Source organism: Helianthus annuus, chromosome 4 (genome assembly GCF_002127325.2).
Source record: "Helianthus annuus cultivar XRQ/B chromosome 4, HanXRQr2.0-SUNRISE, whole genome shotgun sequence".
Taxonomy (NCBI): Eukaryota; Viridiplantae; Streptophyta; class Magnoliopsida; order Asterales; family Asteraceae; genus Helianthus; species Helianthus annuus.
The window spans coordinates 24043816-24115904 of record NC_035436.2 but is presented as its reverse complement, the minus strand read 5'-3'; the positions used below and the strand labels follow the sequence as shown (position 1 = coordinate 24115904).

Sequence of the window (72089 nt, the reverse complement as noted above, 5' to 3'; positions counted from 1 at the left end):
TCCTGTATGCTTTCCTAAGTGTTGGGAATTAAAAGTGTTACAAAAAGATATATATATATATATATATAGGACACTATACGGAATAACTTAGCACCTTAACGGAACGGTATCTAACCGAACAACCGGACATTTCCCGGAACACTAAAATATTGCAAGAAGCATTGTTTTTATTTTTCTGAGCTAGTCTTGGTTCCCGGACACTTAAACACACTATATAACACATGGTACATACTAAACACTAAACTTTTACCACTTAACCCCTAATTAATCACCACTTACCACAACATTTTACATCTTACCCCCCCCCTTGCTAGAACCGTCCCCAAGCATGGCCCCACTCAAGGATTGCAATCTTCCTAATATCTTCCTAATCTTCTCTTGGATATGGTCAAGATTTGTCATGTACTTTTGTAGACACATTGACCATTGAGTAATAGAGTTTATGTTTAAATAAACACATCACCTCCTTCACTTAATCACCACCACATTTTCTTCTCCCTCTCCTCCATAGCTTCGGCTGAGCACCCCTTGCACCACTCACCGTTTTCGATTTTTCACTCATACAATCCAAGGCCATCCTAAGGTGCACGAAGGTGAATTACGGAGTGTGGAACTCACGGAACTTGAAGGACCACCTTCGTTTGCTATTATCCTCTACATTTTCACTTGTGATCTTCCCTAGCTTTAAGCTAGTTGTAAGACTTCTTTACACTCTTGATACTTCATGTTTTTAGTGGATAATAGATATATTATGTTGAAATTTACAAGAACACTAAAGATCATGCACATAAGTCTTGAACATAAAGCTTTACATAATATGAAAAATAGATGAAACATGATGAAATAATGCTAGTATAATGTTATTTGGTGTAGGTTGATGCTTGCTCGTTGATTACTAGAAATATGTTGTTGATCATTATATGAAACTTGTTAACTTATGATTAAAAACATGATTTAACAAGTAGGAGGTGATTAGGGGTTTACATAAAAGAATCACCTCCATATTTAGACATGAACTTGGTGACAAATGATTTCTTGTAAAATAACAAACAAAGTGATCTAGTGATCTTGTAGATCTAAAACTTGTAAATGATTTTCCTAAATAAACCAAGTCTAAAAGACGGTTTTGAAAGATCATGATCCTTACACTAATTTGGAAATAAAGTAAGTATATGGATACTAGTGACACATGAAAATGTTGAAAATAAATATTTTTGTAAAATATGTTCAACATCTAAAAATCCCGAGAATGAGATTTTAAATAAAGTAAACACACTTTGGAGAGTAACTAAACCCACTAAACGCCTCACCAAGTTACTACGCGTTTTTATGGGATATCAAGTTCATGTTGGCTTGTAAATGGAATAGTTTGCTCTTGGTAAATTGTTGTTGATTATTGAATGATTTTTGGAAAAGAAAATGATATGCTTATTAGCATGGACGCCTCCATTTACAAAGGAAACTACGGCGAAATTTTCTAAAAATTCCAACACTTAGAAATTATTCTTCTAACAAGTGTTTACAAATATGTTTTAACTTTGTTTTTCAAAATAAACTTCGCCATGAGTTTTGTTACAAAAATACAAAGTATCGGAGGTTGATTTTTACAAGTAAAATGGATAAATATATTTAGAATATATATTTTATACTAGAACACTTGTGTGGATATTTGTTTATTTTGTGAGATAGTTATATTATTTTAGGGTAAAATAATATAACTTAACAAAATACCTTGACATTAGAATTGTGTGGTACGTGATAGAAGTAATGAGTAGATAAACCGTACATAGGATGCGTGTTATGCATGCACGAGAAACTGATTATTATCTGTACCTTATTAGGACGTGCTTGATTTCCTGATTTTTAGAGTAACTAATCTAACCGAGCAAACCAAGGTGAGTTCACACACTTTCTAAGGCATGGGATTCCCGGTGGTTGGGAATGGGATTAAAGAATTAAAACGGAACCTACATATCATCCTTGGGTAGGATATGTACCGCCATCCTCCATGGGTAGGATGCCAATATTAATCCTGCGTATTCTCCTTGGGTAGAATACGTACGTTCGTCCTCCTTGGGTAGGACAACAACCTTAAAACTTGCTAGACAAAACTCTATCATTAAGTCCCTCATTTTATATCGACTTAATCGCCGAGGCCAATGGCGAGTGGGTCATTAGTTAATAGCGCTATTAGGTTTAACAAACCTCACACTGTGCCAGTCGGACGGGCGTGTACTAATGGACTATGGCAAACTGTCAATGATGATAGACATTGACGTAGGGCACAACTTACTTTCGTTAGTAGTCGATATGGTAACGGTCTAGTGGTTCACATGGGGAAGCCCCCACTGATTATGGATATGGTTTGGGTAATAAAGAAGTAACTGGTTAATCATATTTTCAACTATGGGGTAACCCCGACGGCAAGTAAGCCAGCAAAAGACAAACCATGTTTTCGGAAACAACTTAAAACTAAACAACCAACTGTGAACTCACTCAACTTTGTTGTTGACTCGTTGTTACATGCCATACAGGTCGTTAGATGCTTATGGAGCTTGCATTAGGAGGAGGTCGTTGTGAGATATGGACTGTTATGCCCCGTGCTTAATATTTGAACTTTATGAACTTATAAGACTTATGTTTTGGTTACACGTTTTATGCTTCCGCTGTTTAATTTAAACTTGGTTATCTGGATTTTGATCACCAATTATATTGTGTGGTTGGATTTTATCTATCTTATATACATTGTTCAATATGATTGGTGGCTTGATCCTAGTCATCTCACGCCTCCAACCGGTGATACTCTGCATGGTGGATTTTGGGGGTGTGACAGATTGGTATCAGAGCCATTGGTTATAGCGAACTTGGTTTTAAAAAGGGAAAAGCTTTTTGACAAAACCAGACTATAACCTATACAGTGCTCAACGATCCACAACGACGCTTCGCTCCACGTGCAAGGCTCAACACTTTAGGTGATGTGATTTAAGTTTATATTGCCTACTTGCTAGATCACTTTTGTGTAATGTGTTGTTTATAGTATGTTTATTTAGAATAGTAGCATGCTGCCTGTCAGCCCTACTGCGTCCTTTATGACACACAATTGTTTAATTATTCGACAAGTTGTGGTCAAACCCCTTTCTGATTTCTCATCATCCTGCTACGACAATCTTATATACGTTCTATCTATTCATACGCTATCTCGACCTGACGTCGCCATTTGACCCTCCGTACATTCGGTTTGTACGTCAACATTCACGAAGACCAGACCTGGCACAAACGAACTCGGGGTTAGGAGAACTATACCCGCACATCCCTGTTGATGAACCTCGTCATCTCCACCGGTCGTCGTTACCAGAAACGAAGCAGCCACGGTTACACGCGTTTGTCGTTTTGCAACTCGCAACCCTACCAACCAAATTCTGTTTTGAACAAGTGATGTACTTCCGTAACCACGATGCAACAAACCTCCCTATTTGTGTCGTGCCGCCACACCTCACTACTAGAATTGCTTCTAAGCAACAGATTACTTGGTTAAATTCTTCTGTTATTGGTGGACCCCTATTTCGCTCGATTCTTGCATAAACCTCATTAATTCCCTGTTTCTTCGATTGGCAACTGATTTAACAAAACGCCAACAACCATACCACGATTTTTCACCAATCACAAGACTACCTTATCACCCTGTTGGATGGTTTATTAGCTCTCTCGTATACCCAACTCAGCGAATGAATACCATTACTGGTGAAATAGTCTTCAGGACATTTGGGGACGGAGATATGGATCACTCAACCCACCGGCGAACACGATAATTTATATGTTACCTGATCCACCTTACACTACAAGAGACGTACTATAATTTCATGATAGTTTTTCTTAAATATGCAGGATCTTTACACTAGCTCTTGCACCGACACACGATTATTGATTAATGATACGTCCAAATTCCTACCATTGGCTTAGATCAAACCATCACTCCCTTACCACAGTGACATTTCGTTCTCGTTACTCCATGTTGAGATACCGAAACGAACACGCACTCGCTTAGAGAATTTGGAAGGCTCGATCTCTGATCATTAGTGATCACTCCTTGAAACCTTGAGGGTGGTGATGTATTGTTGATACGATCATACTCTCTTGAACACATTTTCGCGTCTTTCCTTTGGAACCTCACGACTACGCAGACGTATTTTGGATTCATTCGCACAACCCAAGGAACTCCTCCTAACTTGGTTGCTTACTTGATGAATCACAAACCCACCTAAGTTCATGGATTCAGGTGAATTGTTCCTCCATCGCATGTGGGCGAGTCCGACGACTTTTGATGGAAGTCTTAGTGAATCTTAACACTACACATTTGTACGACAATCATGCTGCTATGTTGAATTCTTGTTCTGATTGATTTAATCCCGTGACAGCTATATTCGATCAATGGCATACTTTATCCTAACTATACCCAACTTTATTAAACGCTCATTCATCGATCGCGGCTACCCTTTCTCATGTTTCCCCACCCATACACGTTATACTTTGAACCCTACGATCTTAAACGTGTTCCCCGCGGACACTCGCTTGGACAAGTTACGCTCTATGAACGTTACTCAGTGAGCATTGGGCCATGAATATGTTGATACCCCGGGTACTTTTCCTTGATCTTGATATGGCTGATATGGATCCCCAGACACGATAGATATGTCCCTTATGTTCTTTGACGACATCCGAACCCACTTGAAGAACTGTCCTCGCAACTACAAGAGCTCTTGGACAAGGGTTTTATTCGCCCTAGCTCTTCGCCTAGGGGAGCTCCAGTGTTATTTGCAAAGAAGAAAGACGGTACCTTTAGAATGTGTATTGACTATCGCGAACTCAACAAGGTGACCGTGAAGAATCGTTATCCTCTCCCACGTATTGATGACCTATTCGACCAGTTGCAAGGGTCAAGTTTCTATTCCAAGATTGACCAGAGGTCAGGTTACCATCAACTGAGAGTCCGAGACGAGGATATCTCTAAAACAGCATTCAGGACTCGTTATGGGCATTACGAGTTTCTGGTTATGCCTTTTGGATTGACGAATGCACCTGAGGTCTTCATGGATCTCATGAACCAAGTGTGCAAACCTTACCTGGATAAGTCTGTCATAGTTTTCATTGACAACATCCTGATCTATTCGAAGAGTCAGGAAGAACACGAGCAACACTTGAGGCTTATTCTGGAACTTCTTCGAACAGAGCAGTTGTATGCTAAATTTTTTAAATGTGACTTCTGGCTTCGCCAAGTCCACTTTCTAGGCCACGTGGTAAACAAGGATGGGATTCATGTTGATCCATCCAAGGTCGACTCGATCAAGAACTGGCCTGCACCCCGTACACCAACAGAAATCCGCCAATTCTTGGGTTTGGCAGGCTACTACAGACGATTCATCAAAGATTTCTCCAAGATTGCGCAACCTCTCACTTCATTGACTCAGAAGGGTGTCACCTATCATTGGGGTGATGCACAGGAGTCCGCATTTTAGCACTTAAAAGATAGACTTTGTAGCGCGCCTATCCTCTCATTGCCTGAAGGCACAGATGATTTTGTGGTTTATTGCGACGCTTCCATCCAAGGACTTGGTTGCGTGTTGATGCAACGTGACAAGGTCATTGCCTACGCATCACGCCAACTTAAGGTTCACGAAAGGAACTACACTACGCACGACTTGGAATTGGGAGCAGTTGTTTTCGCACTTAAGATATGGAGACATTACCTGTACGGTACCAAGTGCACCATTTACACCGATCACAGGAGTCTCGAGCATGTCTTCATGCAAAAGGAGTTAAACATGCGACAACGCCGATTGGTCGAGCTGTTGAATGATTATGAATGCGCTATCAAATATCATCCGGGTAAGGCCAATGTTGTGGCTGACGCCCTCAGTCGAAAGGATTCTACACCTAAACGTGTACGTGCGTTACAGCTTACCATTCACTCTAACCTTCCCGCTCAAATTCGTGATGCTCAGGTCGAAGCATTGAAAGCACAAAACATCAGGGCTGAGTCCCTGCGAGGATCAAGGAAACAGTTAGAACAAAAGGAAGATGGCGCTTACTACGTAACAGGTCGCATCTGGGTTCCACTATGTGGAAACTTATGCGAGCTTGTGATGGATGAAGCACATAAGTCTCGTTATTCAGTACATCCTGGTTCGGATAAGATGTACCACGACCTAAAGACTACGTATTGGTGGCCTAGTATGAAAGCCAACATAGCAACCTACGTCAGTAAATGCTTGACTTGTGCTAGGGTCAAGGTCGAATACAGAAACCATCAGGCCCACTTCAACAACCAGAGATACCTAAATGGAAATGGGAGCAAATTTCCATGGATTTCGTTACTGGTCTGCCTAGATCTCAACGCGGAAATGATACCATTTGGGTGATCGTGGATCGACTGACCAAGTCTGCACATTTCCTGGCTATCAAGGAAACGGATAAGTTTTCCACTCTAGCAGACGTCTACCTAAAGGAAGTAGTATCAAGGCACGAAGTGCCAACCTCTATCATTTCTGATCGTGACTCACGTTTTACATCCGAGTTGTGGCAAGCTATGCACAAGTCCTTTGGTTCTCGATTAGATATGAGCACGGCATATCATCCACAGACGGATGGGCAATCTGAATGCACCATCCAAACCCTTGAAGATATGCTTCGGGCATGTGTAATCGACTTTGGCAATGGCTGGGAAAAACACCTCCCGTTAGTGGAGTTTTCATATAACAACAGTTACCACACCAGTATCCAGGCCGCTCCATTCGAGGCATTGTACGGACGGAAGTGCCGATCACCTCTTTGTTGGGCAGAGGTTGGCGACAGTCAAATCACAGGCCCAGAACTTGTAGTCGATACAACCGAGAGGATTGCTCAAATACGACAACGAATGGCGGCAGCTCGTGACCGTCAGAAAAGCTATGCTGATAAGCGCAGGAAACCACTCGAGTTCCAGGTTGGGGATCGAGTGCTACTTAAAGTCTCACCTTGGAAAGATGTAGTTCGTTTTGGCAAACGAGGCAAACTCAATCCGTGTTATGTCGGACCGTTCGAAATTATTGAGAAAATTGGCAAAGTCGCTTACAAGTTGAATCTACCCGAAGAACTCAGTGGAGTTCACAACGTATTCCATGTGTCGAATCTGAAGAAGTGCCTGTCAGATGAGACCCTCATAGTTCCTCTCAAGGAGCTCACTATCGATGACCAGCTGCGATTCGTCGAGGAACCAGTAGAGATTACTGACCGAGATGTTAAGGTCCTCAAGTGTACCAGAATACCCCTTGTTCGAGTTCGTCGGAACTCCCGTCGTGGCCCAGAGTATACTGGGAACGAGAAGACCAAATGAAACTCAAGTATCTCCAGTTGTTTAAGAAAAGTGCAACCACTACTGAGGCTGAAGCTACTGCGGAATTTCGGGACGAAATTCCCAACCAACGGGGGGATGATGTGACACCCCAGGAAAACCAGGAAACCACGCAACTTAACTAGCTTCCTCAGTAACCACGTGCTAAATTTTGGGATGAAATTTTCTTAACAAGGGGAGAATGTGACAACCCTCATAATTACATGTATCCGTACGATTTATTAATGATAATTAAAGTGCTTGATGATTGTGCTGAATTACTTAACTGCTTTCTGATTACTGTGTCATACTTACATGTGCTTTTTAACATACTAGTCTTGTGCAGAAAATTAACTAAATGATCCTGTATGCTTTCCAAAGTGTTGGGAATTAAAAGTGTTACAAAAAGATATATATATGACACTATACGGAATAACTTAGCACCTTAACGGAACGGTATCTAACCGAACAACCGGACATTTCCCGGAACACTAAAATATTGCAAGAAGCATTGTTTTTATTTTTCTGAGCTAGTCTTGGTTCCCGAACACTTAAACACACTATATAACACATGGTACATACTAAACACTAAACTTTTACCACTTAACCCCTAATTAATCACCACTTACCACAACATTTTACAACTTACCCCCCCCCCCTTACTTGAACCGTCCCCAAGCATGGCCCCACTCAAGGATTGCAATCTTCCTAATATCTTCCTAATCTTCTCTTGGATATGGTGAAGATTTGTCATGTACTTTTGTAGACACATTGACCATTGAGTAATAGAGTTTATGTTTAAATAAACACATCACCTCCTTCACTTAATCACCACCGCATTTTCTTCTCCCTCTCCTCCATAGCTTCGGCCGAGCACCCCCTTGCACCACTCACCATTTTCGATTTTTCACTCATACAATATAAGGCCATCCTAAGGTGCACGAAGGTGAATTACGGAGTGTGGAACTCACGGAACTTGAAGGACCACCTTCGTTTGCTATTATCCTCTACATTTTCACTTGTGATCTTCCCTAGCTTTAAGCTAGTTGTAAGACTTCTTTACACTCTTGATACTTCATGTTTTTGTGGCTAATAGATATATTATGTTGAAATTTACAAGAATACTAAAGATCATGTACATAAGTCTTGAACATAAAGCTTTACATAATATGAAAAATAGATGAAACATGATGAAATAATGCTAGTATAATGTTGTTTGGTGTAGGTTGATGCTTGCTCGTTGATTACTAGAAATATGTTGTTGATCATTATATGAAACTTGTTAACTTATAATTAAAAACATGATTTAACAAGTAGGAGGTGATTAGGGGTTTACATAAAAGAATCACCTCCATATTTAGACATGAACTTGGTGACAAATGATTTCTTGTAAAATAACAAACAAAGTGATCTAGTGATCTTGTAGATCTAAAACTTGTAAATGATTTTCCTAAATAAACCAAGTCTAAAAGACGGTTTTGAAAGATCATGATCCTTACACTAATTTGGAAATAAAGTAAGTATATGGATACTAGTGACACATGAAAATGTTGAAAATAAATATTTTTGTAAAATATGTTCACAAGTTGTGAACATCTAAAAATCCCGAGAATGAGATTTTAAATAAAGTAAACACACTTTGGAGAGTAACTAAACCCACTAAACGCCTCACCAAGTTACTACGCGTTTTTATGGGATATCAAGTTCATGTTGGCTTGTAAATGGAATAGTTTGCTCTTGGTAAATTGTTGTTGATTGTTGAATGATTTTTGGAAAAGAAAATGATATGCTTATTAGCATGGACGCCTCCATTTACAAAGGAAACTATGGCGAAATTTTCTAAAAATTCCAACACTTAGAAATTATTCTTCTAACAAGTGTTTACAAATATGTTTTAACTTTGTTTTTTCAAAATAAACTTCGCCATGAGTTCTGTTACAAAAATACAAAGTATCGGAGGTTGATTTTTACAAGTAAAATGGATAAATATATTTAGAATATATATTTTATACTAGAACACTTGTGTGGATATTTGTTTATTTTGTGAGATAGTTATATTATTTTAGGGTAAAATAATATAACTTAACAAAATACCTTGACATTAGAATTGTGTGGTACGTGATAGAAGTAATGAGTAGATAAACCGTACGTAGGATGCGTGTTATGCATGCACAAGAAACTGATTATTATCTGTACCTTATTAGGACGTGCTTGATTTCCTGATTTTTAGAGTAACTAATCTAACCGAGCAAACCAAGGTGAGTTCACACACTTTCTAAGGCATGGGATTCTCGGTGGTTGTGAATGGGATTAAAGAATTAAAACGGAACCTACATATCCTCCTTGGGTAGGATATGTACCGCCATCCTCCATGGGTAGGATGCCAATATTAATCCTGCGTATTCTCCTTGGGTAGAATACGTACGTTCGTCCTCCTTGGGTAGGACAACAACCTTAAAACTTACTAGACAAAACTCTATCATTAAGTCCCTCATTTTATATCGACTTAATCGCCGAGGCCAATGGCGAGCGGGTCATTAGTTAATAGCGCTATTAGGTTTAACAAACCTCACACCGTGCCAGTCGGACGGGCGTGTACTAATGGACTATGGCAAACTGTCAATGATAATAGACATTGACGTAGGGCACAACTTACTTTCGTTAGTAGTCGATATGGTAACGATCTAGTGGTTCACATGGGGAAGCCCCCACTGATTATGGATATGGTTTGGGTAATAAAGAAGGAACTGGTTAATCATATTTTCAACTATGGGGTAACCGCCACGGCAAGTAAGCCAGCAAAAGACAAACCATGTTTTCGGAAACAACTTAAAACTAAACAACCAACTGTGAACTCACTCAACTTTGTTGTTGACTCGTTGTTACATGCCTTATAGGTCGTTAGATGCTTATGGAGCTTACACGAGGAGGAGGTCGTTGTGAGATATGGATTGTTATGCCCCGTGCTTAATATTTGAACTTTATGAACTTATAAGACTTATGTTTTGGTTTCACGTTTTATGCTTCCGCTGTTTAATTTGAACTTGGTTATCTAGATTTTGATCGCCAATTGTATTGTGTGGTTGGATTTTATCTATCTTAAATACATTGTTCAATATGATTGGTGTCTTGATCCTGGTCATGTCACGCCTCCAAGCGGTGATACTCCGCATGGTGGATTTTGGGAGTGTGACAGTTGAACCCTTGTTGGTAGGGACTGCCAGGATTACAAAGCGGATTTTGTCCACAATAACTGGATCTATGGTCTCGCACCAGGGTTTGTCTCTTCGGTGACAATAATAAACAAAGACAGAGGATGATCGTGGTAGTTTGCGGTGGTTAACAACCGCAATAGAGGGATCGGAACCCTAGATCGTCGGCCAAACTCGTTCAACCACACCTATTCGCCACCTCATATGGCTGTCATCTCTGTGAAAAACCATCACCGCAGGGGTTCACGACGGAACCCTAGATTCGCTGGAGACACGCACTCCCCTTGAAAAGTATGCCACTACTACTTATTTGACTTGAACGATAACAATGTTGGAATCCTTCTCTCGTTCTATGGGTATAAGTGGTACACGCGCCAGAAGTTGCACCTGAGCGGTGGCTCCGCCGTGCCTCCGCTGTAGTGTGCTATGGTGGAGGTATATAGGTGGTGGTGGTGATGGCAGTGATAGCAGAAGGTAAAAAAGAGAAAAAGGGGTGGAGATATGTGTTAATCTTTTCTTTTTATAAAGACAAAATTAATGAATTAATTATAAATAATTAAGTACTTATATATAAAATTCCTGAAATACCCCTACCTGTAATTGTATGATTTAACTGAGTTAAGGCCATGAAGCAAAATGAGAAAAACATAGTAAACTATTGAAGCAAAATGACTATTTTTAAAGAATTAAGACAAAACCATTAAAACGATTAAACCACATGAAGCAAAACAAAAATTTACTCCAAAATAAAATTCACATGTGAAAATAAACACCATACAAGAAAAGTATATCTATATAAAGTTAACATACAAATATAAATATAATAAAATGAGGACCTGATCAGATTTACACATTTAAAAAATTTCCCAATTATACCCAAACAGGAATATAATTTTAATATATTATTTGCCATTTTGCCTTCAAGATATCTTTATATTTTAATTAAGAGAACTACCAAAGATCCTTAAACAAATGAAGTTGGTGCTGTTTTTGCCAACCAGTCCATGTGCAAATAACATTATACCACATGCATTCCAATTCTCCCATCATTCATCCTCCAAAAGGCAACATTCTTCCATTATATTTTCATCTCCACACCAAAAACCACCCCCATCCTATTATTATTCTCCCAACATGACCATTATCAAGTCAACATCATGTTTGTTCTTAATACTTCTATCATTGTTCATCTTCATGTGGTATGACAACAACCTTAGTGGATCATGGTGGTTATCAATCCACATGTGGTCCGTCATTTGGGTTATGGTGGTTGTTTTGGCTGTGGGTTTGGTGGCGGTTGTTATGGTTAGAACCACCGTTGTTACGTGGATCACGGTGTTGGTGATGCTTGCTATTGCGGGGAAGCGTCGTCGTGTGCTGGCGGTGGAAGGAAGGAAGATCACTGGAGATGTGGCAATGCATTTGTTGAAGGTTTTGGTTAAGAAAAGAAGTCTTGTTGCTGTTGCTTGTGCTACATATTTTAGTTCGGTTGCCATGGGTTGGGTTGCTTAAAAGTTAAACCATACATAAGTTTGTCAAGTTTATACTTTTGTTCATGTATATTCAAAAAAGGTTTTTTGTTTTGGTTTCTTTATTACATATAGAAAAAGTTTGTGAAATAGGAGATGTAGGCATATAGCAATTCAGTTTTATACTGTATTTGGATATTTTTATTAATTGTTACCAATTAACTTTAGAAAAGATTTCAAGAGTCACAACCATTTATAATGTTTTTTAACAGCAAAAATGAAATTTATATAAAGATGATGGTTAGAAACTGCTAACCAAACATAAAAAAAAATAAAAATAAATAAAAACACAATGTTACATCAAAAGTACTGGGTTTTGAACTTGAAGCCACTCGGTCCTAGGATTTTTTTTTTTTTTTTTTCTAGTAAGAATCCAAAGAAACAAAAAATGTAAGATTGAATCAAATATTAGCCGTCTTCAAGTCATTGACTTTAAAAATACTTGATTTCTAGCCTTCCAAATAAACCAACGAGTTAGAAAATAAAATTCCTTCTACAATTAGCATAATTTAACTTCAACCTTTGATAAGAAAGAACCAACTAAGAGCACGGAGGACATTTGCAATGTTATCTTATGACCAATTTCCAAGAATCACAACATCATCATCATAAAATAACACCCCGTAGTGGGGCTTTTTTTTTTTTTAATTTCAAAAATAACGCCGAAAAACGCCCCCAAACCATTACACCCTGGCGTTATTGGGCATTGTTCGCGAAAAAAGCCCCCTTGGCGTTTTTTGAAACACGCCTTGCCCCCTTCTCCTTGTCCAATCACCTTCCATCTCCCTTTTTGTTATTCAATAAGATTTTTTGAGGGTTTTTGTTTTATTTAATTATTTTACATCTCATTTAACATAATACCCCAATCCCCACTACACCCATTTTGTAAAAACGCCCAATAATGCCCCATTGCTGACTGGGCTGCCACATGGCGCAAAACGCCCTAGGGTGGAGCATTATTCACTCCAACGACTACGCATGGTCTAAGTGGGACAAAATGATTTTTTTTTACCAATGGAGACCGGATGGAATGAGAGGTGTACTTGCATAGGGGATAGTTCAATTGAAAACCGTTTTTAACGCGAAAACTCGAAAACTAACTAAAAAAGCCTAAAAAACATACAATTTTTTTATTAAAAATCGCTAGTTTTTTTATATAAAAAAACTTTTCTTCAAAAAAAAAAACTTTTTTTTGTAGTGCACATGTGTAATAATTCACATGTGTACTATTACACATGTGCACTACAAAAAAAATTGAAAAAAGTTTTTTTTATATACCTAAAATAGCAAAAATTGATATGCAAAAAAAATGTATGTTTTTAAGGTTTTTTAGTTAGTTTTCAAGTTTTCGCGATAATTAGTGGTTTTCATTTGAACCTTCCCCTACTCGCATAAGTGACATAACATCCAAAAGGTAATTCCAAGCAAGGGAGTCGTAGGCTTTAGCAGGAATTAGAGGCGAAATAGAATGGACCATTACTAGGGAATGAAAAAATATGTGTTTGGTTGGTCAAGGTAATGGAACCGTTCACTGACATTCCATTCCATCAAATTTATTCCATCCATACCCTTTGTTTTTTTTCATTCCATTCCGTCTCTCACTTTTCATTACCAACACCGCCCACCACCCACCACCGCCACCGTTGACCACCCGCCATCGCCGACCACCGCCACTGTTGACCACCACTACCACCCGCCGCCGCCGCCACCGCCATCGACCACCTTCGGCACCGCCAACCTCCAAACCACCACCGACCACCATCGTCGCCACCTGCCTCCGCCACCCACCGCCACACCACCCATAACCGATTTTATTACTTTGTCTTTTTCTGCATATCAAACAACACAAGGTAGATTCATTCCATTTCCACATTGTAACCAAACAAGACCAGGAATGGTAATGATCCATTTCATTCCTTTGTCATTCCATTCTCTCGTCCATTTCATTATCCCATGATGATTATGGATTATTGAGCAAAAGGAAGAAGATTGTTCATGCGATTTTCTCATTGACAATGTGGCATCTATAGAATAGAAGGAACCAAAAGAAATTTGAAGGAAAAGAGGTGAGCTCATTTAAGGTGGTGGAAGATATAAAAGAGCAAGCCTTTGAATCGAAAAAGAATAGGACCAATGGCTTCAATACGGACCAGGTCAAATGAAGAAAGTTTGAAGACATGATATAGGCTGAGGTTCCTTTTTTTTTTTTTTTTTTTTTTTTTTTTTTTTTTTGAGTGTTTGGGCTTGGGAGAGTTTGTGTTTTTATGTTTCAAGTTCTGTATCATTGTAGCATCTTGCTACTTTTGTTTTGATTGTGATAATAAAAGAGGTTTCCGTTGCCATTCAAAAAAATTAAAAAAAAGATGGTGTTTCCAGATCAAGTTCTCAACTACGATGACATTTTTTTTCCGCAAAACTACATATCACGTCTCTTGTCAATATTCTCTTCTTTTAGATAAAATTTCATTTTTAAGATTTGTTAACTGTTCTAAAACCATGAACATTTAGGATGGTATCAAAGTCATGTTCTTGTGTATTTCACACAAATTCAATTAAATCATTAAATACTTACTTTTGATCTATGTTTCAATACCTTTATCTCTGAATTTTTGTCATTGACACAAATGATTTTGTCCTCAGTCTTAACCGAATTAAATTGGTGAAAGAAACATGTCACTAGAACACAATGAATAGAACTAGCATCCAATCATTAATGCCTTGTACTAAAGTTAACTTGCAACACCAACTTTTCAAAACTATTAACAAGGATTTACAATTCAAAATGTATTAAAATATGTAATACTACAATAGACAAAATATCAAATACAACGTACGAACTAAAGGTTTTGCTGAAAAAACGTGATGGCATTTTCGTAATTATTAGTAATTATCAAAATTACTCTACAAATGATCATGTATAGTAATTTTAATCTTGTAGAGTAATTTTGTAAAATGATCTTATAGAGTAATTTTGTAAAATGTGTTCCTGTAGAGTAATTTTGTAAATTTTTTAACATTTAGTTATGGGGTTTAGCTTTATGATTTACTTTTTAGCATTTAGTTTGGGGGAGGGGGGGGGGGTTGGTTTTTTTTAGGTTTTTGGGGGTGGGGGGTTAGGTTTTTTGAATGATTTTTTGGTGAATTATAGTTTTTTTTTATCAAAATTACTCTACAATAACATTTTATAAAATTACTCTACAATAGCAAAATTACTCTACAAGAGCAAAATTACCCTACAAGAACATTTTACAAAAATACTCTACAAGATTAAAATTACTCTACAGGATCAATTGTAGAGTAATTTTGATAATTGCCATACGAGCAAATAATTACGAAAATGTCACCGCATTTTTTTGCCTTTTTCATGCTATTCGTACGTTTAATACGTTAAAGTTATTTGTACGGGAACTTTACTCTACTACAATTTCCTCCAAGCAGGGGCAGGCCTAGGTGAAGCCCAGGGTGGGCGGGCGCACCCCTAAAAAAAATTAGTGCATTTTTTAGGCAAAAAACCTGACCGTACCCCCTGAAAATATGCTTGAACTATTCATTCGCACACTCAACAAATAATTCTTGGGTCCGCCACTTGTCTCCAAGTCAAAATTGTAGTATTTTATAACAAAATGTTATGGGTTACAACACTTGTATCAAAGGCATGATTCAAGTAAGCAAGCCTGAGGCAACACATCAATACACGCGAAATTAAACTCAAACAAGCTTGGGCTTTGGACACCCTGATCATTTGTTTTTAGATTTAATTAAATAAAAAGATATGTAACAACAACGATTAAAAAAAAGCTAGTGCATATGTGGTTTATATCGAAAATACAGAAAAGAAAAACAACTTTACCAACATTTCCGAAAAAACATAGTTTAGTATATGTCCACACCACATTATGTGTGGAAGTAATCCCTTAAGAGCATCAGATTAAGGTAAGAGTTAATTACTGTTTTCGTCCATGTGTTTTGTCAAAAATCACTATTTCAGTCCATTAGTTTAAAAATTGAGATTTCAGTCCCTGTGGTTTTACTTTCGTAACCATTTCAGTCCACCACGTAACCATTTCAGTCCCTGTACTTAACAAAATAATGGACTGAATGGTTACGAAAGTGAAACCATAGGGACTGAAATGGTTATGAAAGTGAAACCATAGGGACTGAAATCACAAATTTTAAACTATTGGACTGAAATAGTGATTTTTGACAAAACACAGGGACGAAAACAGTACTTAACTCTTAAGGGAATTATTAAGGTACTCATATAGGCTTGAATTCTCAGACCCATAACCAGTTTAAAAAGCCCAAAAGACCAATCCTTATGAGTCTAAGAGTGCCTAGTGATGCAAAACACATGAAAGCCTTGTTTAGGACTAAACCCAAAGAGATATAGTTTATCATCTAGGCCCCACTCTTGCTTTCATGTAAGTTCACTACCTTAATTGGATGATAACACTCTCCAAGCACCAAGCCTTCCCCTTTTATAACGAAACTAAGGTCGATAGACAAAAGTCATGTAGAGCTAGAGGTTCATACCCACAACGGGTAAATAAACACTCTCTCCATTAGAAGTGTGACTTTACCATGGGAAGCACGCTAAGAAAGAGATAAATCGTTTAATTTTTTCATGAAATCCCTACCTTGCGCTTCATGTAGATAGTAGAAACAAATAAAACCTATAAAATTTGGATTTTATATATACAGACCTAGATTTACACCAGTCTTGATTACTGACTTACTGCAATCACGTTTGTAATATTTTTTATTAGTGATTCATTAACGGTGACGAATGCCGCAATCTAATTGGACATCATAATCACATGTGCATATCTCGCATTGCATAATGCATCACAATGCTATATGGTTGCTCACGATTTGTCAATATCAACACGCTCTCCAATCCTTACAGGTGTAGGCCAACACATCTTTGTCTTCTAGAAGTACGTAAGGCCTACAAAAGAAAAGGGTTGTCATTCCAAAAATATATTGTGAAAACCCTATGTTTCTTATACATTAACAGTTTTCTCTTATTCATAGCTAAATTGAGCGTTAGAACAGTCTACAGGATGAATCCATGTACGCCCTTTAACATATATTCTTTCTAGAAAAAGCCTAACTAAATCCCTTTGAACTATACTTAATGAGATAACTTCTCGTAATATATGAAGTAATTAGTTGTTAATGACTCGAAAGATTATGAATCGATCATTCAATCGCAATCATTTCATTGCTAAGATACAAATTAGTGATTAGAAGGGATTAGAAGTTATGATGATAAAGGAATGTGGTTAGTAAAACTTTTAGCTTTTAAAAAGTTTTAAAGTGACTACTCTTGGATTGATATACTACATTGACGGGTCAACGCACAAATGGCCCACTTGAATTGTCCCTTTTTGGGCCCTCGTTATATTGTCTTTCACGCGAATCTTTGGCCCACAATTCACAAAAGGCCCTGGGCCCTCAGGCGTGCTGTTTACCTATATGTGACTATGTGTTGTGCTTTTCATGCTACGTGGAAAGTTTCCATTGGGCCAGACTTTTTAAGTTGACAAAGTTCAAGTCAAAGATAATATACACTTTTGATATTTATGTTTGTAATACAAAATTTAGCAATGCAAATTGTATAAACTAGTTTCTATTGGTCACTACGGTTTGAGGTTTCTGCGTATTTTAATGAAGTTTACATTTCAAAAACAAGGTAGATATGAATATGCTTAAATCAGATTTTTGAAGTATAATAACATCTTTTTCACGGTAAAAAATACAAAACAACCAAGGTGGAGACTCTCTTAACATTTTAGAACATTTTAATATCGTGATTAAATGACAACAAAGCCGGAACGATAGACCGTTAACGCTTAACCAGTCATAATAGTATTAGTGTAAAATAGGGTATAATATATCATACACCCTAGTTATACGCATGTGGTATTTAGCATTAGTGTAAAATAGAGTATAATATATCATACACCCTAGTTACATGCTTGTGATATCTACTTGTTATATGATTTAGATTTGAACTAGTCATAAAACTCATAATAGAGTATGATATATCATACACCCTATAGTTACACTCAAGTATAGTTTCACTTGCATGTGGTATCTACTTGTTACATGAGTTAGATTTGAAACTGATTTTGATGTGATTGTGTTGGGAATTTTCAAGTATTTGACAGAATAATATGGTGATAGTGACAAAGTTTGAGACATGTTACGTAGAGTGCGTTGCACGTAAAGATAGTTAGATAGAGACAACAAATATCAATTAATAGATAATAAAGGACTCGTTTAATCTTTTCTGTGACAAAGATTGTTTTTTTTTTTACTTCTTTTATCTATTTTTTTATATATTTTTTTTACTTTTTTATGAAATTATTTTTATAGCTAACATGTCAACCTTTTTTCTCATTATGTAAAAGTATAATAGTTTAAGTGTAAAAGTATATAGGAAAGACCATGTGTAAAAGTAATTAGTTGACTTACATGGCCAAAGATGATTAACCCTAGAGAGATCTACCCAAAGATCCCTTTGCCTATACAAACATCAACAACATTAACACACTTTTTCAAAGTTAAAAGCCTACAAAAGACAAGTACACTAAACAAGTGGTAACTTTGGTCACAAAAGTTCTTTTTTTCATCAAATTATATGCTATAGTTTATTTTGTCTAGTTTATTCCAACCCTTAAAATAATTTAACTTTTATTAATATACCTCCAAAAAAGTTTTGTTTTTTTCCACAAACAAATATAATCTTTAATTATATCCCACCCGTTAAAATTCTGAATCCGTCACTTAGCTAAAGAATATAATATTATAGTCCGGTCAAAAACCTAAAATTTATTGATACCAAGGTTATATATACATATATAAACTTTACTAGCTTATCCGTCACTTAGCTAAAGAACATAATATTATAGTCCGGTCAAAAACCTAAAATTTATCGATACCAAGGTTATATATACATATATAAACTTTACTAGCTTACAATATAAAAAACAAACACACACTCACATCCACAAGATACTCTAGATTTTTTTATTCTTGAAAAGAAAAGAGTCACAGCTTTAGGGCACCATGCCTTCGCCTCACTGTGTGTGTGTGTTATGTGTTTTCTTTTCTTTATCCTCTTTCACTTTCACTGCCACCCCTTTGAAACGTGCATAGAAAGCTCACTTTTGCACTTGCATGCGGGAATATAAATTTATATACACATATATACATATACACACACACATGGTGTATATTCACATTATATCTCTATAGACTATACTGCTATATATACACACACATATATTACATAAGCAGTTTCACATTATAAGCCTACATTCCATACGCCTTTGTTTGAAGATCATAAGATGTGGTTACTCAAAGGTATGAAACTTTATATTCATGAGATGACCGGTGAATGCTATGATCGTGGCAACGAACCTTGGAGAGCGTGCATACACGTGATGATCATATGATCAAAATGGTTATATTTTATCGAGATGGGGAATCAAGCACTGCTGGTCCGATTACCACCCACAATTCTAGTTTCGTTTTCGTTGTCGTTATTATATTAAGTACTACATATTTTGAGCAAGAGACTGATTAATTCTTTGTCTCCTGTCTTTTAATTAAGGAGTTTGTGTTGCAATATATGCTTGTATGATGTGTTTTTTGGTTAATTGATGTAATAATAATAATATTGTTTAATCCAAATATAAACATTTTAATCTTATGTGTTGATTTGTTTTATTGTTAGTCTAAGTTTGTATCTGTTAACAAGTTACAAGTGTTTAATATATGAATCTTTATATTGTGATAATAATTGCTTAGAATTATACTAGTTTATTTCCAATTAACTCAACTTATTAATTATGTTAATAGTTAAACTCACCCTGTGTGACATCGAGTTTAAAACATTCGATACATGTTATCAAGAAGAAATCGGCTAGCTCGAAGCCACGAGTGTAGAAAAAGATTAGGGTAAGATGTTTACGAGCCATAATTGGTTTGCGTTGATTGCTTGATTTCTCGATACGATTCGACTTGTGAGTAAAGAATTGTTGCATTACATGCTATAGATCAATTTCTGTAACATAAAATTTGATTAAAATCGATTCAATGGTTTTTTTTTTTTTTTTTTGTTAATACTTCTAGAAGTAGTTACAAAGATTAACTGACTTTAACCAACTTGCAACTATAGCACAAGTGCCTAAATTGACTGCTGGTTGACTTTGACTATCTTAACATTCCATTGTGCAGCTAGGACCAAATCTAGGCAAAATGAGTAGAATTCAACCCCTTAATGGGAATATGTACAAGTGTAGTTAGTTGACTTTAAAAGAGTATTACTTGAACCTGTTCTAGTTGAACTTTATCGAACCCCTTGAACCGAGCTTTGCTTAATCCCACATGACTTTTAACAAATACTATTTGCTTATTCGATCTACAAAAGTTGAGCTCGAGCATACATCATGAATCCTAGTTCTAGTGCATGTATACTTGCAATGACGCGGTTTCATACATGCTTCTTCAGTTCACATATGATATTTGAATATTATATATCAAACAATCAGAATGAGAAGAGTCTACAAAGCCCTTGAACTTTCACCTAATGTCTACAAAGCCCTCGAAATTTCACCCAATGTCTACAAAGTCCTTCAAATTTCACAACCAAACTCAAAACATAAATTAAATCTGTTACTGTTGAAAAAATAATCATACTGAACTCTTCTTATATACAAGTATTCACTCCACCTCTCTAAAACGTCCCACGAAACACACAACGATTTCTGTTTTGAAATATTGTTGAGTGTCATGAACTCACACCGTCATTTCCCAAAACTATAGCAATGCCCATGTTTGGCATTGTATAATCAAACCCGGTTTTGAACTTGTGCCTGAATACATTTCCAGGCTTACGGTTACCTGCTGCTGGTTGTTTCTCTTCACCGTTCGCCACAAAGTGTGTGTCTTCGGCTTTTCTGGGAACATTTCAAAATTATTTAGTATTTATTTATGACTGGGTCAATTGACTCATATTGGGTAGCGTTTTATCTCAAACGGATCAAATGGGCCCGATAAACGGATAGCTAAAAGGGTAACATGCCAGAGAGAAATACCGAAAAACTTACGGATCAAAAGAACGGTCAGCATCTGTATAGTTCATATCCAAGATGCATGCTTTCAAGATCTCGGCTTTATAGGTGCTAATAACTTCTTTTCGAGTTTCGGGAGGAAGTTCCATCAAAACATCATGCACCATCAATCCATGTTGTTTCTTAAGTTCATCCACCTCTTTCTTCTGCTCCGCCATAATACGCTCAAGTTTCTCCACAATAGTATCCACATCATCAGTATCACCATCATCATGGCTCGAACCTTGGTCCTCACCATCAGAAGGTATGGGCTCACTTGGGTCACCATGGCTCGAACCTCTGGGTGCATCATTCCAATATTTTCGACCCGAAGGGAAATGTTCAAGAGATAAAGATCCAGGAGAGTTGTTGCCAGATTTGTTTGTTGATGGGGTGGAGTCAAAGTCAACTTCGTTAACGTCACGATCTGTTACTGACCAATCAGGAAAGCATGACCGAATTTCTGATTCGATCATTTCGGCAATTGCGGAGACGTCTTGATCGGTTAGATCAAGCTCTTGGACCATTTCTTTAGCAACTGCAGAGGGTGTGTCGTGTTTGATATCGAATGGGAAATGAATAGTTCGAGCATGACCTGGCCAACAAAACAAAATCTAATTGTTAAACGAGCGGGATGTGGCCAAACGCGTTGGTTTAACGTGCTAACACTATTGTCTATTTTTTACAATTAATTAGTTCATTAAATACTCGTACCATAAAAAATATAGAGTAAAATGCCATTTTAGGCCCTGAGGTTTGGCCAGTTTTGCAACTTTCGTCCAAAGGTTTGTTTTTCCCCATCTGGATCTAAAAGGTTTGAAATCTTGCCATTTTCATCTGGCTCGTTAACTCCATCCATTTTTCTCCATTAAGTCAGGGGTATTTTCGTCCTTTTTTTACTTAATGTAAAAAGACAGAATTGCCCTTTTAAGTTTAAAAAAAAGACCGAAATACCCTTGACTTAACGAAGAAAAATGGATGGAGTTAACGAGCCGGATGGAAATGGCAAGATTTCAAACCTTTTAGATCCAGATTGGGAAAAACAAACCCTTGGACGAAAGTTGCAAAACTGGCCAAACCTTAGGGATGAAAAGTATTAAAATAATATTTAATTTTGTTTAATTAACTAGACTTAGGAGGTTAAAAACATCCGAATAACACTTTTAGGCGACTTTCAACCCGCTTTTGTTCGACCCAATTTGAACATAATCCAAACCAACCCATTTTCAAATAAACAGGTTAAAATTGACGACTGTAAGTCCAAAACTAAAAGATATAATCAGATGACCTGTTGTATCATCCATGCGTAATTTCAAGAATACTGTATTTGGGTCTCCCATTTGACCCTGAACCGTGAAATCCCGAGCAGTATCAAGATTCTCAGTGTCATCATCTAGAAAATTCATCAAAAAATTTAAAATTCACAGAAAAAAAAAACAAAACAGATATTACCTTGATAGAGATATTACCTTGATAGAGATTGGCTTTCAATTGTAAATTTGTATTTTCGTCATCGTCTTTTTCGTGCAGAAAAGGATCCATCAATAAATCCTTAGCACTTAATCTATCCGCAACATTGGCGATACATTTTTCAATAAATGATTTGATTTCGGGATCATTTACTTTTGTTAATGAAGCTGGTTTGACACCCTAACAAAATAGAAAAAAGAAAAATAAAATTTATTAAAGCTTTTATTTAGTTAATCCTCACAAACTTGCAATTTATTGACAGTAAGCCTACTATTTCTTTTTTTTTTTTAATGATATTTTTTTTGTAATTTTATTGGTGATTATATAATAATTTACATCGAGATAGTTGGTAAACGGGCAACAAGCTGCGCCGCTACCCCTTTTTGAATAGCAAAACTAAGCCTTTTAAAAACTAGGTCCATAGATCTCGGGGTCATAACATTACTATAGCACAAACACATATACCTTACTAATTGATGAACTTGATCTATGTGGAACAGGATGAATGGAAATAACAGGTGGCGTAAATCACTTACCGATGTCACGTTCTTATATATTTGAGCCGCATTTGCACATTCAATATATGGATACTCAAACGTCACCAATTCAAGTAGGCACATCCCAAAGGCATATATATCTACAAGTTCATTATAATCCTCTTCATATAGCTCTGGTGCCATGAACTCTGGGGTTCCTAGATATAGAAAACAACCATACGTCACTAGTAGCGGTGGCAAGTCATGCAGGTTGGATAAAGGATCAAAAGTGGGCTGGGCCCCATTGGGTTGACCCGCAAACACCATTTTCCATTTTAATAAAATTTTGCTCTTTATTAAAAAAAGCAAGATTTTAAAAAACGTGGACTCACCGATCACACTATGAGCAGAAGGAATTTGACGAAGAATGGCAGCTAATCCAAGATCACCGATCTTTACCTCACCTTGGCTTCCGTTAACATAAATATTGTCACATTTGAGGTCACGATGAATAATTGGCGGGTCATGACTATGAAGATACACCAATCCCTCCAAAATTTGCTTGGACCATTTCTTCAACGCGCGCAAATCTACATGCTTATGCTTCGTTCGGTACCTATCGAAAATCACTGGCATGGTTTTTAAGTATATATTTATGAATCCCTCAATGGCTTAAGAGGCGTTTGGATTTGCGATATTAAGTCGTTTAGTGGTCAGTTTCATACTAGCTGCAACAAAACTGATTAGTAAAAGGTGTACTAAGATTAAGAGTAAAGTACACGAATGGTCCCTGTGGTTAACCAAAATTTTGGAGTTAGTCCTTAGCTTTTCAAAAGTACACGGATGATCCCTGTGGTTTGCACTTTGTAACGCATTTAGTCCCCAGCTAACAAATCTAAAGGTTTCAGCAGGTCCAAGTTAGGAACTAAACGAGTCACAAAGTGCAAACCACAGGGACCATCCATGTACTTTTGGCAAAATTTGGGGACTAAATGCGTTACAAAGTGCAAACCACAGGGAGCATTCTTGTACTTTTGAAAAACTAAGGAATAAATCTAAAATTTTGGTCAACCACAGGAACCATCCATGTACTTTACTCTAAAAATAACCTAATTAGCTATTCTTTTAACCTAATTTGAGAGAAATTAACTTCCATCTCACATGACGCGTCGAGAACTTCCTTTTTAGTCTTTTTATGTATTAGGGGTTGTTTGTTTACCTCTTAATGAGGCTCTTAATGGTTCAGACCTCTTACTGGTTCAACACTTAATGGTTCAGGCTGTTTGTTTCACGAGCAAATATCTGAATGATTCAGACATTTGCCTCTGAATGGTTAAGATTTATACAGAGTCTGAATGGTTAAGACCTCTAATCTGAATTGGTCAGACATTTGCCTCTGAACGATTAAGCATTATACAGGCTCTTAATGGTTCAGACTTCTTATTGGTTCAGCACTTAATAGTTCAGACCTCTTACTGGTTCAGCACTTAACCATTCAGATGTTGCCAAACAGCCCCTTAATATCACTTATAAACAGAATTTGCCAAAAAACTCAAATGACTTAAAAAGATTATTACATCTTCAAAGACATACGAAACGCATATCCAAACACCCTCTTTGCAACGAAATGGACGGTTAGGAGTAAACTAAACATACTGTCTTAGTGTCCCAGATGTGAAAATCTCGGTGATTACGTTGATATGCTCGTTCTTTGTATCAACCCAAGAGTTGTAGAATTTGATAATGTTCTTGTGCTTAAGCGTTTTGAGCAAATGAACTTCGGAGTGTAGAAGATCTAACTCCTCAGGGTTCCTCAAGAAATTAGGAATTTTTATTTGATTCCAAGCAACTTCGATTCCTTCCAATTCATCAAACGCTCTATATCTAAAATATGCGATACGTAATCAAGGATTTGGTAATCACTATCAATGTTCATACAAAAATGCCAAAGCAACACTACAGTTTGCATGCATGAAGCACAGACAAAAATTTAGTATGATTGCTATGCTAGCTTCATTGTTCACATTTCAACAATTTGTACAAAACCACTGTTATTTTGCAAAAAAAAAAAAAAAAAAAAAAAAAAAAAAAAAAAAAAAGGTTTAGTTTGAAACAATAACCAATTGTGAATGTACAAAATCACTAGAAGTCCTCAATTAACCCAAAAATATGATATTAAACCATGAATTTGGATGCACTGGTCAATGAAAATCAACTTAGTTTGCAATATTTTCTGTAAAAATGCGCCTGATTAACCCGCCCGAACATACCCGTTATTTGAATACACAAAAATTGATTAAACTAATTGTTATTAGGGTCGGGTATCAGCTAGACCTTTAAACATCAAAAACCGGAAATAACCTGAAACGCAATCAACCTGAAGTACATCGGATCAACTTTTGGCCTGTTACCAAGAATTCATGAATACACAACAACTAGGGCTGCAAACGAACCAAACAACTGGCGAACAGTTTGTGAACCGATCGGCAGGAAGTTCGTTTGTGTCCGTTCGCTTATTAAACAAACGAACACGAACAAGAAATTTCGTTCGTTTAGTTACATGAACGAACATGAACAAAGGCCTCGTTCGTTCATTTATGTTCGTGAACGTTCGGTAATGTGTTCGATAGTTCACTAGAGTTTTAGTTTTTATATTTTATTAAATACTTGAAGATTTCGACAACCAAAATATTTAATAAGTGTCAGTGTATTATATATTATGTTCATGAGCGTTTGTTTGTGTTCAATTGTTTCCATTTGTGTCCATAAACTTTAGTTTGTGCTCATTTGTGTTGATCAATTAACAAACAAACACAAACAAGTTCATTTCTTAACAAGAACACGAACATAAAATCTTGTTCGGTAAGTGTTCGTGAACACATATATTTCTTAACAAACAAACGAACTCGAACAAGGTCTTATTCGTGTTCGTTTGCAGCCCTAACAACAACTTTCCATATAGTACCAAAAAGCATGAGGCTTGGAATCTTTCAAATAAAAAATGTAGCATGTAAACCAAAATTTTGAAAAATTAACAAACATGTCCAAACCCAAACTAACCTGACCCGAAAAAAACCCGATTACCAAATTAAGCGACCCGGACTACGCGCGACCCGAATACTAAACCACATCAACACCCTAAATTGTAAACAATTTGACATATAATCAAAAGGATACGCCTTTTTGCAAGCCCCCTGCCCTAACACTTCCTTGTACTACAATCATCCATTATTCAACAACAATTACTCAAATTAAAACAAAATAATTAAATCAGATAATCGTATAATTTGAACTTTTGAAGTATGTGAGATTCTAACCCGACCGTAACGACCAGAAGGATCGATCTCAACGAACTCTGCATCGGAATCGTCGGCGTCGTGATCTGACGACGATTCCGGTGACATTGCGGTGATGAAGTCCGAACTGATGTGAAGCGTTGTAATTGTGTCGGAGAAAGTAGTTGCCGTCGCCGGCGCCGGTGACCGGATGATTACGGGGTTAGGGTTTGGAAGATGGTGAATTGCATGCGTGTGTGTGTAAGTGTATGTATAGACGTGTAAAGAGCATATATTTTTATTTTTATTTTTTTATATAATAATAAGATTAGTAATGACGTCATGCTTTATATAATATAATTATATGTTAGATTGAGTATACGTATTAACATAAAGCGCCCCGCTTTAGTTAAAGCAGGGCGTTTTAGAGTGTACGAATAGACAAAGGGGTATGCGAATAGCTCGGGCATGCCTTTAATAACTTCCTTGTTGTTGCCTTGTTGGTCACCAACTTCTTTGATCTTGAGATTAAAAACAAAAAATTGCAGAAAACTAGTCTTATTGGTCACAAGGCAATGGGCCATGGTTGAAAGTTGATTGCTATTTTAGGCCGACTTTTGAATAAAATAATTGAAAACTGATAAATAGAAATAAATGATAAAATCTATTTAGTCATTAAATAATCATTATTTTGGAGGATTGTAAGATGCCTTTGATGTTTTGTGAGAAACAACAATTCCTATCACTTAGATTTATTGATTTAACGTTTGTTGTTTGACATTTGACAAGTTCATATGATAGCATTTTGACTTTTTGTGTATCAACTTGTCGATGACTTTTATTTTAAGAATGCTAGTCGTACACTTCTTTGCACTTATTTCATGTGATACTTGTAGGGCACGTAATGGCAAATCTTTTCACGGAACGAAACATGTAGGTTTATCTTGGTGTCAATGGCGTAAAAACGACTTGTAATTTAAATTTCATTTGGTGTGACTTGTATGTCGGATTCCACTGTTTGTTTGTTTGTTGCTTGCAACAAATAGTCCCGGTTTACTGCTCAAAAAAAACAAAAAAGAAATCTTTTGACGGAATGTTGCTCACATGAGCACTGGTGGATCCGGGAACCCTTTTCAGTGGGTTTTTGTTGATAGATTGTCAGTAATTCTAACTATTTTTATTTAAATTATACAAGTTTCCCACTATTTTTCCCATTTTTTTCTAGATCGGGTGGGTTCCTGAAAACCCACAAAAGAGGCCAAGATCCACCTTGCACATGATTAATGAATAAGATTTAATGATGGTTTCATTAGACAAAATGAACAAATATAAACAAATGTTTTGTATATGTTTTATAAATTCTTCCCTTGTATACGAATGCAATATATAAAAAAATACTTTTAAAGATATAGTTATAAATGAACAACTATAAACAAATGTATAAGAAGACAAACATTATGTATATTTCAAAGTAAATATTATTTATGATAAAAAATTATGGAGGCAAGGTGTGGTAGCACCTTAATAACTCATGTTATAACAATAAAACTATTGAAGTTATAATAATAACTAGTGTGTTGCGGCAGACGTGAATTTAGTTAGTTTCGGTGCAATCTCCATAGCAAACGAAAGATCATAATATATAAAACTATAGTCGTAATATCTCAAAATGTGTTCGGCTCGTTGATTCTTTTAGAATATAGTCGTAATATCTCAAAATGTGTTCGGCTCATTGATTCTTTTAAAACAAAGAAGGAAAACCATTTAATTTTTTTAAGTTTTTTACAATAAAGAAGGAAAACCATTTAAATATTTTAAGTTTGATGATAAAAGAACGATTTAAACTAAAATTTGGAAGGTTACAATTTGTATGAATCATTTAAAAGCCCAAAAACAAATTTATAGCCTCATTTGGAATTGGATGTATAAACAAATATTTTTAACGAAATAGCATCCAATAAATTAATAGTTATATCCTTCAATAAACAACAAATGACCTTTGGTTCAAATCAATGAATACATATCATTTCTAAAGTTTTTATTACTTAATGTATTGCATAAAAGTAAAACACGATGTGACGAGTCTTCTTTTCGAAAAGCCTAAAGGGTGTTTTCTCCGTACCCAAAAAATAAACTTAATTGACCAAGAATGTAAGATAGAACATGAATTATTCAAGCATACTTAACCAATCAATAACGCTCATATCAAACAACTACCTAAAATATTATTTATAAGCTATCAAAAATAGAAATTGTATTGGCATGTTTTATAACATAAAAAATGATGCATAGTTGTATGGGTGGGTGGGTTGGTTTCTATGTTAACAATTGAGACTACTTTTCAAGGATTATCGGTTCTTACCCTCTCACCACTTGTTTAGAAAATAGTGGCGGACCCAAAATTTATTTACTGAGGGTGCAAACCTGGGTCTTAACCAACATTTCAAGGGGTGCGATCAAGATTTTTGACTACAAAATACAATAATTTTTTTTTTCATGGGGTGCGTCCGCCTACTCTGTTAGGAAGGTCATACATAAGTTCAAGATGTCGGATGTCAATGAGATGGACCCAAATCTAGAGAGAAGGTTAAACGAGAAGTTGTCATGGGTTGCGTGAGATGAGAGAGGAGAGAAAACCCACAATTCGTGAAGGATGAGAAGAGGTTGGCATATCATATGAGAGATGTCCTAAAAAATAACTTCCATTTTTTCGTATCGGTTTTCTTGAAATATGAAAGTTCTCTATAAGCTCTCTTCGCAACCTTAATAACGACATGCTTTATCATCCCTGCTAACATAGAAATACACATCGGCATTTTATAAAACAAGTAACACGTTTTATTTTTAGCATTTCTCTGAATCGTCGTGTTACATATCATTTTTTATTGTGATTGTAAGGAAATTTTTAAGAAAGTATGGCATAAATAAGTCATCCTAAAGTTCTGTCTATCGAAGCAATCTTTTCTTATTTAGCAATGCAACTCATTATTTTATCATAAGTCATAACATCATATATATTTACAAGTTTTTGATAACTCAAATTTTTGTGGTTTACTCTTCATCCTTTTGTTCATCACTTTGAATTGTTATGGGGAGGGGGTCGTGCGTTATAGCATCACGGAAACAATGTTCAACGCATTATTTCCCACCGCCACCATAAACATCAACGCGTGATACATTAACGAAAACACGTTTCCGTGATTTTTTCAACGCCGGGATGATATTATTTTGTGAGGGTAGTTGTTGGTTGGGGGGAAATTGTTGGGTGTGGTGGTGAGTGATGACCACCCCCATTAAAAAAGGTTGTGAGTGATGGAAAAATGATTGATAACATGGCGGAACTTGATTGGTGCTTGTGAGTGATAGAATTCTATCACTAGTGACCACCCCCATTCCCCTTATCATGACTTTTATTTATCATTTACAATATTGTTAAGGCTTATCTTATTCTCACATCCTTAAATCTTATTCCCACACCCGTTTTCACTCTATCTCTCTCTATATATATATCTATGTATATATAGAGAGAGATAGATGGGAGGGGTGTGGGAATATTAACACCCGTTTGTTAAACCACGTGGGTAGTCAATAGGTTAGATATGTATCGCGTAGACCGCTCTGAGAAAGCATATTGTTAAACCACGTGGGTAGTCAATAGGTTAGATCATATGTATCGCGTAGACCGCTCTGAGAAAGCATATTGTTAAACCATGTGGGTAGTCAATAGGTTAGATCATATGTATCGTGTAAACCGCTATGAGAAAACACACTACATATGTCTATGTTTAACATATATTGGATTAATAATGTACAACTATGATTCGGGATTGATGGTACACTACAGGTGTCACGTTTAACAGATATTGGATTAATAACGTACAACTATGATTCGGGATTGATGGTACAACTGTGATTCAAGATTGATGGTACACCCATAATTCTTAGTCCAACGCGATTGGACTTGGTCTGCTCACATCAGACAGTTGAGACTGACTAAGTCCAATCGTGTTGTACTAAGAATTATGAGTGTACCGTCAATCTTGAAGTATGTCTTCAACGTACATATATCATGTCATCATATCATCTCTCAACTTGAGAGATGATGACATGATATATGTACGTTGAAGACATACTACAAGCATGTAACTTGGGGCTATGACTTATAAAATAAACCCAACTAAAAGATCCCTAATAGCCGAATGATCCCCACTCGCTGCCTTGCAAGCTATCTCCGTGTATAGGCAGGCCATCATAATAATTTTTTAAAAGATATGTAACAACAATAAACTTAGGAGTACAGACGTTGCTATCATGATTCAGCCTCTTAGACTAGAAGGTACGGGGGCCGGCTAAGGCCCTGCTAGGACCGGCGCCGGTCCCCCACACCGCCCCCCTGGGGCTCGGCTCGGCACAACCGGCACCCCACAGCCGGGGTAGCCGGTCCTCTCTCCTCCTTCCTTCTCTCACATATACCTATACATACATACATATATATACACAAAGGGGTTCATCCCCCATTCCCCTAGGTCCATCCTCTCCAAGTCACTCCTACGTGGCGCCTACGTGGCGGCTCATCCCCTCCAAACCCATCCTCTCCATACCCTTTAGTCTTAGTTACCCTGTGATTTCTCTTTCTTGATGTATACGTGTTTCTCAGGAGTTTTTCAATGTATATGGCGTTTTCAACACACACATGAGATTTTATTAATGTACATGCCCTTCCGTAAATTGGTAGATTTCTAGTCAGCTTATCATGCCACGAGTTGGTTCCAATTTTAAGCAAGCCAAATACAAGGAAATTACAAGCCGAGGGAAGTTGGTTTATACAGTTTCGAGTGGTAACTCTACGCATCTAGTCAAACAGCCCTAGCATAGAGATTGTAACAATAAAACTGATAGTCGTCATTAGTTCATGGTCAATAGTAGATAGACTAGACTTCGACTATTAACTTTAACAATGTTTGTTGGGTGACATTTAGATAATATTCGGGTATTTGTTGGGTGACATTTAGATAATATTCGGGAATACCCAAACACAAAATGTAGCACAAACAGAAAAAATAGCCATTTTGGGTAAACTAGTGCACCATTGCACATTGCGGTCAATAATATATTCTGCTACACTAAAACATGTTACATGTACAAGACTTGACAACTCACAATAAACGATCTGATTTTGCATTCGCCCCTTCAAACCATACTAACCGAAAATTTAGGCTAGTCCATCCCAAATAATCAACTAGTAACGCTTAAAGTGGTCTCTACTGAAGAACGGATGTCTTAAAGCTTCTCTTGCTGTTAACCTATCTAAAGGATCGTATCTTAAAAGCCCCTGTAAGAGATGAATTAGGTCCCCAGCCGAATGGTCTACATGCTGCATGATTAAGTTCTGTAAAAGAAAAATAATATCATTAAGATTATGTTAAGTGTACGAGAACAGTAAATGGAGATGATCACTGGGGATTGAAACCTGAAGTCGAGGTAGTTTTTGAACGGCTTTGATACTTTCTCGAGAGGTAGCACCTTCAGGCCAGTCCAGCCTACCTTTTCTAATGTACTTGTCTGCATGCCGACTGAAAAGATGGTAACATTAATATATAGAATTACGAAAAAACGCTGCCATATAAACGAAGAAAATACTCACTCTGCTTTCCTCAACATGTGCTGAGGTAAAAAGCCAAGGACCCTTTCCATCATAGCAAGATGTTCGAGATTCTCGTGTGTTTGGAACAAAGCTTCACCCTGTTATACAAGTGTACAAGTCAAAATAAGCCTTCAAGTCTTCAAAAGTTTACTTACTCTCAAAATGATTGTCTCCTTTTGATGCAAAGAAAAAAAAGGTCAAAACGACATTTATTTGTTGTGTCATAAAGAGACAAAAGGTTAAGCCACCCGTATATTGAAAGATGATGTAGCTCAAAACTTACCGAGCATAGCTCTACAAGGATACAACCCACACTCCATATATCACAAGGGTAACTCCATCCCAATCCTGTAAGAAACACGGGTCAGATGGCAAATAAATATGTGAGCCTACTATGCATACAAACATAGGAAGGGATATGCATGTGGAGCCCACTAAAGCATTCATCTTGTTTTCTTAAAGCCACACATATACTGAAGTTACTTTATAGACCACCCAAGTTTATATCCATTTTCATTTAGTACCCAAAATGCCTTTTAATGAACTGAGCTGAATATTTGAATGGCTTCAACATACATTATCCACAAATGATCAAGAAAATTAAACTAGTTCAATAAACTAAACAAGGTAAATACCTAATATAACTTCTGGTGCCCGATAATGGCGTGTTGACACTATGTAGCTCTGGTCTGGACGATCATACGTGGTGCTACCAAAATCAATCACTTTGATAGCACTGCATTTTGGTATTCTTTTGGAGTATGAACTATCCTTGGGTGACCTAGATGAACCCTAAAACAACATATTGCAAACAAGAATTGTTAGCCATCAGCATCTGCCATGATATAAACTAAATAGGGCTGATCTGGACTTGAATCTCAAAAGAGTCGAACTGAAAAAGAAAAAAAAACTTGGGTGAAATAGTCAAAACTCACCCGAAGTGTGTTTTTGATAGCATAAAACATTAAAATCCCGCAAACCATTTTATTCAAAAAAAAAAACATTACTAGAAAAATAATTCAACTTACAAAATCATATATGACACAATAAATACTAGTAAAAAACTAAACTTTTGAACAAAAAAAAGCTCCGGGTCAACCCACCCGTGAAAACAACCATTTTAACCTGGGCTCACTTTGACCCGTTCCCCAACCAGCCCATTTTGCCACCCTCCAAATCATAAAAAAAATGTTCAAACCTTGTAATCAGGCACTTTGATATATTCTGGGGACACTAGAAGAATGTTCTCAGGCTTCAGGTCAGTGTGTATCAAGCGCAGATCATGCATGACTGCAACATATTTAACAAACACACATTAATACATTGATAATCAGCAGCAAAGACAGTCAAGAACGGTCAAACTTCTAACTAACACACAGGGAACTACCCAAAGACAGTCAATAAAACAGAAAACAAACAAGCGCAGAAGAATTAACGGATGTAAAAATAGCATAAGCGATTACTACACACATGCTATACATTCCAAGAGTTGTCTTCCAATCTCTCGAACTAGGTCTATAGGAAATGATCGATAATTGTTTTTGCGTAGAAAATCATATAAACTTGGTCCAAGCTTCTCAAAAACCTGAATGCATCCAAATTATCTTAAACCCAAACATTTGATAAATTGGGGAAATAAATCCACCATATCAATCGTATTTTACTTACAATACAGATATGGTTACGATAGTCAAACCAGTTCCTTAATTGTACACAACTGCAAGGAATAAACAAATTTAACAACAAACGCAAACCGTTACACAACCACGCTACTCAAATAGAAAAGTGGCACTCACCGATTGCCGCCTTTATCATGTTTACCAAGTTGTTGGAGCACATCAATCTCGATCATCGCTGCCTCACGATATTTCTTTATACCACGAACGATTTTAATGGCCACCATTTCCTTCCTTTCTTTATCCCAGCATTCCAATACTTGACCGAATGTACCTAAAACAAACATATATAGAGTTATATTCTTCAATTATCAATAATTAGCTGATTACGTGCAGTTAATTAGTTGGTAAATGATTCTTACCTTCTCCCATTTTCCCATGAATCTTATCTGTAAGAAACAAAAAAAAACCGTAAAAAAATCAGTACCATACAAGAATGATGGTAAAAACATCAAGAAGCTATACATGAAATTTTCAACAACACACTAGAAGAACAAAGCACAAACAACCAATCATTGATGTTTTAAAATGAGTTCATACTCCATTACGAAAAAGTTTTGTTCCCTATTAAAAAAGCTATAAATAAAAACGTAGTTGTATGGCATATTAGATTTTCAGCTAGTACTAAAAACCAGAAATCAATATAAAGATCTATTTGATTGCAGTGAAGGGTAGTTACAGCGAGAAGTTAAATTATCTCCCAGTGCAAACATATAATGCCCATCTTTATCATCTTCACGCCATGGTGGAGAACCATCATGAGCCACACGCTTAAGATGAGATGTTGTACTATTATGGTCTTGGGGTGCCCGCGAGGGTGCAAAGCTTGTCACATTTCCAACATCTTGTCCATAAAACAATCCTAGCTGAGCCTACACACAGGCATCCATTCATGTTTCTTTTAAATAGACATTATTGACTCTCCTTGCCATCATGATTTTAATCAACACTTCAACAGTGTACCAAAAATTTCAAAAACTTGTCAATAACGTCAGCAGAAAAATTATGAAATGAATGATATGCAAGCTGGCAGTTGCAACGACAATGAAAATTAATATTCCATAAACCACACCAAATTCTTCATTATTTTAGAACCAAAAAAATTAATCCATTAAAATCCAGAATAAAACTCCATGGTCACAGATTATAACTCTTACCACACCTTCTCCGATTTACAGTAACACATATGATTAACAAAAAAAACGATATAGCCAAAAGCCACTTACAAAAACCTAGGGAGATCATTATTAAGACTTTTCAATAAAACACAAACACTAGAAAGCAAATCATCAAAAAACAACTTATTGTATACTAAGATCCACCGAAAGCCCAGATCATCAAAACGAACCACAACAAAAGTTTTCGTTGTTAGTTACCTACCGCCCAACCACATCAAATTCCAAATTTCCAGCACAGTCAACTATATACAAGCAAAACCATAACGATTGTCATCCGATGAGATTTTTCTTTAATTAACAACACCAAAATCGATCCAGTACAAAACTCTATGATCACAAATTATAATTCTTACAACACCTTCTCCGATTTAGAGTAGCATACAAGATTAACCTAAAAAGATGAATCCGTCAAAGGTTGCTTAAAATCGTATAAATTAAGGTTTCAGCAATTAATATCTCGAATTAAGTAAAAACTGAGGGAAATCATAACTAGATCAAAACTTCAGACACATAAAAATTAAAACTATAAAACAAATCATCAAAACAAAAGCATAGATCGTCAAAACAAACTCAAACAAAAGTTTTACCGCCAAAACATCAAACTCCAACACACGCAACGAATATTAGGCTAATTAGAACAATAACGAGCACGAGCTGTTATACAATCAGATCTAAACATAAACCCTAGATCTAACCTTACCTCTTCACCGATTCAGATTTCAAACAGATCTAGCAAAATAAACAGATCCAAAACAAAACGCCAACAAAAATAGATAAATCTGAACAAAACGAATCAGATCTTATACCTTCGCAGCCGGATGAACAACATCCCAGCCAATACGCTGCCGTTTTCTCGGTCCGATATCAACGTTACTCATCGGAAACTCCGTCACACGCTCCATCTCCATGATCTGATACAGATCTATTAAAAATTGATGCAAATCTGATGTGAATTTGATGATAATATGAACAGATCTCCGGTTGAATTTCTTCTCTGCGATGGATGATTTGTAGAGGATGATGTATGGATAATCTCGAGCCCTAACGCTAACGGAATATTAACCAATCAATTGAGAATTGTGATGATCTGGCCGTCCACGTGGTGGTTGTTATAGACGTTGATGTGCATGATATGTGGTGGCATCTCTTTGTGGGTTTGACCATGGTTGGTTGATGAGCTTGGTTGTTAACTATGGTTGGGTTAGAGTGGGTGGGGTTTTTTTTCTAATATAATATTCTTAACTTTTTTAATGGGAAAATTTATTTTGACTTTTGATTTACACGTTTATGTTTGATGGGAAAATTTTATTTTGACTTTTGATTTACACGTTTATGAGAATAATTATTGATCATTGAAGTGTTTGTTTTTGTTGGTTAAAATGATATAATTTAGTAATAAACATTTATGAGAATGTGGATAATTAATTTAAAAGATTTGTATAGATTATACATTTGGTTAAAAGATTCGTATAGATTATACATTTGGTTGGTTGATGCATCTTCATAATTAGGGTACTCGAAGCATATGTCAAGCATCTGAACTCTTATGTATGACACATCTTCACTTTTAAAACTATCCAAAGCAAATGACGTATGTCTAGAGTGGAAGTCGATGAAGCTGATCATCATCTTCCTTCATACCCACAATCAGTTACTACAAACTGATTTCGGAAACCGATTGGCCAAATGGAGAGTGTGGCGACTGTGTTGCCACACCACCCAGGCAAACAAAAGGGTTACTTGAAGCCCCGAGTATACTTAACTATCAAGTTTCAACCCACCTTCAACTTTCATCAGTTGTCCGATAACACTCTAACTTTCGATTTGTACACCAGCACTCCCAACTTTCAACTTATTGGCCGATAACACTCCCTAACTAACTGAACCTTAACTCAGTTAGTTTTTGCTTATGTGGCAGTTGATGTGGGATTTTTTGATGACGTGGCAACTGACGTGACATTTTTATGATGTGGCACCTGATGTAGCAGCTGACATGGCATTTTTGATGATGTGGCAGCTGACCTCAGTTAACTGTGTTAGGGTTCTGTTAGTTAGGGAGTGTTATCGACCAATAAGTTGAAAGTTGGGAGTGCTGGTGTACAAATTGAAAGTTGGGATTGTTATCGGCCAATCGATGAAAGTTGGGGTTACTTAAATCTAATATCCCTAAAAAAATAAGTATCTATTTGTTTTTTAAAGCATGTTTTTAACATGTTTATCTTAAGCAGTTTTGGTTCGGTTTTGTTTTGTTCCGTTCCGTTTTTAGTTTAATAACTTTGAAACCGAGTGTTTAACACCCATATGTCCACCACATGCACATTCTTGTAATTCTTGTGTTTTTCTTAAAACATATGATATTTGAGTTAAAGTTACCATTGTCGGATTAGAGTCTTAAATCTTTTTTTTAAACAATTGACAAAATGGAAGTGTAACAGTGTTACATCTATACATGCATATGCAACTACGTTAAAGCGAGAGCATGTTAAAACCTGAAAGAAACTTTTATACATAGTAAAATGCACACTTTCGAAACGCGTCTCAACTAAGTTCTACTCTCTAGGCTTGAACCTCTTGTGGAGTAAAATGCACACTTTTAGAACGCCTCTCAACTAAGTTCTACTCTCTAGGCTTGAACATCTTGTGGATCAGTCCGATTCTTGATCTATGATCATATTAGGATCTCATAGTCGTTCTAAAAAGATTAAATTGATTAGTGATTCTTGTTACAAGATATAAATTACGAAACCTCTATTAAATAAATTTATTCTAGTGTGTTTTTTAACTGCACCATCAGGTTAGTTTTGCAATTAAACTTTTTGTTATGGAATTTTATATGGAAACCATTTTTATATTTAAAGCTTGCTCCAAATATTAGATAAGTTGGGCTTCCACTCGTTATATTGTGTGGCCATCAATATCATATCGTTTAGGTGGTGTTTTACACGTCGTCAAAGTCTATTTTTAGTAACATATTTTATTCACAATAAATGATATACATTCATTCTTAACAAAAAAAAAAAAAAAAAAAAAAAAGGACAAAAATATGTTGGAGATAGACCGGCCTGACCCGACCCATCCAGTGTAGGTTGGTACAGACAACCAACACTAAAATAAGACAGCAAGAACATATGAAAGTAGGGATAAGCATATAGTACCAGATATTAGCACCGGTACCAAAGTATTTCGGTACTAATTCAATACCGACTTTTGACGTTTTGTTACGGGTTCCGTGTGGTACCGGTTTGGTACAGTAATGGTTTTTACCTTCAAATACCAATACCAAATCGTACCGGGTATTTTCGATACTAGTACTGGTTGATACCAAACTCATCCCTATATGAAAGTTTGGAGCTTTTTTTTAAAACGGCTAACTCTCACACACTCTTAAATTTACACCTTTTGGTTTACTAAATGAAAGCCATAAGCAAGAGTCAAATAAAAACATACATACACATACCCACTTAGAAAAAATGCAGAAAAACATATTCATAACCTACCAAATGCCTTTTAATAAATACTAGTTTCAAATCATAAACACAAGAACTTTGCTCAAATCTTTGTTTCAATATGTTCATCAATACTAACAAGTTACATCAAATTACACCAATCATCAAATATATACATATAAATTAGAGTTCACAAGCACAAGTAACAAAGATCTCATCATATCATGTAACAAACATGCTAGAAACGACCTTCGATCACCACAGTGTCGTACGCTGTTAGAAAAAGTTCCCGAACTCAGATTGCTTCGGGTACTTCATCGTACATCGTTTTCAACCGTTTTGACGCCATCGGGTAATATTTCCGGGATCCTTTCGGCCTGCAGAAACTTGTCTGTTTAGTAGGCATAAACTTTGTTCCTTCTTCACTAGTGTAAGTCTCTAAATCGCAATCTTTACAAAAAGATTCAACATCCGATTCCTCCATGAACAAGCGTTTAGACACCTCGATAAGCGGATACGGGTATAGCTTATACCCTCCATAATTCAAACACGCCAGCGCCAACGCACGAATCTCACAAATATACGGTTCAAGAACATAATACTGTAAACAGGATGCTTCCGAATCAACAGTTTCAAGAAACTGTTTATAGTTCCCAAAACGCGAGTACCTTAAAAGCCTACGCGCAAACATCATTTCCTTCGACTTCATGATCGAAAAAGGAAGCTTCCGGAACCATAGAGATAACGACTCACCCGTTTGTTGATGATCAGAACCGAGATGAAGAAGCACGTGAAAGGAATAAAACTCGGGATTCGGTTTACGGGTTTGATCATACAAGTGGTATAAAGACGACAACGTCTTTGTAAGCTGCTCCATGTTAAGGTGATGCATTGGAGAGACATTCGGATCCGAATTCGCGTTATTTCTTTGAAGCTTGTAATGAGAAACGATATGAAACTTTACGATTCTTTCGTATATTCTTATCGCTTGATCTCCCGTCATTATACCTTGCATACTGAGGTCTTGCCTTATGGATCGTGTTCGGTCGAACACAAAGTCATGGATAACTTCGAAGGGTTGACTTTTTGACCCGAAAATGTCTAAAAGGTGATTCAAAGTGTCTTCTAGTACAAAAATGGGGCGTAAGTCAACATCCCGCACGTCTTTCGTGGATATTGTCCTGCAGAACTTTTTAACAGCAAGTGCAGATGACGATAAAGACGGGTTCCCGTTTAATCTTTCGAAAACGGCTAAATCTCGTAGTCGTTCGCGACGTGATCTCTCATCAACTGGACACATATAAGGGCATGATCCGGTTAAGTTGGGGAGGTCATCGGGACCGTTATTGTCTTGTTTATTGTTGATTACAGAACTGGTATGATTCGGTGTTATTTTTCGGGTAGTTTGATGATTTGAAGTGTTTGAAGGTCGAAAGTTGTTCGATTGCGTATGAGATGAAGATGAATAGGTTCCTCTGCCTCTTCCCCTCCCCCTTCTTGGCTGCCATCTCTCCATATGATAAGATCTCTAAAAGACAAAATTGTGCAAAATATAGATCAAACAATGTGTTGGTTTTGGGTCGACCCGTTTAAAATTATAAATAGAATGATTTTAAGATGGCCAGCCTGCCAGCCCGTTTACGCCCTTTTACTAGGGCTGCTTAATGAGCTAGCCGAGCCAGCTTCAGATCAGGCTCGTAGATAAATGAGGCAGTTCGGCTCGGCTTATTTTAGCTCAAGCGAGTTTGTTTATTTTTTCAAATTTCAATAAAAATAATATTTTTTACGTAATTGCAAAATTTATAAACAAATTCAATATGAGCCAAACAAGTAAGCCAACGAGCTTAGATAGATCTAAAACTTGGGCTTAAAAAAATTAAGACTGACTACTATTTGGGTTATAACTTATAAAAATTAAAATGTTGGCTTAGTTTATACGATCAAAACAAGCGAGCTAACAAGTGAGCCTTTTTTAAGCAAGGCTACCATTTATTACAACCAGCCAACCCATTGGACCCGTTTTGAAAAAAGGTGTACACGAGTTGTGTTCGGGTTACAAGACTTTATATATATCCAAGTTACGGGTTAGGGTTAATGTCTTCCACACAAATACATAGGGCTGCAAACGAATTGAACGTTTCAGCGAACAGTTTGTGAACCGTTTGGTAGGAAGTTCGACTGTGTTCATTCCTTTAATAAATGAACGAACACGGACAAGAAATTTAGTTCGTTTAGTTAAATGAACGAACATGAATTGAGGCCGCTTTCATTCATTTATGTTCGTAACGTGTTCGCTTATGTTCATTTGTGTTTTTAGTTTTTATATTTTACTCAAATACTTCAAAATTCCGACAAATAAATATTTAATAAGTATTAGTGCATTATATATTTTGTAAATTCTGTTCATGAACGCTTGTTTCCATTTCTGTTCATTAACATTAGTTTGTGTTCATGAACGCGTGTTGCCTAAAATTAACAAACGAACACGAACATATTAATTTTCTTAACAAACGAACACCGACACAAAATCTAGTTCCGTAAGTATTCATGAACAGTTCGTGAACACGTATATTTCCTTCGTGTCCGTTCGGTTCATTTGCAGCCCTACAAATACATATATAAATCATATTTGGGTTAATCAATTCAGCCTGCCAACCCGAAACCATCAGCCTGTTAGTTTAGTACAGCAGATAATCAGAAGTTGAGTGTTTGTATAGGGGCAAACTAATTATGATATTATCTGATGTTAAAACAATCAATTTTAAATAATATGTTCACAGCTGTTTACCAAACTAATAATTTGAGCCTAATTATGATAATTTATTAGTCTCATAAATAAGCAAATCTAAGCCTAATTATGATAGTTATAAAGAAGAAATTAAACTATATGCAATTCACAGTTTAAAACAATTCATATCAGTAACAAGTACACACAATTTACCAGAAAATAATGTTACTTACATATCCAGTGATTCAGAAGTCAGATTAATCAGCAGGTTCAAAGCATCATCAGGATCATATATTCATAATCTGGATCTCGTAAATTAGCAAGTGTTCACTTGATCCAATCCAAGTCAATGATGTAGAATTGCAGATCAATCATTATAGAAAATTAAAAAAAATATATTGTTTCTGAAACTAGGGTTTTTTTTGTTCGTAGATACCAGTCTTCCTTAACCCAATTTAGGCGTGTTGAAGAGTTGACTACTTTTTTGTATCTGTGAACTACATTTTATTGGTATGGCCCAAATAATATGGGCTTATATGTTATCTTGTATTTTTCGTATTGGTAAAAAACGGGTGTCGGGTCCGGTTCCATACTTAACCCTACCTGCGGATTATAAATCAGGTTGTAATCTTATGATTTGAAATGTGTTCCGACCCAATGAAACCCTGCGCTCCTGTCTTTAGTGGCGAAACTTGAGATTTCCAGACCTAAAAATTTCTATAAAACCCGGGAGTTGAAAACGTATATACCAAAAAAATTCTATACGAAAACTACATACTCTCCACTATTGAGCGAAAAGTTCGAGGGTCAACTGCCGTCTCCCGCCCCTTAAAAGCTTCGTCCATGTCTGCATTTGAGAAAAAGTCTTGTGCTACAACTCGTGCCTTATATTGCACAATCTCTTTTCTTTCCTTTTTTTATTTCAATTTATCAAAAGGTATCTTCTACCATGTCATATCACCAATGATTTAATCGTCTTTTGGGCTAATTACAGCCGTTCAAAGTCCTCAACTTTTAATCTCAGCCGTATAAAGTCTCTAAATTCCTACTAGAAGCAGCAGTTCACGGCAGTTCAGCACTCTCTCACCCATGATCTTGCGGTTTCCTGCAGTTTATCAAGATGCACCAATCAGAAATGCAGGTTGCAATGCGGTTTAAAATGTGTTCCTTATTTTCAGGGACTTAGTGGGGTAGTGGACACTTAACTACATATTTTGGTGGCTATATAATACAAGTTCAGGTAGTGTAATCTTCTGTCTTTTTTTCGCTTTTCTTGTATTCATACAGCAACACATCTGCAGCAATGGATATCTCGGATGACTTTGTGGACATTTATGAAGACGATCAGCCTGCAAAGAAAGTAAGTTGGAATGTAAATTATTAGTTAGAAAAGCATGTGGATGGTTTCTAATTGTTTGTGAATTGCACCAAATATTTAGTCTTCTAATATATGGTAGCAACTGTAATTTTTTCAGCTGGGTTTTGATGCAATGACACCGAAGAAGAATCAAATATGCAGCCCAATGAAAGATTCTCCGAAGGTATCGTTTTAAGTCACAGCTAATGTATAAAAATTGTTTTGATGTTTAGTCTGATTTGTTAAATTCTATCAATTTATTGTCTCAGACGGACAGTGGAAGTGTAGAGATCATTTCATATGGACAGTATTTTAGTCCATTCAAATCTGAAATGCATAGGGAGGTTATTGAACAGATGGTGTTTTTTTTAAATAAAGTTTTAGTTGCATAAGTGTATCATGATTGTTTCACACCTATATGTTTTTTTTTTAAAATGTATTATACTAATGTTTTTAGTTCTTGTAGTTTCAGAACATAGAAAAACAAGCTAAAAGAAAGCATGCGCTCCTAACTTGGAAATGGGATGAGGTCATTGATATTACCCAAAGTGAAGATTCGAATGGTCAGAAAGATGATTTTAAGGCAAAACAACAAGATGATTTGGAGTCTGAGTTAAGTGATACAGCAAACTCTTTGGATAGTCCATTGAAAAGATCAAAGATTCCACGTATAACTAAAAATTGCAACGATCATGTTGGATGGGATGAATTTTAAGTTTACTCAGTTTAAGTCCTGTTTTGTCATAGTCATCTTTTATGTTTTGCCTTTCAAGTCAGTGTTTGTTAAGGTTTGTTTGTTCAACTATTTTTAGTTTAAATGTAGTTTCCTTTTTTCAATTTATTTTTCTATGTTTTATATGTTAACTATATTACATATTACATAATGTGTTATCATCAAAATCAACCAATTAGTTAGATTAAGTTTTCCTAACTCGTTGTTTTTGTTACTATTATAATAAGTTTTAGCATATATGTTGATGATTAATTGTTTATTTAATAATAAACATTACTGTTATGAAAAAAGAAAAGAAAATGTAGGTAGCGGTTTTCACCAATTTGTATGTATGTTTATAAAGGTTAAATCTTCTTTTACTTTCAAAATACGTAAAAAAAATTCCAGATATGCATAACTTCAACAGTTATATAAGTAGTTACACATAATTCATAGAAAAACAATCTAGAAAATTAAGTACCCAATAATATCCTGTTTCATGTTAACAAATTCCGTGTTCTCAAACAAGAGGCCTATTTAGGTATTTAAAAAAATATTTAGTCCTTTATAGGTTTTTGAGTTAATAGCCAAAATGGTCCCTGAGGTTTGCTCACTTTTGCCACTTTAGTCCAAAATCCAATTTTTTTAAATCTAGGTCCCTGAGGTTTGCATTTTGTTGTCATTTTAGTCCAAATTTCAAAAAAGTCTTATTTTGTCAATTTTTTTTACAGAATTTTGTCTTTATCCTCATTTCTCATAAGGGCAATTCTGTCATTCTAGATTATTATAAAGTAATTTATATTAAAGAAAAAAACCCTCTTTAAAAAAACCCTCTCTCTCTCTCTTCACAAGCACCACCACCTCTCTCTCTCTCTCTCTCTCTCTCTACTCCTCTCTGCCGCCACCACTTTAAAAACCCAGATGAAATGGATCTGACCAGATGAAGAACCCAGATGAAATGGATCTGACCAAATCGACGAACAACAACAACAAAACCGCCCCTGTCTCTCTCTCTCTCTCTTCTCCCTCTCTCTCTTCCGGATGGATCTAAGTTGTTTGCAGGTGGTTGGTGATTAGGGTTGTTTGCAGGTTGTTTGATTAGGGTTGTTTGCAGGTTTGGGGTTAGGGTTCCGGTGGAGATGGTGGCGGTGGGAGGGTTAGTCGAAACCTAAAATCGCTTTGCAGCCTCCTATTAAATTGTTGATTTAATTCCGATGGTCGTCACCCAAAATCAGACGTTTCACAGCCGGAATCCTAATTATATTACAACCTGCAACCTTTAATTTCTATTCAAAGCTTTAAAATAGAGGGTTTCTGGTGACTTGTAAGAAATTGGGGGTTTTTTGGTGATTCAAGAGATGAAGACGAGAGAGAGGGAGAGAGAGATGTTGGTGGTGGGTCTGGCCGGAAATGCAGAAGTAGTTGCGGTGGTGGAAGGTTGTGATGATGGTGGGGTGGGTGGTGACGGTGGTGGTGGAAGGTAGTGATTATGGTGGGGTGGATGGTGACGGTGGTGGTGGGAGGCGGTGATGCTGGTGGTAGAAGGCGGTGATGGTGGTGGGTCTTTGTGTGAATGTCTGTATGTATATATATATAATATATAATTAATTTTGTTTTAATTTATTAAAAGAGTAATTGAAATGACCAAAATGCCCCTACACAAAAGGACAAAACAATCAGGTTTCAATACTCAAAAAGGAGGTTTTTGAAATTTGGACTAAAATGGCAACAAAATGCAAACCTCAGGGACCCAGATTTAAAAAATTTGGATTTTGGACTAAAGTGGCAAAAGTGAGCAAACCTCAGGGACCATTTTGGCTATTAACTCTAGGTTTTTTTAAAATAATAAGTTTTCTATTATTTAGAGTGAAAATTCAAAATAGCATTCAGTTATATAAATAACAACGGGAAAAGAATAAGATATTTTGAAAAAAAAAACCTATAAAAAGACGGTTATACTGAATTAATGTGGAAGTCAGCCTTCTTAGTCACGTTACCATGATCATCGGGCCACTAGGCGATGATCAAGTAACTAACTTAGGGTTTTAGAAATTAATACAATCGTTCGGTTATGTTAAGTTTATTTCTAAGTCAGTCCACTTACCCACTTGTCATGATCCTTGCTCACTAACCCATGATTGAATAACTACCTAAGTTTTACTCAATAAATGAACTGTTTTCATTAAAAGTCGGACATGTAGCTCTATATAAGATATCACTAATATCCCTAAACTTCGTGTATTACTGTATTTCTAGATTCTAATATCAGAAACTATCGAGTTATGAAAAAGTTGAAGGGGTGCCTCTACTCAACCTCTGAGTCGAACACTAAGTTGCCTGACCTTGGTCCTGACTTAATAATGTCAGAGATACTGCCAAGACTTCCTGCAAAATGTGTAGGTCGTGCAAAGAAGGTATGTAAAGAATGGTTGTCATGTATATCGTCGAAGGAGTTTGTCATGATGCACTGTAGACATATGTGTAAGGGGTCTAGACAAAAAATTCTTAGTATTGGACAGGAATCATGCTTTATTTCCAGCCCGGGTGTTGATTTAGTCGATGAGAAAACCATGATTACCCTACCGTTTCATGTTCGCCCTTCTGATGTGTGGATTTTATCAAGCTTGAATGGGCTTTTATGTGTTTGTTTACGCAATACGTTTGAAATGCTTATTTGGAATCCATTGATCCGTAGTTGCATCAACATATCTGATTCTAAGTCTTATGGTTTTTTCAAAATCTATTCCGATGCTGTTGGCCTATACATCGATTCCTCTAATGATTACAGAGTTTTACATATAAAACGTGGTCGTTTTACAGTTGATGTTATGGCTTATTCAAGGAGGACCAGTCATTGGAAGAGAATACCGTTTTTACAAAAAAGGCATTACCATACTAATGGTTATGTGTGGTCGGGGGGGGGGGGGGGACTTTTTGTGAGGATGGTTTATATTTTACTGTATTCCAGTTTTGGCTTGCTGGTGATATTGTCATAATTCGATTTGATGTGAATACAGAGACGTTTTCAGAAATAGGGTTTCCATATGTTGGCAATGGTGAAACATGTCAGGGGAACTTGGTTAATATGAATAACAAACTTCACGTGTTTGTTAGTCATGGGTTTATAGATATGGCTGTGGATCTATGGCGTTATGAAGGTGAGCATTGGACGAAGGTCATGTTGTTTCCGAAGATCAGTTATATTCCAACGCCAGTTTGGTGCTCAATTACACATGTTAGTTCAGAAGAAAAGTGTTTTGTGATGACAGATTGGGGTGAGGTTTATGAAATAGATTTGAACAAGAAGACATGTGACCTTTTCATACCAAGCGATTGGAATCATGCTATACGGACAACAATGTATGTGGAAACTATTGTGCCAGCAAGTCTTCAGTAATACATGTTGTTTGCTAATCCCTTTTTTTTCTTTTTGCTTCGAAATGTTTGTTGAATTTTGAAAAATTCCTTCATCTGATGTAATGTTCTTTTTTTAGTTAATGTTTGCTTTTTTACTCTACTATTTGTTTGTGTGTTATTTGTTTATAAAGAATTGCTTATATATTATGTTTAGATAAATATAAAATTATATTTTTAATTGTTATTGTATTCCAATGTCAGTACACATAAAAGTTTTTAATAAATATGTCTTCATTAGTGGAATTATCAAATAGTTTAATATTTTTGTTGATACATTTACAGAAGTTCAGCTTTGTTTATAAAAAATTCAAATGAAAATTTAGCTGGTATATAAAACTTATAGGTTTAGTAACTGATTATGCAGTTATTTTAAAAATATTTTCAGTTTAGCCCACTTTCCCACTATCCCATGATTTATTAATTGTCTGAATTAATATTAACTTCCATGAGAAAAATTCAGATATTAGCTCTATATAATGTAGTTCTATGACCTTACAGTGTCGCTTTCTTTCTTCGAATTTTGTTTACCATAAAAATCATCATATTGAGTAGCTTTGGAGAGCCAGTTGGAGAATTAAGGTATGTTTTCCTAATCTCTTTAGTTCATCTTTTTTCTACAAATCAGTTTGAATGTGTGTTTACTTTTTTAGTTTAAACAATAGAATCAAAACCATTTAGGTGTTTGATATATGTTCAAATACATGTAGACCGATTTCTTATTAAATGTGAACATTCTACCAGTGTCAGATCAAAGCTAAGTACACTTAAGTGTTATATCTAAAACGCAGTCTATAACTTATATGAAAAACATAAATTGTGCAAATTATACCTTTAAATTCAAACAATGTTTTATTAAAGCAAACACATAGGCATAATAAGAAGTATGAATCAGTGGTTAGAAAGACTTACAGTGCCATAATTTTTTATTAAGAGCATGGGTTGCAAGATTCACAATATGTCCGTAAGCTGATTCAAACTCTCAAGGATAAGCCTAGCTTCTGTCTTTCATATGATCCCTCCTGTTAGCACATTAAAACAGACAAAACCTTACTACTGATTCAATGATGTAGTCATAAGCATAAGAAATAAAACTTACAAAGTGTCTGCCAAGTTTTGGATCCAACTCAGCCCCCATTTGTTTATGTTCTAGAGCTTATCTACGCCATGTCTTTAACTCGGTGGTAACATATTGAGGACAACGAAAAATCCTAAGCCCATCAATCTACCGAAACACAGATCTGGCATGTTTGCATAACTGAAGGCCTAAATTCCGAATATCTCTAATCGAATATGAATAAGCATAATAATATCAATCCACAACCGTTAACCCTAAAATTGCCTTAATACAGTTCTGACATGTTTGAATAACTCAAACCCTAAAATCCGGAGGTTATTTATCAAATATGAAGATCCACATCCATTAACCCTAATCGATAATCAAAGAAGGTATTAATCGAATATGAAGAACCCTAGTCGAACAAAATAGTATGATGTATAATATGCTAGGGTTTATTGAGGTAAATACCTTGAAATTTTGAATCGATTGAACTGATGATACGTATGACGGAGAAGAATGGAGTGTACACAAGTATGTGAATGGCCGTGGAAACTGTTGATGTCTCGATGAATACGGGATGCAGAGAGGAACGACTTGGACAAGAAAGAGGGATGAATTCATCGCATATGTGGTTAGGGTTGAGTTAACTGCCGTTATGTAGTATCCGTTTCTTAATTTGGATTATCCGTATTCAGTATCCAAACCGGCCCGTCTCATGTTTACCTGAACCGGTTTGTTAACTTGGCCCAAAATGCTAATGTGATATATCTGGCCCATATTGATACAAATTCATACTTTAGTTTGTAATAATTGTTTTATTGTTATTAGTTAACATATTTTTGTTGATTTAATTTTTATTTTTAATATTTTTATTATCCTATATTGTGATAATACATGTTTTCTTTGTTAGTTATAATATTATATAAATATTCAAGACCTATTATTAGTATGTATTTTATGCTTGAAACTTATGATGATTTAATTTATTTTTCTTTGTAAATTGTGTTTTTAGATAAAAGCGGTATGTCGTGCCTTCCATTTTTATTAGTAATGTTGGATATAATTGCAAGATTTCCACCAAAAAATGTTGCTCAATGTAAGCTTGTCTGCAAGGAGTGGTTAGATTTCATTTTAGAACGTAGGTTTGTAAGGGCTCATTGTCATTACATGCGTGCATCGACTGATCAAAAATTGTTGATGTTGGTTGGAAGACTATCGAAGTACATTCCTTAAATTATAAGTCCCCGGGATTTATTTTACCAAGAGATGTTACCCGCCCGTTCTATGCTTATCCTTCTAGAATGTTTTTTTTGGCAAGTTTGGATGGTATGTTGTGTGTTTGTCTCCAAAACACTTGTGAGTTGGTTGTTTGGAATCCATTGACGACTAAGTTCAAGAAGTTGGCAAATTCTAATTCGCAAGGTTTCTACAAAGTTGATAGTGATGCTTTAGGATTTTTTGTTGACTCTTCTGATGATTACAACATTTTACATATTAAACGTAGACGAGGTACAATGACCGTTTATATTTATTCGATGGAGTTGAATTCATGGAGTACTGTACGCTTCCTAAAACACCGCCCGTACCACCATTATACCTACCTTTGGTCGCCAGCAACTTTGTGTGGTGGTGGTTTATATTTTGTCGTTACCCAATGTCATGGTCGTTCAGATGGATTGACGGTTATTCGTTTTGATGTGAATTCAAAGTCGTTTTCTGAATTGTGTTTCCCCAATGTATATGACGATGAAGTTAGTGGAAGTTTAGTTAACATAAACGAGGAGCTTCATATGTATGTTTGTATCGGAAACTATGACTATAGACGAGAAATTGTATTGTGGAGGCTTAAAAATAAAAGTTGGATGAAGGTTTTTGCATATCCTTATAAGTTGTGGATGCCATTATCAACTATGTGTTCTTTCACATACTACAATTTGCCAGGGACATGTCTTGTGATAACGAATTTTGGAAAAGTGATTGAAATTGATTTGCAACGGGATCATCTAGGTTATTTCTGCCGTATGTTTTTCTATAGGCAAATGCATGGTGCGGTTTACACAGAGACCATAGCTTCCCCAGATTATTAGTTTGAGAAAGTTTTATCTTGTAATTTTCGTAACTTTGAGTTTAAGTGGTACCTTGTAGTTGTCATAATGTTACTTTTGTTGTTGCTTCTATTTTGGTAATTTGATGTTGCAATTTTTAAAGTTTTGGTTGTCCTTGAGATATTATATATGTTTCTAGCATTTTATGTTTTGTGTGACATTATAATTGACTCTTGTCATGCTTTTCTAAAGATATATGTATCAGAAGGTGTTGATATGAGTGCACCTATATCAACTGATTCCGATTCAATTTCTTCGGTCCCTTCGCATGAAACGTCAGCATCTACACGTGTTGAATGTCGTAGGGGCCGTGGACGTATGGGCCGTCCTCGATTGCGGGAGCGACTTCCTGTTGTGACGCCTGATGTTGCATCCTCTCAACGGTGTTCTTACGGTGTGGTTATCTATGTTCTTGTATTTCTTATGATTTTTTTTCATATGCTAACACCCCTTATTGTCCGTTTGTTATGGGGTTTGCATGTTTATATTTACCATGTAAACCCTTTAAACTTGTTAGTGCTACTGTTGCTGTGTATGCAGTTGGTAGTTCTAGCAGAAGTGTGGTACGCTATATGCGTATGCCAAATGAAAATGTGCAACCTTCTCCGATCACTTCAATTTCGGATTCATTTGCGGTTATACGTACCACTCAGGAAAATATATCTTCTAATGCAACGACTGAAGTAGGGCGTAGACGGACGGGCCAAATGGGTCGTCCTCGATTACGTGATCGCCCTTCTGATTTAACATGTGAGGCTACAAGTACTCAAAGACGTTGCAATGGTACGCTTGATTGAGTTCTCGTGTTTGTTATGTGTTTTCACCCAATAGCACCCATGATTTTATATTATGTGGGTTAAGCCTTTTAAGTTGAATAGGTTTATTGTTATCTTTGCTTTTTTTAGTTGATCGTATCAACAGAGGTGTTGTGCATTATACCAGTAGAACAAATGGAGCTGCGCAATCTTCATTAGGTTCAACGGTTTCACAAACATCTGGATGTCTACATTCGAATCAGATGGAAGTACCTTCCCGTGCAAACGTCTTTCAAGACGAAAACAGACATCGTAAACATCATATTTTTTTCTTGTGATACTTTGTATATATGAACACCTTATATGACATTGATAGTGTTTTCTTACACTTTACTTACCTTTTTTAGGGCGATGTCCGTCGTATTGGGATATCGGTGATGCAAACCATAGTTGTGTTCATTGTGGAGCTATGCTTTGGTATGAGGAACAAACTATTAAAAGTTTAACTCCTCGTGTTCCAAGTTTTTCATTATGTTGTAGTGAAGGAAAGGTTTGCTTGCCATTTCTTCGACATCCTCCTCAAACATTGGGTCGTCTTCTTGATTACAATGGGGAATCACGATCTCGAGTGTTTAGAGAAAACATAAAGCTTTTAAATGCGATGTTTGCATTTACCTCAACCGGTGGGAGAATATCTACGGATTTAAATGATGGTCGTGGGCCTTATACATTCCGTTTGAATGGCCACAACCATCATAATATTGGATCATTGTTGCCTATGCATCCTGATGGACGCCCTAGATTTGCTCAATTGTACGTTTATGACACGGAAAATGAGATTGATAATCACTTTTATGCTTTGCGAAATTGTGTGTCACCAACGTCTGATCAAGTCATCCTGCGCACATTAGTGAATGACTTGCTGTTGATGCTTGATGCGAACAATGCATTGGTGCAGGCTTTTAGGATGGCACGTGAAAGGTTTATTGACAACTCAATGCAACGTCTTACGCTTCGCTTGCTTGGTACGGGAAATAGAAGAGAAGGACAATATTCTTTGCCTACTGTTCCTGAAGTGGCTGCATTGATTCCAGGTGACGGAAATCCTACGGACTCACGTGATATTATTATTGAAGAACGTGGTAGTCGTAGTGCAAAGCGTATATCTGAATTGCACCCAAGTTTTATGGCGTTGCAGTATCCTTTGTTGTTTCCGTATGGAGAAGATGGATTCCATCTTAATATTCCTCTATGTAATATATCTGCATCAAGTAGGCGGCAATCGGTTTCATTAAGAGAATATTATTCTTACCGTTTACAACTTAGGAGGAATGAAGGTAAGACATTACACAAATCTGGCCGTTTATTTCAGACGTATGTTGTGGACTGTTATTCAGCTATCCTTGAACATGAGATGAATTGGTTTAAACAAAACCAAAACACTATTTGTTCGGATTTGTATAATGGTTTATATGATCGTATCGCTGATGGTGAAACAAGTTGTGAAGCAGTTGGTCGACGTGTTATCCTGCCAGCAACATTTGCCTGTGGGCCAAGATATATGATTCAACAGTATCAAGATGCAATGGCTATTTGTCGTTGGGCTGGGGCTCCGGACCTTTTTATTACTATGACATGCAATTCAAAATGGCCGGAAATTACCCGACACATTCAAGCAACAACCCCTGGTATGAGTGCATCCGACCGCCCGGACATTGTTGCCCGTGTTTTCAAAATTAAACTTGATGAACTTATCAAAGACATAAGGAAAAGGAATATTTTTGGACACACGAAAGCAGGTTTGTTACTAGCATTTCCATTGTCTAAATATTATACGATTTTTTTTATTCTATAGCTAGGTGTAATATTTGTTTTGGTCATTTTTTAGTTATCTATACAATCGAGTTTCAGAAACGAGGACTTCCACACTCTCATATTCTTCTTTTTTTACAACCTGAAGATAAGATTAATACGGTTGACAATATCGATAAATATATATCTGCTGAGCTTCCTTCGGAGGTGGAAGACCCTATAGCTTTCGGTATTGTTCGTACGCAAATGATGCATGGTCCATGTGGTTTGCTCAACCCTTCAAGTCCTTGTATGCATAATGGTGTATGTAGTAAAGGGTACCCAAAGAATTATTGTGAGGAGACATTCATCCGAAATGATGGTTGGCCGTGTTTTAAGAGGCCCAATAATTCAAGAGTTGTTAAAGTTGGTTCTCAAGATATTAAGCTTGATAATCGGTATGTTGTTCCGTATAACCGTGAATTGTTGGTGAAATATGGTTGTCACATTAATGTTGAGTGGTGCAACCAAGGGATGTTAGTCAAGTATCTTTTTACTTATATAAACAAAGGTACAGATCGTGCAACTGTGGTTTTGGAAGGTGCTCAAAATAGGACAACGTTTGCGTCCTTATTACATAATGAAAATGAAATTGAGTAATATTTAAATTGTCGGTATATATCTTCTATTGAGGCATGTTGGAAGATTTTTGAATTTGAAATGAAGTACCGTGATGTTGCTGTTGAGCGATTACCTTTTCATGAGGAAGGGTGTAACAGAGTGTATTTTCATGATAATGATGAGGTTGAGGAAGTTGCCCAACGTGCTACGGCTAGCATGTCAAAATTTACTGAATGGTTTCGTGCAAATGAAAGGTTTCCGCATGGTCGTTCTTTGACATATGTAGACTTTCCAACAAAGTTCACTTGGCATGAAAAGGAGAAGGAGTGGTTGCCACGACATAGGACGACTTGTATTGGCCGCATTTATTATGTGAGCCCATCGATGGGTGAAAAGTATTACCTACGTATGTTATTAAATGTTCAACGTGGGCCATTAAGCTTTAAAGACATTCGTACAGTTGATGGTGTTGAGCATCCAACTTATATGTCTGCTTGCAATGCGTTGGGTTTGTTAGGAGATGATGTTGAGTGGGTAGATTCAATACGTGAAGCTTCTCAATGGCAATTGGGGAATCAACTTCGTGATTTATTTGTCTGCATTCTATTGTTTTGTACGGTTAGTAATCAATGGAGGTTATTTTTTGATTGTCTACCTTACTTATCAGATGATATTGCTTACAATCGACGCACAATGCTGCAGAATGATGATGTGGTATTCACAGATGAAGAGATTCTCAATCATACATTGATTGAGATTGAAAGAGTTTTAATTGGTCATGGTAAAAGTTTATTAGATTTTCCTAATTTGCCTCAAATTGATCGTCAATTGGTTGATACTATGGAAAATCGGTTGATTATGGCTGAGCGCACCTTCAATATTGAAGAAGAAATGACGCTTTTTCATGATTTATTTCGTGGATTGAATGCTGAACAAAGGGAGGTGTTTGATTATGTATGTGATTGTGTTGATAGACGGACGGGTGGTGCTGTTTTTGGTAGTGGAGGGACGGGAAAAACGTATTTATGGAAGACTCTCATTTCCTGTTTTCGTTCACGTGGCCAAATCGTCTTGTCTGTTGCTTCTTCTGGGATTGCCTCTCTTCCACTACCTGGTGGTCGTACAGCGCATTCGCGTTTTAAGATTCCCTTTGAACTTGATAAGGATTCTTGCTGCTCGATTGATGTTGGGACGGATCTTGCTGGGCTGATTAATGATGCTGCGCTTATAATATGGGATGAGGCACCGCTGCAACATCGTTATGCATTTGAAGCGGTTGACCGTACTTTTAGAGATATTTGTCGAAATAATATACCTGGTGTAGACCGTCGAGTATTTGGAGGGAAATGTGTCGCTCTTGGAGGAGACTTTCGACAAATTCTTCCTGTTATTCCGCTTGCTCCGCGTAGTGAGATTGTTGCTTCGGTTGTGAATAAGTCATCGACTATATGGGGTGCGTGTAAGGTGTTTTCTTTAACGATTAATATGCGGTTGAATAGTTCAAGTGTTAATGACGATGTTGTAATACAGCATCGAGATTTCAATAAGTGGATTTTAGATATGGGGTCTGGTCGTCTTCCTGCAATTTCGCTAGACGGGGAAGATGAGAGAACTTGGATTAATATACCTCGCGATCTATTGATTCCTGTTTCAGATAATCCTATTGAATCAGTTGTTTCAGATACATTTCCTAATATAGAAGAACGATTCACTGATGTTTCTTACCTACAGGAGCGCTGTATTTTATCATCGACTAACAATGAGGTTGATACGATTAATCTACATGTTCTTGATAAGTTGCCAGGTGACAATCATGAGTTACTTAGTCTCGATTCCATTTGTGCAAGTACAAATAATATTGAAGAAATGCAGGCTATGTATCCTACGGAGTTTCTTAATACTTTACAGTTTTCTGGCTTACCGAATCACATATTAAAGTTAAAGGTTGGGGCACTAATCATATTGCTACGTAACTTGAATCTCAAGAAAGGATTGTGTAATGGGACCCGTTTAGTGGTTACTCAAATAAGTCGTCGTGTTATTGAGGGCGTTATTATTACGGGTACGCATGTTGGAGAAAGAGCTTTTATTTATAGAATCGATATGACGCCAACTTCTACATGTTGGCCTTTCCACTTTAAGAGAAGACAGTTTCCCGTGAAACTATGTTTTGCTATGACAATTAATAAAAGTCAGGGCCAAACATTTAAACATGTTTGTGGTTACTTGGTAAAGCCTATTTTTTCACATGGTCAACTTTATGTGATTGCCTCCCGTGTTACATCTCGAGCTGGTCTACGATTTTATGTTGATAATGATGGCAAGTGTTCTAACCAATTAACAAGAAATGTTGTTTATAAGGAAGTTTTTTATAACTTACCTTTGATGTCAAGTGATGCATTGGTCTGAGTGTTTTGTATGTTGTTATTGAGAAGTGGAATTGCTACCGTGTACGCTTCTATAAAGGTAGCATATTATGTCTCTCTTATTTGAACACTTGTATTTAATGTTTACTTACTTTATATATTGGTTTAGTTGACTAAATATGCCATTTGTAATTACGTTGTTTTGCATGTGGTTTTTATGTGTTTGGTTGTTATATATAGATATATATTTCCTTTATGTATATTTTGTTATTAATATAAGCTTTCCATAACATTTTTTTGTTTCCATGTTTTAGGTTCTCATAATATAGAATGGGACATCGGTACATTTCAGACTTGATGCCTGGTATTACTGACCAATGGCAAGTCACTGTAATGGTCACACGTTCTTGGACAACATACATTCCTAGCTCAAATCGTATATTGTCATTTGATGTCATCCTTTCAGATGAACGCGTAAGGCATTTTTTTAATTAATTAAAAAAACTATAATATATATGTTTTGTAATGTTGCATGTTTTCCTTGCAGGATTGTTCAATTCATGCAAAAATTCCTTTTCATTTGATGCATCTTTTTACTAATCGTTTGGAGGATGGTTGCGTGTATAGGCTATATGGTTTTGAGGTTCTTGTATACGACTCATGGTATCGTCCGTTGAAACGTGATTGCTATGTTAAGTTTATGCGATCTACGTCAATTAGTCCATCAAGAGTTCAACCGAGCTTATTTAGACGTCATGTTTTTGAGCCGATGCCTTTTAACATGCTTGGATCACGCTTGAAGAATGACATATATCTAACAGGTTTAGTTGTTGTTTTTCTCTTTGCGTCTTCATGTCTATATATAATTATATTTTTTATGTAGATGTTGTGGGTGTTCTTCGTGTGTGGGGTTATCTTGATACTGATTTGCGGTCTTCACAATCAAATAATCGGGAAGCACGACGAATTGTTTTATCCGATGAAGTGTAAGTTTTTTAGATTGTTTTTGTGGCGCATTCTATGTTTTTTATTATTTTTTTTGTTTTTGCTTATTTTGGAATGGTTGTGTTTTTATTAAATATAGTGGTAATAATCTCAATGCTTCTTTATGGGGCCAACTTGCACTTAAGTATACTGATGAGGACATGAGGCGCCATGCCACTAATGCAGTTGTTGTTGTATTAACATCTTGCAAGGTTCGATTGTTTGAAGGTATGTGTAATGTAATAGATGAAATATTTGTATGCATATTTTTAATATATATACTTGATCCATTGGTGTTTTTTTTTTGGTTAGGTGCTCCTTGTGTGATGTCAACAGTTGCATCTCAATTATATATTAACTTGTCATCACCAGTTTGTGATGTCTTCAAGACAATGTATATTATTCCTTGTATTAAAGGTTATTTATGTTTCAAAGCATTGTATGTTTTAATGCAACTTATTTTATGTCCTTTGAAGGTTACCGGTGCCTGTTTTATTTAAAGCTAACACACCACAAAATGAAGACTCTATATCTTTTGTTTTTGGTGTAGATCAATTATTTTAATAACGTTTAACTTGCTTTTACAATGTTTTTAATTGATACCATATATTTTTTGCTTTGCAGGGGACATTTTATAACATCTTTGGTACTATAGTTGATGTTGATTTGTTTAATGATTGGAAGTATGTTAAATGTTCTAAATGTCGAAAGAAGGTGCGGTTCATGGATGCTACCTATTATTGTGTATCATGTCAACAAAATGTTCTCAATCCCCAGATAGCGTAAGTCTTTATATATTGTTGTGTTTTTATATTGTTTTCTTAATTATAAGATTTTGACAGTTTCAAGTTGGTTGTCCGCGTGGTTGATAATGATGTTGAGATGACGTGCGTTCTTTTTGATGATGTTGTGATTGCACTTATTGGGATTACTGCGGAGGAGTTGCTTTCTAAAAGTTTGTCTGAGGTATAAACCAAATATTTCGTTAATATCTTATTTTATATGGATGAATGATTTGCTTTATTTGCTAATGTTTGTCTATGTCAATAATAATGTTATTCTGTTTCTGCAGGGTGTTAATGATCCTTTATGGGCTCACACATATTTGGTTGATTCTTTATATGCTAGGAGTGTTACATTTCGGATTAAGATTGATGAATATAACTTGGCACCTCACTATTCTTATCGCTTTACTGTGTCAAAGTTCATTAAGGATTATATCGAATCGCACACGAATAACATTAGTTTATCTACGGCTAGTACTTGCACGGATGATATAGATCATGTTTTTGAAGACAATGAAGATGAATGCACAGAGTTTTTTTCAAGAGTCTCAACTGAAGAAATGGATATGGCTGATGAATTGTTATGGGGTCCAATCATTTCATCAGTCTCGTCTAATGAAACACCATTGGTATGTTATTGTTTTTTTAATTTTCACCTATTGCATTGATTGTACTTTGCTTTATTGTATTGAATATTTTTTCTTAGCAGGTACAGTCGTTTGATTATGAAGCGGATAATGGTTCTATCATTAATACAAGAAAGTCGAATACTAGGGATGTTACAACTGCTACCACATATGTTGTTGAGTGTTCTAATGAATGTGATCAACAAGTGAGGCCTAAACGAGCAAGACGAAAGCCAAAGAAATATACTGATTAGATAATATGTGTTTTTTTTTGAATCATTATGCATGTTTTTTTTGTTACTTTTTGTGATAAGACTTTTGTTGCTTTCTATGTTACTTATGTGAACCAGTTGCAAACTAATAAACTTGATGTAGTGTTGTTTATGCACTTATTTTCATAATGTTTGAAGTCAACATAAAATATTGATCTTATAAGCATATATGTATTTTTAACTATTAGAATTAGTGAATTTATTGATTTGTTATTGATATTGTTAATTTTAAGTTGTAAGTTTGGTTAAGAAATTGAGTTATTAGACAGAGAAGATGTTTGAAATTGATACGTTATTTGCGTATGTCATATTTTGTTTGTGAATTTATCACTCATAATGATTTAACTATAGAAAATAAGGTAACCTAAACTCCCCCTAAATATACATGTTCGATGTTGCATACATGGGTCATAAGCCTGCCTTTTTGATAAACAATAAATACATTTTGCAGCCAATATTGATTAATTTTAACGTTATTTGGCAGGTCAGGCCCAAATCATATATCAATTTATGCAACCTTTTATTAAAAGCTGGTGCCCTATTAATTTGGTGGCCAAAGCCCAAGCCTCAAAACGCTTGGGCTTGGGCTGGCCCTGTTTGTATCATAGCCCAAGACAATTGACATAGATATTTCAGTTATATAATTTACACATCCCGAACCAAAATTACGATAACATCGTAATGGGATGTGACTGTTAAAGTTCTACATGCAGTTAGGAAAGAAAAGTTGTCCATCAAACATAACAAAAACATAAACCAGTGAATCTGAAACAGTTCTCCGAATTGATATCTAACAAACTTCGAAGTAGACCCTATCACCTGCGACACTTTTTTCTCCCACCAGCTCAAACCTCATCACTTTGTCCTTAGTCATCCCCGCTTCGTCCAGGATATGCTGCCAGTCCGCATACATTATGACATGGTTTTCATCATTCACTCTTCTTGGATCTATCCTTACACGTAGCGGTACCAGAAACTTAACATGGCCAAATGACAGCATAGCATTACAGTAGTTATTGATTTGGTGATCCCGAACAAAGTTCTTCGGTATCGTCTGTAAAAATAAATTGTTGGTTTTGTTATTCAATCTCCAACATTATAATGAAAATAAAGTATATTAATAGTTAGTTTTTAATTACCAGCATGTGTGTTTCTATGGCATGGTGTTCAAATTGTTTCTGGTAGTTGGGGCGGCTGTTGTGGTGGCGGTGCTTGGTGCGGTTGCATAGATGTGTAGTGGCTGTGTGAAGTCTGATGCCATCTTTGTTAAATATCAGGACATTGAAGTTAAAGTGCTCTTGTGGAGTGCTTCCCATCCATTATAAGAGGAGTTGGTAGTCCTCTTCAATCTCATTTTCAACACAAAAGGTGGTCCAACCTGACCCCATGAAACCGACAGCTAATCCTTTTTCATTTCCGGGAGGGAAAGCATAACACACATCGACCTTGCAACTTTGCTTAGGGCCGTGTACTTTAGCAAACAAGTTGTCGATTTTTAAGCGCCTCTCGGATAGCAGCCACAGCAAACCATGCGGTAAATCCTATAGATCTCACATTTCAGAAATGTGAGATTAGATTTTATTCAAAACAGAGAATATAAATTATTAGTTTCTCTTTCAGAAAATAGAGGCAATAGTATATAAAATAAGGTGGCAAAGTTCTACCTGATGATGGTATGTTTCTGCTTTAGCTTGTACCAAACAGCCATGAATGTAATCTCTTCCTGAGGAATGCTTTCTGATTTCCAAACCGTCAGTGTTTAAAAGAAGTATCTCAAATTTAAGTTCTTTCAATCTTTTGAAACATAGTTTGTCTATATTCTTATGTTTTATAGACTAAAAAAACCTCATCCATTCGGGCCCATGTAGTGTTTTTCTTCTTCGACCCAAGCTTTCGACTGCAACCTTGTATTTCATTCCCGTATAATCAACAAGTTTGATTATTTCACAGTTTTTGGGAAGCTGGTTGCTCAATATTTTTGGGAGTTCCTATATATACAATATTTTTTATTTAAAACCCAGATGTTAGGATAAAAGTCAAATACTTAAAAGAGATGAAATCAGATTTGGGTCAGGATGTATCTTACCAGTCGGTCTTGCAGGTTGTTGCAATCAGCTACTTTGATTTGTATTGTAAACTCCATCTGAATGTTTTCAAAAAATAAAAATCTCATACTTATAATAGTCGAAATCAGATTTGGGTCAGGTTGGTAAGGATGAGTTTGGGTAAAGATGATATTAGAATTTTTTTTTTTAAAATGAGCATCACACATCAGCCCGATTGTACAAAGTTCTTGAACAAGATTCAAATCATGAACTAATGACAACTAATGTTCGAATCATATACATTCAAGCCCTCAAAACTGTTTGAAAAGTTTCGGTTTTTTCAGTTGTTTTAATCATGAGTTCAAATTTATATCTAATCTAAAAATAGTAAAACAATAACATCTCTGGTTGCAAGGTTAGAATGAGTCAGGTGGGTTTTGGGTCAAAGTGATCTGTTATTTCATTTTCTTATTTTTATTTTATCCATCTAGACTTATGTGTTTGGGCCAAAATTGCCAGGACCAGTCCTAAATATATTTTTGGAAAAACCGAAAACTTTAAAACTTATAAAAACAATCGAAATTCATTTGAACATATATAGGTGATAACTGGCAGCACCAGCCCTAAATATATTTTTGGAAAAACCGAAAACTTTAAAACTTATAAAAACAACCGAAATGCAGTTGAACATATAGGTGATAACTGCCAGCCGGTTTTGGTAACTGTCAAGCGGTTATGGGAAGTATGTATTTCTGATTTAAAACAAAAACAATAGAAACCAAAACAGTTTTGAGGTAATACTTGAAATTAAATGAAATCAAGATATCAAAGTGAACATAGTAAAACCTAACTGTAAAATATAGAAGAAAATAAAAAAAAAAATACCTGATTAGGCTTGAAAGTTCTGATCGGCAAGAAGAGTGTAGAAGAAGGTGAATAGTATCACCGTAAATGAGAGAGAGCAATGAGTAGAAATGAGTAGATATGTATTTTTTGATATTTATTAGGGTTTTAAATTTCTTTATTGGGGTATGTGAACTGATTTGATGTTTAATATAATATATTAATATAATAGATTTTGTTATTTAATTGTAAATTTATATGGTTTGATTAAAATTATTAATAAAGTAATAGATATAGTTTTGTTAAACAAATAGTTTTTAATAGATTTATAGGTAAACCTATTAATAAAGTAATAGATAAAATTTTGTTAAACAAATAGTTTTTAATAGTTTTATAGGTAACATATGTTAACAAAATTTATTGTATTATATTTTAAATAATAAAGGTAGAATAAGTAACTAAAAAACTAAACTTTCTAAATATGTTTATAATTTTGATTCTATTCTATTTTAAATAATAAAGGTATACTAACTAATAGAAAAAAAACTAATCTTTCTAAATATTAACATATAATAGGTCTGATTATTATAATTAATCCGTAAAGGTACAATAAGTAACATAAACTTACCAATGATTCGATTAAATAAAAGCCAAATTAACTGTCCGCTTCGGAATCAAATATTCCTTGGTTTTTAAATGAATCCTTTAACGTATTGTTAAGAAAAATTGTCCTTTATACTGAATAAATCTTATCTCATGGGAGTTAAAACTGTTGCATCATCTTGATCGGTCATTGAAAATTTGGGAGCATCCTTTGCTTCCTTCTTATCTGTAATGACAATAAGATTGAAGTTTAAATAACATGTCTAAGTTATAAGTATTGGGTGATGAAATATGTAAAAGAGTTTTTGTGATTACCTTATAGATATGAATGCATTCTTCATTTGATTCAGCTTATAATTCCAGTTAGTTCCCATCTCCATGCAAATATTAGTGTGATGAATTCATGATACAACAGTTAGCAAGAAAAAAAAATATTAAAATATTATGTCCTAAATCTAATGATCAAAACTGTGAAAAAGAATAAAAACTGTATATGCGGCAAGTTGTAAAAGTTTGTAAATTGAACCCATTTTTTGAAATATTATGTTTTATATAATGTTTAGCATCATTTTTACTTTATGTTTGCAAAAAAATATATTTATACTGAAATAGAACACCTTAATTATATATGTTGTTTCCCTCCAAGTAATTTGAAAGCCAAAAACTTCCTAAACCGTCGTATGTTTAGTTAAATGAATTAGTGGCCATTGATGTAGTGGCCACGTGTCAAGTTTTTGTGGTGTGTACATGTATTTTGACAGTATAAGAAGATACTTCCTCCTAAAATCTTATATGTCTAAATCAACAAGGAACAGAATGGTCAAAATCGTTCTGAAAAAAATACATAATTCCAAGGTATTTTATGTAGTGAACTCATGTTTTAGTGTGTTGTGTGATGGTAACCATTACTTTTTAACTGTTGGCTTGTGTTAACTGGAAGATGGAACCAGTGTACAAGGCTGAGTTGTATGAGCCCAAACTAATTTCGGCGATGCAGTTTATGACTGAGAAAAAAATCCAGGTATGAATCTAGCTTTTTTGTATGTATATTATCTCTTCTTAGTTAACATGCTGCATTGTATTTGAGTATGCATCCAAACATGTATATTGATAAATTACTTGTCTTTAATGCATGTAAGGTCAAAGCAACTTACAGGGCTGAAGAAGATGATAAAAAGGTTTATGTATCAGACAATGTGATGGAGCAGTTAATCACCAAAGATCTAAAGGATCCAAATCTAGACGTAGAGCTAGAGCAGGAATTTAGTGATGAGGTATTTTGTTGGTGTGTTCATACATGTGGTCATATAATATATTAAACGTCTTTATTATAGATGCACCGTTGGGTAAAAGGAAGAACAAACAAAAGGTCGTTATCCCTTGGAGAAGAGAACAAGACAGAAGTAATAGATGTGGATAGTTCTAAAGAAGATAATGGGGAAGAGCATGAGCTTAGTGACACAGCGGATTCCATTGCCTCTTTTAAGAGAAAAAAAAAGATTCGTAGGGTATCAATTCAAAGCCGAAACCGAGTACTTCGTGTATATCCTAGCTTGTCTTAAGAATGTTTGTGCTAATTATGTTAGTGTGATCCCTGAGTTGTTTATGTTTTAAAGTTTCTTATCCTAAGGGTCTTATCTATTTTTTTTTTTTTTTGTAATTTGATGTGAACTATAACTCTTAAAAAGTTGTTTAGGTATTATATGTTTCATTAACAAAACATGTTCTCTTTTTTAAATACATTTATATTATTACAGAAGAAATATATTTTTACACTTTAAAAGGAATTGCAACATAATAACCTTTCAAATATTTACAAGTAACAAATGTATGACTACTAAAAGTCAAGTTCAAACGTTTTTTCAAATAATCATGTAAAAGGTATGAATTTAAAAGAAAAGAAGTATATATAAATCAAACTAACATTTGATAAATTGAATACATGTGAATATTATTTTAGTTGTGCCAATATAATTACTAACATGTATACTGGTTGGTACATTTAATATTTATATTTATATAAAAAGGTGGTAGTCTAATTTAGTTAAAAACCCAAAACTTATAATATTAACATCTATCCTTAAGTTTTATAACTTACGGTTATTTTAAAATTGTTAGTTATAAAACTTCAATCTCCACTCACCCACTCTTTCACAAATTTCTCGCAAATAACTTCCCATAATCCCACATTCCTATTTTTTAGATAGTAACTTCCATTTAGAATAGTATAAATAATTTAATTAGTATTGTTTTTGTTATTCAGAATGGATAAAAAAATTAAAATCGTGCTTCAAAATGGGGCAAAACCCAACAGTGTTTTAAGTTGTCCCCTTTGCAAGAAGGTGTGTCATAGTGTGCAACAGTACTATGCGCATATTGCTGCCAAAGGGCATATTAAAAAGGTAAAATCTTTCGGGTTTTGTTGTTTTTGCTAAATAAATATATTTTGGTACGTTTTTTAATATAATTTTACATTTGTCAGAATGCTGGAGTTGTTACCATTCATGGATTCAAATGTGAGGTTTGTGATGTAACTTGCACGAGTGCTGAAAATCTGAGTACTCATGTTAAAGGTAAGAAACATTTGAGAATTGTGCGTGCTGCGGAGGACATGGCAAAAAAAGATGAGGGGGTGGAGCTGGAGAAAGAGGAGGCAGTCGAAAAAACTGATGGAGTTATAGGGGAAGAAGAAAATGATGATAGTGAAGAGAACTGTGTGGTTTATAGTGAAGGAGGTGTTGTGAATGGTAAAACATGTTTAGTATGTGCAGCTTATTGTCGGCCTAAGGTTGTTTCATGTTGCAAGTTATGTTACAATAACTTCTTGACTTCATTTAGAGTTTAGGTTTACTTTAAGTAATTTGTGTTTCAAGTATGTTTATCATTTATTTTAAGTTATTTATGCTTTTGAATTATTTTTGTTTCGTTGTTATCTTTGAAGTTAATGTTGTTTTTGAACAATTGGTTATATGCTATAAGTTAAAATTATTCTCACAACTAATACCACCAAAAGAATCAAAACAAACACTCAACAAGCTATCACGAGACAGAGGGTCAGATCAATGGTTCATCACTCAAGGTGCCACCGCAAACCATGCCAAGGAAGCCACCTACATCTGACATTGCAAATAACTAGATAATAAGAACAAACCAAACAACAAACACGGATAATGCATTACATAGATTCAAACAAATGTCACAGTTAATGCAACAGGTGATGGCCCACCCTGTGTCCCAGCAACCACCGGCCCGACTAGTCCGGCAACAAGTATGCCTAATGCAAGGAAAGGAAAAAAGTTTAAGAAAGAAATATAAGCACCTGATGGCATGAAGTGCAAGCAACTCAGTTCTGTAGCGTTCACTTAGGGCTGCAGGATACTAAAAGTAGATTAGTAAAAGAGTATATAATGTTAAGCATAATAATAATATGGTTTTCTAAAAGTAAGGATATACAAATACAATTCTTATATGTGTATATAAACAAGAAATTTATGGTTGATAAGATTTTTTAAGAGTTTTTAAAAAGATGTCTTTATTAGTGTAAAATATAACTTTTATCAATAGTTTAAGCTTTTGTTAGAAAGTTTAAAAAAGATCAGTTTCGGTTATAAAAAATTCAAATAAAAAAATAGCTGGGATATAAATCTTATAGGTTTAGTAACCGATTATGCAGTTATTATAAAGAGGTTACTAAGTCAGCCCACTTTCCCACTATCCCATGATTTATTAACTGTCTAAATATAGATTAACTTCCCTGAGAAAAATTCGGATATTAGCTCTATATAATGTAGTTGTATGATTTTTTTGTTTATCTTAAAAAGCATCATATTCAGTACCTTTGCAGAACCAGTTGGAGAAATAAAGTATGGTTTCTTAATCTCTTTAGATTAGCTTTTATTACAAATAGGTTTGTTTGTGTTTTTGTTTTTATAGTTTAAACAATGCAATTAAAAGCATTTAGGTTTGTGATATGTGTGTTAATGAATGTAGACCATTTTTTCATCAAATGTGTAGAATCTAACAGTCTCAGATCATAACTAACTTCTGTAAAATGTTATATAGAAAACACATACTATAACAGTTGTGAACAACAAGAATTGTGTAAATTATATCCTTAAATTCAAACAATTTTGTATTAAAACAAACAAATAGGCATTGTAAGGAGTTTGAATCAGTGGTTAGAGTCACTTACAGTGCCATAATATATGATTAATACCATGGGTTGCAAGATGCAGAATATGTCTGTAAAATGATTCAGTCTCTTAAGGATAAGTCTAGCTTCTGTCCTTCATTTGAACGCTCCTGTTAGCCCATTAAGACAGTCAAAATCTTTAATAATTGATTCAATAATGTGTGATAAACATAAAAAACAAAACTTACAAAGAGTCTGCCAAGTTTTGGATCCAGCACAGCTCCATTTGTCTATGTTCTAGAGCTTATCTAGACCACGTCTTTATCTCAGTGGTAACATACTCACTTCAAGGAACAACCCTAGACCTATCAAACTATCGAAACTCAGATCTGTCATATTTGAACAATTGAAAACCTAAAATCCGAAAAGTTTTACCCGAATATGAAGAACCCTAATATCATCGTTCCACAACCGTTAACCCTAAGAATTGCGGAAATACAGGTCGAACATGTGTCAATAGCTGAAACCCTAAAATCCAAAAGGTATTAATCGAATCCGAAGAACCCTAACACCATAGATTCATAACCATTAAGCGAAAAAATGGCGAAACACAGATCTGCAGTCGTTATCCTGCACAAGCGTTTATCATTGAAGGTGTTAATCGAATATGAAGAACCCTAATCGAACAAAATAGTATGATGTATAAGACGCTAGGGTTTAGAGGGGTAAAAACCTTGAAATTTGAAACGATTGAAGTGATGATACGTATGACGGAGCTAAAGAGAGTGTACACAAGTGTAACCATCTTGAATCGCCATGGAATCTGATGATGAGGATGAAATCGTGATGCAGAGAGAAGCGATTTTGGACAAGAAAGAGGCTGGATTCATCACATTTGTGGGTAGGGTTGAGTTAACTAGCATTATGTAGTATCCATTTCTTAAATCGGATTATCCGTCTAATATCCGTATTTCTACATCAAACCCGGCCCATTTCCAATTTGTGTTTAGATCAAACTGGCCTGTTAAGTGAATATGGCCCAAAACCTCAATTCATTATATAATAACCTGGCCCATTTGTATATATAGTTTAGAAATTGCATTTTTTTTATTTTAATTTTTATTGATAATTATTACTTTTTTGTTCTTTCATTTTTTATTCTTTTAATTTGTTATTAGAGATTTTTTTTTAAATCTTTTATGGTATTTGTATTTGTTATTTATAGAAGATGGATGAAGATTACACTGTAGCTGATTTTTCTTCACTAACTCACTATGGAGTATGGTATAATCTTAGTGTTGTACGTGTTGAATTTACTTGGTATGATGTCAACAAAAACAAATTACTACTTATTTTACTTGATAAAGATGTAAGTTCATTTATTTATTTATTTCGTTTTTTAAGTTTACATACATTATATTTAAGTAACATACTTTATATTATAGAGAAGAAGACTTGCAGCAATTGTCCCCGCTAATTTGCTTCACTTATTTGATAGAATGGAACTCGTGGGTCATGTTTTTTCGGTTTCTCATTTTCAAATTGAGAATTTCAAGTTTAATGATTATCCAACATACAAAAGCTACGTATTAATTTATGGTCGTATCAAAATAGTTATAAATGAAAGCACAAAATTTACTCCGTGTATACATGAGGTTTCAAAGGGTTTTCCGTTGTATCCACTGGTGCCGTGCTTTAATGTTTTGAAAGAGTACAAGGGTTTTCACAAACATATTGTTGGTATACATAAATTCTTTCTATTTTTTTGGATTTGTTATATATATATATATATATATATATATTTATGTGTGTGTGTGAAAAGTCTAACATGTTGTTGCCTTTATTGTAGATGTTATAGGAAAAATCATCAAGGGGAAAAGAATAAAGCATATGTTTACTTTTAAGATTAATTTGCAAGATGCTACGTAAGCCACGTTTTTATTATTAATGACCTTAATGTTTTAAGTAACACATATATGTACACATTTTAATATAATGTGTTTGATTATTTTACAGTGGTCACGTTATAAAGTTGCGTCTAGACACATCGAGGCATATAAATATTGTACGAACATATCGTGCAATATCCAGTAAATCTATCATATACGTCTCTCAACTCAAGTTGGTCTATACGTCGTCAAGTATGTTATAGGCTTAATACGTATTTCTTATATATTTTAATTTTTTAAATGACCTATGAACATTATTTGTAACACATGTCTGCTTTTTCAGTTAATATGTTGAAGGATACGGAGTTTACTAAAATGGTTATTGAACCAGATGTGCATGAGGCACACTTGCTTAGATCTATGCAACGTTAAAATTATTGTTCATGTTGTTTAATGTTTTGGATTATTTAGTATTTTGTACTTAATATGTTTTGTTTTTTCATTTGTTTACCTTTTTTGTTGAAAATTTTAAAATGTTTTCCAGTTTAAGATAATAACCTTATGTATTACTGTTGTCATGTAGATTTAATTTTATGAATGAATGACATTATATAGGTAATTTTATTCATAATCATGTGCTAACAATAATTATACTAATATTACTTCCAGTGAGAAATGAGTACGAACAACCTACAATCATGCAAAAGAAAAATGTTTTTACATGGCCATGGACGACAAAGTACTTCTATTGATGATCTTGGTCTTGACATTCTTGTGTATGAGATATTAATAAGGCTTCCTGCAAAGGGTGTGGTGTGACACCTGTGTCACTTCAACCATCAAACAAATGCCAAACCAAGGAAATATTATATTTCATACTTGGGATTTGTATAAATATGTGTATGCTTTGCACATATCAATTCTTGTTCAATTTCATACTCTACAACGCTTTATGGGTAATTATACGCAAACTGGTGCATAAACGTACTCAGTTTAATGCGACAAATACTCCGGGAGACCATCATACACTTAACATACCTTAAATAACCTTTACATAACTTAGAAATAAGTTTTGAAGGCTTTGGTATGGCAAAAACAAGTTAATTCGCTTACAGGGACTAAACTTGACAAACTGTAAAAGTATGCCAATTTGAACTGTAACGAACATTCCGGAACATGTCCATAAGTTAAACATACCATAAATATCCTTTACATAGCTTAGAAATAGGCTTTGAGGGGTTTGGTATGCTAAAATAAACTTTTGGATCATTCAGGGGCTAAAAGTGTCAAAAAGTGCATAAGTTTGCACTTTCGCGCATAACTTACGTTCTGAATACATCCGGACATCCAAAAATTTATGTAAGCATCCTAATATTATGCCTTAGTGTTTGGCATGAGAAAAATCCATTCGTCGCGTCATTTGGATCATCTTTCACGCTTATGCGCATTCCGTCGTAATTAAGCGAACATCGCGATCGTACGGCCAAACGAACCGACATCCGGAATATTTTTGAGCATATTTCAAGTCCCCTACACTTTAACTTCATCTTAGAGCCTTGAAATGAGGTTAACGGGGCTTAAACGTGCCAAAAATGGGCCAAAATACGTGTTTCTGAAGTGCAGGGACCAGAATTGAAAATTCTGGTCTGGGAACCTTAGGCGGGGCGCGTAAGGATTTGCCAAATGCTTAGGCGGGCCGCGTGAACATGTCTGACAGAAGATTTTGCATTTAATGCAGAATCTGGCCTTTCGTTCGATCAAGGGGCGATGCCTTTTCACCCAACAAAGAGCCAAGGGTCAAGTTCACTGAACTTATCCACTTGGACACATGTACGCACGAGATTAAGGCACGATATTCGATAAAACGATCCTAACGGTTCCACTTTTCCTATAAATACCCCCCCCCTTTAGTGTAAAATTCACAAAATCAGATCTTAGAGCTCTAAGTTGAAACCATTGTTTCATACCTGAGCTATTTGGTCTTGATTAGCACTCGGGGACCCTCCGTAAGTCTTCTTTCGCTCTTTTATTCGCTTTTCGAGTCCGAAAGTCAACGTTTTGTTGACTTTCTGCATTGACCAGCTTATGGTCGATGCGAAGTTCATGGAACTTCATAACGTGAGCGTGATCACGATGGTTATGGTCCATAGTGACCATACCTACTGATTACCACGTTATCTAGGCTCAGTGACGAGTCGTAGTTTCGGCCAAAATGCGCATTCTTGCGTATTTTGTAACCAAACTACTCGTGGGCATCAAAGCCGTTTGTTTTGATGCCAAACCTGTTTCTAAACTTAGTTAAGCATGTTCTAACATGCTTAGCTCGTCACTTTTAGTTTAGTTCTTATATAGGGTCGTAAGGTAAGCGATTTAAACCATCGCTTATACTTTCGAACCCGACCCATTTGGTCGGTCATTAGGACCCGACCAAACACATTTGGTGACCATAGCTATAACCTTCCGAGGTTATACCGTGTGGTCGCAATGTTAGGCGTTCCGAACGCGTTCTACGCGAACGACGCGTTAGGGTAGCATAAGCTACCTAAACGGGTCGTGATGGACCGTAAGCACTTAGGTTAAGTTTCATTTTAGTATGTAGGCTTTGTTAAACCATATTACACGAGTCGCCATACTCGTTTGGTTTACGAACCCGCGTACTATCCGATCCTTCCGATTTGGTCCGGTATATTAACATAGCTACCTATTAGGTGCCGTTTGATATCCCGTGATCTTTAGCATTATCTGGTTATTATACAAGAACTCCAAAGCAATCTCAGGTGAGTACATTGAACCCCTCTTTTACTGTTTTCCAAACTGTTTTGGGGTGAAGCATGTGTACCTATCTGTTATTTTCATGATTTCAAAGTATAATTGATTATACATGATAGTATTTATCTTTTGACAAACTAAATGACTATCTATGGTTTAAACACTGATTTCTCAAAAATTACAAAAGTAATTGTTGGAATAGTACTTATTTTGTTCACCAGACCGATTGGTAGTATGATATAGCGCTATAGGACTAGACACCCCATTCCTGTTGTCATGGAATGTCTGAAACCAATTTGTTTCTCCATCCAAATAGGGATTTCCTTTGTGGTATCCTTATAGTCTCAAAGGTGTAGTTTGATGCACCAGGTCTGAATGAATTCTTAAATCGCACCTTTAAAGTATATTTTGATATACTCCCAAAAAGTATAGTTTGATATACTCTCATGTGTGGTGTTGTACAAGAACCAACATATATTTTGTAATCATCCAAAGCATATTGTGATATGTTACTTACATAACAAAAACATAGTTTAATATGTTATTTATCACATCCAAAGCATATACTGATATGTTAGTTACAAAACCAAAAACATGGTTTAATGTGTTATTTATAAATCCAAGGCATACTTGTAATATACTACTGAAAACTATTATTTTGAACAACTAAAGTATATTTAATATACTATCTATCAAACGATTTAGTTTTGGTTAGTGTTTAGATAACGGAATGAGTGTAATGTGATGAAAACATGGTAGATACGCCGCTGGTACTTCTTATATATAAGTGTTCTCATTGCATTACATACCGTGGCGTTATTTAGTACACTTGGGTTAACAATATTGGAACTGAAATATATTTTAATATATTACTTATTCAACTTTCTTAAAACCAAGGTATATTTTATATATACCATAAACGTTTTATTAAAACATTGTTTTTCAAACAACTTAACTTATACAAACTCATTTTACATGGTTATTCAGTTAACCATACATTATTCTCTTATTTATACATATCATCTGATCCTATCGTTTTTCAAATGATTTACAAGACAAAGCAAATTTACAAAGTTCATGACTAAACATTTTCTCAAACATAAGTCATGAACTCCGTTTTCACAAAACCTATGTATCTCACAGGCATTTTTATGCTGACGTACCTATTTTTACACATGTTTCAGGTGCTGTCTTGAGATGATTGTTGATACATGCTACATTTAGGATGGACTCGTGCCTTAGCAACTTTAAAACTTGGAAGATCATAGTTGTACTTATGTGATTGTAATAGAACAACGAGTTCATTTAATCAATGAAACAATATTTAAATTTCCATGTGTTATGAAACAATGATTCTGTTACAACACTCCCCGACGTTTCCGCCACGTTTTGTATGTTCTACGTGGTCGGGGTGTGACAGAAAAGTTGGTATCAGAGCTCATGGTTATAGGGAATTAGGTTATTAGTAATGCTTTGACCTAGTCTATAACTTCCCAGGACCATAACGCGAGTTTACTTGCGTTTAGTCATAAAACAACACCGTCACCTATCCTTAGGCGACGACCGCAACAAGAACATAAATTTCAAAACCGCTTCGAAAACTAATCATCTGTTCTAGGATGATTGATTACTAGGTTTTGAACCCTCTGTTATAAGGTTTTGAACCCCTTTGAATTTTCAAAACTCTCGTCAAAGTTGGTCTAAATATTGTGAACACATGCAAACTGGAAGGGTGGGTGCCTGTACCCTGAGTTTTCTGTCTAAGGCTAGAGTGTTCGTACAAATCCACATAATCGGACCAGTCACTCTTACCTGGGAACTCTTGGGGTGAGTGTCCA

At 35.5% G+C, this 72089-nt stretch overlaps 4 protein-coding genes and 1 long non-coding RNA gene across 10 annotated transcripts; 2 read left to right on the top strand and 3 right to left on the bottom strand.

The window, feature by feature from the left end:
• The first annotated feature begins 11712 nt into the window (after positions 1 to 11712).
• LOC110933072 lies at positions 11713 to 12090 on the top strand. The gene has a single exon (XM_022176312.1). It carries the CDS (start codon positions 11713 to 11715, stop codon positions 12088 to 12090), a length of 378 nt encoding a protein of 125 aa, XP_022032004.1.
• An 8546-nt stretch (positions 12091 to 20636) lies between these two features.
• Positions 20637 to 26713, bottom strand: LOC110935967 (probable serine/threonine-protein kinase WNK3). Of its 2 annotated transcripts, XM_022178317.2 has the most exons (9): positions 26493 to 26713; positions 26353 to 26390; positions 24832 to 25059; positions 23568 to 23791; positions 23236 to 23393; positions 22699 to 22879; positions 22518 to 22622; positions 21227 to 21824; positions 20637 to 21076 (listed from the first exon to the last, which is right to left on the bottom strand). In XM_022178317.2, exons 1-9 carry the CDS (start codon positions 26577 to 26579, stop codon positions 20908 to 20910), a joined length of 1788 nt encoding a protein of 595 aa, XP_022034009.1. In that variant the 5' UTR covers positions 26580 to 26713; the 3' UTR covers positions 20637 to 20907. The 2 variants fall into 2 exon arrangements, with proteins under 2 accessions (XP_022034009.1, XP_022034012.1); XM_022178320.2 differs by lacking the exons at positions 26353 to 26390; positions 26493 to 26713 and having other exon boundaries at positions 23568 to 23804.
• Positions 26714 to 31435: 4722 nt separating this feature from the next.
• Positions 31436 to 36022, bottom strand: LOC110935968 (serine/threonine-protein kinase AFC2). Of its 5 annotated transcripts, XM_022178321.2 has the most exons (12): positions 35755 to 36012; positions 34450 to 34642; positions 34133 to 34159; positions 33891 to 34044; positions 33763 to 33811; positions 33565 to 33679; positions 33293 to 33384; positions 32730 to 32886; positions 32378 to 32442; positions 32095 to 32192; positions 31921 to 32023; positions 31436 to 31839 (listed from the first exon to the last, which is right to left on the bottom strand). In XM_022178321.2, exons 1-12 carry the CDS (start codon positions 35854 to 35856, stop codon positions 31690 to 31692), a joined length of 1305 nt encoding a protein of 434 aa, XP_022034013.1. In that variant the 5' UTR covers positions 35857 to 36012; the 3' UTR covers positions 31436 to 31689. The 5 variants fall into 5 exon arrangements, with proteins under 5 accessions (XP_022034013.1, XP_022034014.1, XP_035845458.1 ...); XM_022178322.2 differs by lacking the exon at positions 34450 to 34642 and having other exon boundaries at positions 35755 to 36022; XM_035989565.1 differs by lacking the exons at positions 33565 to 33679; positions 33763 to 33811 and having other exon boundaries at positions 35755 to 36000.
• A 2395-nt stretch (positions 36023 to 38417) lies between these two features.
• LOC110935969 (SAC3 family protein C) lies at positions 38418 to 41585 on the bottom strand. The gene is made up of 2 exons (XM_022178325.2): positions 41356 to 41585; positions 38418 to 39922 (listed from the first exon to the last, which is right to left on the bottom strand). The coding sequence occupies exon 2, from the start codon at positions 39908 to 39910 to the stop codon at positions 38690 to 38692; it is 1221 nt and encodes a 406-aa protein (XP_022034017.1). The 5' UTR covers positions 39911 to 39922; positions 41356 to 41585; the 3' UTR covers positions 38418 to 38689.
• Positions 41586 to 42446: 861 nt separating this feature from the next.
• Positions 42447 to 42836, top strand: LOC110934459. Its single transcript, XR_002588360.2, has 3 exons — positions 42447 to 42482; positions 42598 to 42663; positions 42749 to 42836. It is a non-coding gene; the product is annotated as an uncharacterized LOC110934459 (long non-coding RNA).
• Positions 42837 to 72089: the final 29253 nt, after the last annotated feature.

What these genes read in the sequence shown, in the direction of transcription:
- LOC110933072 (XM_022176312.1), top strand. Translation starts at nt 11,713, where the DNA reads ATGACCATTATCAAGTCAACATCATGTTTGTTCTTAATACTTCTATCA.
- LOC110935967 (XM_022178317.2), bottom strand. Translation starts at nt 26,579, where the DNA reads ATGTCACCGGAATCGTCGTCAGATCACGACGCCGACGATTCCGATGCA. An exon ending in CAGGGGGCTTGCAAAAAGGC is followed by an intron (nt 25,060 to 26,352) that starts GTATCCTTTTGA and finishes CGCATATTTTAG; the next exon opens with ATATAGAGCGTTTGATGAAT. An exon ending in ACATCTGGGACACTAAGACA is followed by an intron (nt 23,792 to 24,831) that starts GTATGTTTAGTT and finishes GATTTTCGATAG; the next exon opens with GTACCGAACGAAGCATAAGC.
- LOC110935968 (XM_022178321.2), bottom strand. Translation starts at nt 35,856, where the DNA reads ATGGAGATGGAGCGTGTGACGGAGTTTCCGATGAGTAACGTTGATATC. An exon ending in GGCACCAGAAGTTATATTAG is followed by an intron (nt 32,443 to 32,729) that starts GTATTTACCTTG and finishes TGTTTCTTACAG; the next exon opens with GATTGGGATGGAGTTACCCT. An exon ending in AAAAACTACCTCGACTTCAG is followed by an intron (nt 31,840 to 31,920) that starts GTTTCAATCCCC and finishes TTTCTTTTACAG; the next exon opens with AACTTAATCATGCAGCATGT.
- LOC110935969 (XM_022178325.2), bottom strand. Translation starts at nt 39,910, where the DNA reads ATGGAGAGATGGCAGCCAAGAAGGGGGAGGGGAAGAGGCAGAGGAACC.